The sequence below is a fragment of the Durio zibethinus genome, chromosome 11 (genome assembly GCF_047325235.1).
Source record: "Durio zibethinus cultivar Kanyao isolate XHJ-2024 chromosome 11, ASM4732523v1, whole genome shotgun sequence".
NCBI lineage: Eukaryota > Viridiplantae > Streptophyta > Magnoliopsida > Malvales > Malvaceae > Durio > Durio zibethinus.
This window is the reverse complement of record NC_143172.1, coordinates 4,311,217-4,383,305: the sequence shown is the minus strand read 5'-3', so window position 1 is coordinate 4,383,305 and position 72,089 is coordinate 4,311,217. Positions and strand designations below refer to the sequence as shown.

Genomic DNA, 72,089 nt, shown 5'->3' with positions numbered 1-72,089 from the left:
AAAATCTGGGTTTTAAACAACGAGGATTGGTTTCTCTTTGCAATTTTCTAGTTTTTATATTAACCAACAAAACCAGGCACTTAAAGCCTTGGTCAGAGTTTCTTGGTTAGGGTAAATCAAAATGATTCTTTTACTATAGATTCTAAAATGAACGAAAAAATCCCACGAAAATGTGATGAAATACAGTTTTCAGCTGCATTATTTTCTTTTACACTTTCCCTTGAATCAAACAAATTGAAACAATGTATAGAATGTAGGTAACGGACGACGACATCCCACATGCGGAGATTGACCCACAATTCTGATTTGATGTCTCTGCTAAATTCGTTATCTCTTGAGTCACATCGTGATGGACTCTGGACAACGGACACATCTCCTTTTGGGATTCAGGCTTCGGTTCAACTCATTGCTAGGGTAGGCAGGCCAAAATTAACCAACTTTGAGGACCCGACTAGGTGGATAAGAGCCATTGTTTCATCACCTTTTTGCCTTACAAACCTGTGTTGCCAGCTCGGTAATCACGTAATCAAGCTGTGGTCTCTATAACAAGAAAATCTGGGTTTTAAACAACGAGGATTGGTTTCTCTTTGCAATTTTCTAGTTTTTATATTAACCAACAAAACCAGGCACTTAAAGCCTTGGTCAGAGTTTCTTGGTTAGGGTAAATCAAAATGATTCTTTTACTATAGATTCAAATGAACGAAAAAAACCCATGAAAATGTGATGAAATACAGTTTTCAGCTGCATTATTTTCTTTTGCACTTTCCCTTGAATCAAACAAATTGAAACAATGTATAGAATGTAGGTAACCGACGACGACATCCCACATGCGGAGATTGACCCACAATTCTGATTTGATGTCTCTGCTAAATTCGTTATCTCTTGAGTCACATCGTGATGGACTCTGGACAGCGGACACATCTCCCATTAACATTGTTATTTCTTTTCACTTTAGTGGGCTCCAAACCAGACGACAAAGCCATTGGAAATATATATATATATATATATATATATATATTAACAGTGATTTATTTAAATATTTTTATAAAATTTTAAATTAATAAATATATTTTTAAATATATAATTTTTATTAATTTATTTAGGTTGAACTTAAACAACTAGAACTAAAAATAAAATTTTTAAAATTTTAATTTCAAAAGTATTAATGGTGATTGGTTAAAATATTTTTAGTAATATATTTTTATAAATTTTAATTTGAATAAGTTTTTTATTATTAGATTTTTTTTATAATTGGACTAAAAAGTGTGAAAATAGTTGACTAAAATACTCTTAATAAAATTTTAATTCCGAAAATATTAAAAGTGATTGATTAAAATGCCATCACTAATTTCTTATAAATTTTAATTTAAATGACTTTATTTTTATTATTAGACTCTTTTTTTTTATAAGTAGAATACTTTTTCATATCGAATGAAAATACAAATAGAATGATATAAAAACTTGATGTGTATAGGAATAAAACAATTATATGGAGTTTGTTTCTTTAGTTGTTGTAAAAATAATTAAATTTGTAATTTATGTTAAATAAATTAATTAAAAATAATCATAATTAAGTCATTTAAACATAATTATTTTTTTATTTTTGTTTTAATATATTGACTATATATGACTATTAATGATTTTATTATTTATATCTTTTATAGATTGATAATTTGATGATTGATAATATAATTAAATCTTTTTAGTCTCCTAAAATAATTTTTTAATATATTTTTCTTACAGTTTAATTTGATCTTTATAATTAATTTCTTTTTTATATTTTTTCTCCTAAAATTTTATAATTGTTATTCCTATAAAGAAAAATTAATATAAAATTAAATGCAAATCAATTGCACATCCTTCGCCAACAATTAGCATTATTCGATTCATTGGATACTTTAATTGGACTTTTCACTTGTAGAATTAAATTATTCAGGAGTTGATGGAGCTATCAGTAACTCAGGATTTAGTCTTGTCAAATTATCATAAGTATTGTTCATATTGATTGAAACAATAATTGATTTAATTTTTTCTTAAGTTTTATCTTAATTTGCGTATATATGATTAATTTATATCTCAAAATTATTTAATCTTTCTCAATTTTATTAAATTTCTTGCTTTTTTTAGATTATCTAAGTGATTGAATGACCTAATATAAATTATTCTAAATAAAAGGTTATCAAGTTAAGTAAAATTAATTATTTTTGGTAAATTATTCAAGATGTAACAAAATTTATTGTAATTATATTTTGAATGTGTTTATGCTGAAGTTACATTCATTTATAAAAATTTATGATTAATGCTGCAAATAAAATCATTATAAAATGCATAGGTATTACATAATAAGTTTGTTATTCTTAGAATTTGAAATTTCTTAAGAGAACATGAAAAGTTTCAAGATTAGAAATTTATTTTATTTTATTTTTTAAATTTTATATATTTTAAAATTTTCATATAATGAAAATTTATGTATAATAAAATTTTTTTAAATAAAAAAATTAAGCTTTCAATTGATAGAACGTACAATTATAGTTAATTGATGGAAGCATAAATGGAAGATTATTCTAAGTAGAAAAATGAGACAAAAGATTTTTATTTTTTTTTGAAAAGTGGAGATTTTCATTAATGAGAAACTGAGATACAGAGATACAAAATAATGACGAGAATAACAAACAACAAGTTGCATATCCTATCAGAAGAAAATTACAACTAAAAAGACTAAACCAACATTTAATTATATCATTCTATAAGGTTTTGGGATCTATTCACTCCTAATTTGGCAAGACTATCAGCAACATTATTTGCCTCTTTTGGTATGTGATGAATTTGCCAACTTTTTAATTTGTTTCTTTAAGGTTTCCAAATATATATGTGTTTCTTCAACCTCCAAAATGTAGTTTGGGTTGATTTAACCCAAGTGACCACATTTGAAGAATCGCTTTTAATCACCAATGTATGCGTATTTGCTTAAAAAGAAGTTATGTAAAGAATAAATGCCTCATTTATTGCTATCAATGCAACCTCACTTGCGTCTGCTATTCTCATTAATTTAGAAAATTTTTCTTTGACAACCCTAAATTCATCCCCAAGTACTCCACCTATACCCACAAGACCCTATTTCCCCACAGCTGATCCATCCACATTAAATTTCAGAGATTCAAACATAGGTTTTAACCATATAACTTTGTTTTTGTTTAACTTGCATTTCCTAGGAACAACCATTTCTTTTAGGGACTGAATTAGCTCACTAATTAAACTTTTAATTGTTGGCCATTTGGCCAAACAAAACCATTTTGCAAAAGACTTCCATAACTTAACATCCTGATTAGGATCATTTAAAACCATTTTGCAAAACGACTTTGTAGTATATATTCCGCTAGGGAAACCTTTGCAAATCAAACATTTTTTTAAATTACTACATAAGCAAAAGGCTGTTAAAGTCCTACCATTGATGGAGTTCCTAATCAAATAATCTTTTTCTGAGTGTAAAATTCCAATTCTATGTGTTGTTGTTTCAATGCCTGTACATATTGATTTGATTGGTTGTACATAACTTTATCTTATCCATATCACAAAAAAAGTTAGTGCTATATAATGTTTAATTGAAAAATATACAAATGTATTGATTTCAATATTTTTTAAGATTCATATGAAACTTTTATATTTGAAAAAATATTTTATACTCTTTCATTTTCTCTTTTATGTTAATTGAAAAATATTTACTGTTATATCAAAATTTTTAAGGTTACCATATTAGGTGATTTTGTTTAAAAGAATTAAAATTCATCAAATTAATTATGTATTACATTTAATAGAAAATATTATTATAAATTATAATTTAACTAAACTTAAAAGTGATTTAAAGGCATTCATTAGCAAAATTCATTTGATAAATCTTCATTTAATTGTGTATTTACTATTTCAATCATTTTGAATTTTTACTTTTCACAATTTCAAGTTAATTTTAGATTTTGAATCATCGACCAATTAGATTGAGTCAAGTTTTATCATCTACTTCTATTTATAGAGTACTCAATTATTCACTTATGTTGCTAAATAAATTTAACTCAATAATTGGTGCATAGTTCTCTTTGTTTAAAAAGTTGAATTCAAAACATCCTAAATCCAAATAAAAATGAAGTATATTCAATTATTTATAATTGCAATTTCACTTTAAAAATACTCTTAAAATTAATTAACTAATTTAACCACAAAAATAATAAAAATAAGAAATTGAAGATGAAGATGAGGGAAAAAACTTAAATAAGTAACTTTTAAATTATTATGAAAGATGAATAGAAGATATTGGATTTTGATTGAGCTACTATTTCAATTCGAATTTTAATTATGTTGAATTATTTTGGGTTTTAAATAACTACTAAATTGTTGACTTTTAAAATCAATTAAAATCAAGTCAAATTAGTTCGTTTTTATAATTATGTGTATTTTATTATTTTTAATTAAATTAAATTTTAAAATAAGTAAAAAATTTATTTATACTCAGTTTGAGTTTTAAATTATTTCAAGTTTGAATTGATTAATCTATGTTATTTTAGCTATACTTTTATGACATCAATAATAACTGTCAAAATAGAATAAGAAAACAGGACAAAAATTTAATTGCCAAAGTGATAGAGATAATAATAATAATTCTAGAAGAATATCATTATGTCCAAATTTTGCAGCGATTAAAAGATATATCTCTTTTTGAGAAATTTGAAATTCATATTGTAAAAATATTAATTTAGATTAATGAGTTTATAATTGTCCATTTATTGGTGTTATATGGGTCAAGGAAAATAATTCAAACATTTTATTTTGAAGAAATTTCATGGTTCATACTCATTCATGAAGACAACATAGAATTAAATATCATTTTGGTCATTATAATCCTTTATAATATTCTTTATTCTATTTAAATGAAGAAGTTTATTGGCATCAAAATATTAAAAAAATGATTTTAAATGATGGTAATAAGAATAAATCAATAATTAAAAATGTAAAATCTTTTTCTTTAGTAGAAGAAATTTTTATAGAGAATGCGAAGGTAATTATTGTGAATTAAATATTTTTTAAATTATTATCTATTTAATTTTAATAAATTTTATTTAATAAATTTGTTCCCATTACTTTTATCATATATAAGAAAATTTTTACCCCAAATTATATATATTTAAATATAGAAACACAAGACAAAATTTATTACATCTATTGGTGATAGAACATTTCAAAATTTTTAATTTTTTATATGCTATTGTATTTTGCTAATAAGTATAAAAACACATATATTAATAATTCAGTCAAATCATTAATAAGCTTATCTTAATTGTATTATTTTACCATGAACTAAAAAATTTGAAAAATATCTTAGAAGTATTGACTTAATATATATTGTATATATTTATTTAATTTAGTTTTAACAATTGCATTAGGATAAAAAGTTATGATTTAACATAATATTATGTGTTAAACTACTATTAGTAAATTAAAAATATTTACTCATTCTTTTCAAGTCATTTACAATTGAACTTTTTCTTCTTTCTTTCTCTACCTTACAAATTATATAATCTAACATAAATTGTGATTTTTTTTTTTATATATATACAAATTAATGATTACATAGTAGTAGATAATTAATATCTTAATTATTAATCATTGACAACTTAAATGTAATTAATATAACTTAGTAGCAATCAATGATAACTTAATACTAAATTAGTGATAACTTAATAGAAAATGAATGATAACTTAGTAATTAATAATTAATAATTTTTAGTAAATCAGTAATAATACAATAATAAATGCATAAGACTTTAATGGTAAATCAATTATAATATAATTGTAAATGCATAGTAACATAGTACTAAATTAAGAATAGTTTTTAAAAAAAGATAATTTAGTAGATAATTATTAATAACTTAGTAATAAATCAATAATAACTTAATAGTGAAATAGTGAAAATTTAATTGTAAATCAATTTTAGTTTAATAGTAATTAATTGATAATAATAAATCATAAATAATTTAATAGTAAGTCAATTATAAATTAGTAATAAATAATTGATAATTCAATAGTTAATTATTGAAAACTTAAAAGTAAATCAGTATAACTTAGTAGTAAATTATCGATTACATAATAGTTAATCAGTGATAATTTAATAGTAAATCATGCATAATTTAATATAATCAATAATAACTTGGTAGTAAATTATAAATAATTTAGTGATATATTTATGATAATTTTGTAATAAAAAAAATTAAGTAGTAAATCAATAATAATATAGTAGTAGAGGTCTATTAAAAATTTAGCTCATGTATTAATAAGTCGTGTTAGACTAGCACTATTATTTAACGTGCTATGTTGGCATGGTCCATGAAAATGAAAAGTATGATCCAGCACGGCACATGACCAATAGCTTTTTGGGTTATGCCTAGTAGGTATTATTCTTTATGCAGTATCAAGCCAAGCATAACTTGTTAATAGTTTTTTAAATTTTTATCATTTTTTAGGAAATTTTCTTTATTTTTCAAAAAAACTAATATATGAAATTAATATGTGAAGCATATTGTAGACACCGGTTTTGTCCGGATCTACTGTTTTATTTTAATAATAATAATATTTAACAAAACAAACAAAAAAACAAAAAATAAACAAACAAAAGAAACAGAAATAAAACAAAAGTCAAGGGGTTGGTACGGCGCCGAACTGGTCCGACCAACTACCCGATCAACCTCCCGACAAGCCACCAATCACGGACGGTAGGTATGATTTTTCAGTTGAAAAATGAGATTCGAATCCTAGAAAATCTGAGATTTGAATCCCAACAAGCTCTATAAATAGAGCTTGTAAACTAGACTAAAAAAAAAACGAAAAAAAAAGAAAAGAAGAAGGCAGCTTCTGTAAAAAAAAATTCTGCAAAAACACAAAAAAAAAAAAAAAACAACAGTCCCCTGGAACGGGGAACCCAGCGCCAGAAAGCCACCTGAAAAAAAAAAAAAAAAGAGAGAGATCAGCAGATTCAAAGAAAAAAAAAAAAAAAAAGAAAAAAAGAGAGACCGAAACTTTGAGCCCCGATCTACGTCGATCAGGGCTGTTTCCGGTAAAAAGGACACCGAATCTGGAAAGATCGCGTCGAAGAGAACTTCCAGAAGAATTTTCACCTTTCCCGGTCATCGGAAACCACCGTCCAAGACTGCCGGCGGCGAGCCAGACGGCGGCCGGCACGGTGCTCCGGCAACCGACCGACGACCTCTCCCCCAGAGCTCTCTCTCTCCCTCTCTCCCTTTTTTTTCTGAAACAGAAGCCAAATGAACCAAAAAAAAAATCTTCAGCTATATATAGTAAAGCAAAATCTCAAAACGACGTCGTTTAGATAAAGACCCAAAACGACGCCGTTTCAGCCAAGGAGGATCCGCGCGTCAACCCGCGACCCGACCCGGGGTCCGCGCACCCGACCCGCGACCCGCTGCCTTTATCATCTCTGACCGGTCTGACTGGACCGAACCGAACCGCCGGACCAAACCAACCAGATCGAACTGAACCACCGGACCGAACCAACCAGACCGAACCGAACCGCCGAACCGAACCAGGAGTTGACCGGACCGTTGACCGGTCCGGTTCAGGTAAAAAAAAAATTTTTTTTTTTGAATTTTTCTTATTTTTTAAGTATTATTTTATTAATATTTATGCATATTAAAATATCTATATTTGTTAGACTAATTAATGAAATTGTGGTTAAATAATTTTTTATATAATTATGTTATTTTTTAGAATAAACTTTAAAAACAATAACGTAAAAAATAAATTTAATAATAATACTAAAGTAGTAAAAAAATGAAAGAAAAAGGAAATTTTTATCCGACGATGAGATTCAAAGGTATTCCGAGTAGTGATGCCTACGAAATCTCTAGGTGAGAAGATTTTTTTAAAATACTACCAGCGTATTGGAGTATTTATAAAAAAATTTTCAATACAGTAAAGATTTTCTTTTTTAAAAAAATAATAAATAAAAATTGATTAATAAATTAAAATATAACTAATAAAAAATAAGAGAAGAGGAAATTTTTATCCGATGATGAGATTCAAAGGTATTCCGAGTAGTGATGCCTACGAAATCTCTAGGTGAGAAGATTTTTTTTAAGTACTACCAGCGTATTGGAGTATTTATAAAAAATTTTCAATACAGTAAAGATTTTTTTTTTTTTAAATAATAAATAAAAATTGATTAATAAATAAAAAATATAAGTAATAAAAATAAGAAGAAAATAAATTTAATCCAATGATGAGATTCTAAAAGTATTCCGAGTAGAGATGCTTTAAGAAATCTCTAGGTGAGAAGATTTTTTGTAAAATATTACCAGCGTATTGGAATATTTATAGAAAATCTTCAATATGATTAAATTCCTTTTTTCTTCAAAATTTTAATTAAAATTAATAAAATTAATAAAATAATTAATAAAATTTTTGAATGAAAATAAAATGTGTGCATAAACACGAAAATATTTTGCATGGCATGCATAACATAATTTCTTACGAAAAGTAAATTTAGACCTCCAAAGATGAGATTCTAAAAGTATTCCGAGTAGAGATGCTTTAAGAAATCTCTAGGTGAGAAAGAGTTCTTTTAATGTTACCAACGTACTGGAACATTTTAAGAATTATTTCAATAAAAAGGTTTTGATTTATTTTTCTCGAGAATAATTTTAATAAATAAAAATCAAAGAAATTATTTTTCGAATACTGAAAATAAGACTGTTTGTATCAAAATCAAAGGATAACACGTTGTTAATTGGTACCGTTTTTTAACGGGCGTTGTGGGGGTGCTAATCCTTCCCCACGCGTAATCGACTCCCGAACCCAGACTGTTTCGCAGACCGTAAAATTATCTTTTTAATAAATTTTAATTAATTTTAAGATTTCATTAAAAGGATATGTTTTAATAGGTGGCCAATCGCACCTAGCCAAAAAAGATTGGTGGCGACTCCGTTATTTTTTATTTCGTTTCCAAATTCGTCGGGCGGACACAAAACCGTTACGACACATATAATTCATTTGGTTTGACAAAATATCTATATTTACAGTAAAAGTTATAAAAATCCACCAAAATAATACATGGAAATTACCATATACTAATATTACATCTTTAAATTTAAAAAATATGAATACACATTTTTTTATTTCTTATTTTCTCCACATGATGAATCATTTATATCATGTATTTTGTCGTATTTTTTGTTTTTTCATAATCATTCTTTAAGTAATATACATGTCATAGTTTGTTTTAAATGATAAATCAAAATGAAAAGAATGATAATTTTATATACTAATAGTTTAAATATTATATAGTATATTTATTTATATAATTTAAATTTTATAAATTGCTAACATAAAGTATCAAAAGGGTAAAAAAAGTCCATCATATGATAAGAATAACATGTATAAAATACAACTAAAAATCAATAGACTAAACTAATTTATAACATTTCTAAGCTGACATAACACATCATATTAGTACTTATGTGCCATGTCGTGCTAATGCATCTGCCACGTGCTGGGATTGATCCTTAATGAGTCATGCCATAGTATAAGAAGCATGCTTGGCATGACCCATGATTATAGCAATGGACCGTGTCAAGCACGGGCCATACTATCAAATTGTGCCATGTCATGGGCTGCTTAATCAGTTTGACATCTCTCTACATAATAGTAAATATATAAAAATATAATAGTAAATCATTGATAATTTAGTAGTAAATTAATAACTTAGTAGCGAATTACTAGTAACATAATAGTAAATTACTAATGACTTAGTTGTAAATCTATGATAATTTAGTAGTAAATTAGTTAATGATTAATAATTTTTTAATAAATTGCCAGTAAATCAATTATAACTTTAAAATAAATTATTAATAACTTAGAGATAAATCACTAATAATGGTAAATCATTTATAATTTAATGGTAAATTATTCATAAATTAGTAGTAAATTATTGATAATTTAGTAATAAAAATAATTAATAACTTAATTATTAATCATTAATAACTTTTTTGTGCTTAAAGTTGCTAGGAATTGAACCCTAGTAACTAGCAGAAACGAAGTCAAAAATTTCATTTTAGGGTTAAAATAAAATTATCATAAACCTATTCAATAAAAAATTAGTGAAAAAATTCTAAACTTGAATAAACAATAATATTATTATATAAAAAAATTATCTCATATATTATTAGTAGATTTTTAAATTTTATCTTTCATAATTGTAAATGTATTACAACATATTAGTAAATCAATTATAGATTAATAAAAAATAAGTGATAATGATGGCTTAATAGTAAATTAGTAATAGCTTAGAAGTAAATTAGTTTCAGTTTAATCCTAATTAATCAATAAACTTAGTATTAAATCAAAAATAAATTAGCAATAATTCAATGATAATTCAATAATAAATCAAAAATAAATTAACAGTAAATCAATGATAATTCAATAGTTAATCGTTAGAAACTTAAAAGTAAATTAATATAACTTAGTAATAGATAATCATAAATAATTTAATAGGTAATCAATGATAACTTAATAGTACATTATGGATAATTTAATATAAATCAATGATAACTTGATAATGAAATATGATTAATTTAGTGGTAAATATGTGATGATTTTATAGTAAATAAGCAAAAATTAAATAGTAAATCAATATAACATAATAGTAAATGCATAATAATATAATAATAAATTATCGATAATTTAGATGTAAATTATTAATAACTAATACTAAATCACTAATAACTCAGTCGTAAATAAGTGATAATTTAATAAAAAAATTAGTTAATTATTGATAACTTTATAGTAAATCATGATAAATTAATAGTAAACTAATTATAACTTTATAACAAATAATTAGTAATTTAGTATTAAATCATCAATAATTTAGTAGTAAATTAATCATAATTTACTAGTAAGTCTTTCATAAACTAGTAGTAAATCAATGTTAATTTAGTAGTAAATCATTAGTAATTTAGTAGTATATTATTGATAGTTTAGTAGTAAATTATTAATAACATAATAGTAAATTAATGATAATTTAATTATCAAATTATTGATAAATTTATTTATACTTAAAGTTGTTAAGAATTGAATATTGATTACTAACAGAAACAAAATTAAAAATTTTATCTTGGGAGACTAAGATAAACTTACTATAAACCTATTTAATAAAAAAATTAAGTGAAAAATTTTAAATTTGAATGAAATAATAATGCTATTATATAAAAAAGTATTATCTTATATTAAAACTGAATTCACGCTTTCTTACAAAAATCCATTGTTAAATATATGATGATACAAATTTTATCAATAATTACCAAAAGTATATCATAAAATTACCAAAAAATTACTAAAATTACATCAAGTGTTTACTAAAATTTTATAAAAATTACCAAAATTGTATCAATAGTTATTATAATTATATCATAAGTTACTAAAATTGTGTCAAAGGTTACCAAAGTTTTATTAAAAAAAAAATCAAAATCAAAATTATATTAAAAGTTATCAAATTTTATTTATATTATACCAAAATAAAAATTAAATTATTAGTATTTATCATTATTATCATAATATAAAAAATTATTTATTAAAATAAAATTTTAAAGATAAAAATTATATTAGTACACACACACACACACACACATATATATAAGCTATTTATACAACTAAGCATTAATTTACATTAGAGAAATCCTTCTTCCATATTCATGCTATGTAAGACTTTTAATGTGGAATTTCAATTACTTGTTACTATAGATCTAGTGTAATTAAAATTTGAATCTAAATTAATATGTGAGTTTTACAATGGATTAATTAATAAAACAAAATTCATAAAGATTTGAGGGTCGAGAGAGAAAGATGATCAATCATTAGTATTTCAACTTTATATCAAAATACATATATATACACACCGAAAGCGAGAAAACACAGTATAAAGAAATCAAATGATTAGAAGTTAGAAGTTAGAAGGAAAGATTAGGTAGTGACAACTCTAGGGGAGCATCCTAATTAAGAGTCAAAGAGTAGTATAAGCAGCCCCCACATATGGAAAGAAAAAGATAATGTTTTCATGGTTGCAAGGACGTGTCTTGGGTGGGGGAAGAGATATATAGACAATGAATAAGGTTTGTTAATGAAAATTGATTGGCATCTTGTTGCCATTTAAATTTGCAGTTGGTCCCCCTTCCACCTAAAAGAAAATAATATTCCACTCAAATTCGAGAACAATTCCATTCACCTGTGACATGTATAAATTCTCTCAGGTTTTTTGTACACAAAGAAAACGTGTGTATACAGTGAAGCAATGTGAAGAGAAACTGTTTAAAAAGCAAAGAGATATATGGTACAATAGCTTATCTGTTAACCACGTTATTATTCCATTCTCTCATCAAGAACATTTTTTTTTTTTGGGGGGGGGGGGGGGGGGGGAGAGAAGGGATGGGGAACGGTCAGACTCTTCTTTATTTGCAGTTATTCATGTCATTAGCTGTTCATTATTTTCTTTTTAATTCTTTGATTTGCAGGGCTTAATCCTTTGCAATTCCTACTATACTGATCTTTTTAATACTTTGGCTACTTGTTTAAAAGGGTTCCTATGCTAGCTCATCTCTAGCTCTGCAATTCCCTTTTGTCATGAGTGCTAAAAAGATTCACCATTGAAGCATGTCTCTCTTTCTTCATAGTTTTCTAGTCAATTAGAATGTACGTACATTAATGATGTTTATACATAAATACTCATTCTCAAGTCCTCATGACTTGACTGGATGTGCACTTTTAAATATAAAAAAAAATCTCGAATTCTAAAAGTTGAAAATTTTAAAAGACTTGTTCTTTTTGGATATGCAATAATATTAACTATATAAGCGTGAAAAATGTAATGGATTATGGATGGGAATGTGAATGCATATATGGTGGAAGGAACTCCTCAGGCACGTAGCATGGCCCATATACATATATACTGTGCAAGAAAAGATGATTAATATCGTTTAATTTCCCAAAACAAAGGGAAAACGACATATTGAAAAGAAGCCACGTGGTCCTCGTCAGTCCATTTCGGTAATGATCAACAGGCTCTCACATGTCGAATTAAGCATGACCCAGAAAAACCCTTCTCTGCATTGTCTTTACAATGCAAGTTGCTGTTAATTGTCTGGTTAAATATTCACCCAAATAAGACTCCTTTTTTTCTAATTTTATAATCTCATTTTTTTTATTTTAAACAGAGACAAATTCTGACAGGCAAAGTTGGATTCCAGACATGTTTTGATACTTAGTTCGATCTTATCACAGGCATGAGGCAACTTCTGATAGTGAGATATAAAATTATGGGTAAGAGTCAGAACTCAGAGCTAATCACCCACAAAAATCATGGTTTTTGTCTAAGTATGGGGAGAAAACAGAATAAAAACATCTGCAAAACATAGGACTGGACAAAACTATGGCCTAAAGATTTGTGCAGTACAGTTAGAGTTAAAAAGAGATGTTGGTTGGATTTAGCTGGCCTACCTGTTAATATGTTCCTAATGAGACCAAATGCCAGAAAGCTTTCCTCTCAAGATTGCATTCACATGGCTGTTTTCCTTTTGGGTTTTCACCCAATAAAGTCGTTTTTTTTTGTGACAACAACTACTAGTAAAACTACTAAACTCTCTTCTTTTGTTTTCACACACTCTAGTATCTCAAGTAGCTAAGGAAAGTTTTTTTTTTAGTTTGAGTTATCGGTATTTAAATTCTGATGATTAATATTAAAAGTTTAAGATTTTACCAACAGTTTATGCAGCCGCTGGAAATATTAGCTGAAACTTTATTAAGTTAACAAGCTTTTATCAATATTGATCAAGGATTGTGGGTTAAGAAAAAAAAAAAGTAGTTATAAGTTAAAGAATATTGAATCAAATGGAAATAAAATAAAGAGAATGCAAAAGTTTGAAAGATGAAGACCCATTTCCAAAAGACAATAGAAAACATCAATTGCTGATATTTTGCAATAAAAGAAAAGATGCCATAAATAATGAACCGCAGACAAAGAGGCCAGTTATGACATATAAAAGAGAAGTAAGCATATATATGATTAAGATTCTTGTGATTCCCGTTGAGGACTCCATGGCATGGACACAAAGACAAGGAATGAGACAAAGGTGGTGGTGACTGGAGAGATCGAGCTCTTCTCGGTCGGGTGGGTGGGGTTGCCCCCCACATATAGGTGAGCTATTGGATGGGCCAATGGTTGTCTTGGCTGTATAGGGCATTTGTCAGAGTAAGATTGGCAATAAGGCCGCTAGGAGCTGCATGGTGTGGCATGAGCTCCTTCTACCCATATTGGATGGATCCACAAAATATTTAGCCATATTCTCCTCTCCTCTCTCGATGCAAACCCACGCATCACTTGGCTGGTTTGGTCAAGTACGCCTCGTTAACCTGACACGCCCCGTCTCCGCTAGCTCTCTCTCTCTCTTCAACCAAGTATTAAGCAAACCAGGATTCCTCTCATTCTATAAGTAATCATGGCCCCCATTTTCATGGTGTTAATTTGATGAACCACAATTCACAAACTTCCCGCTGTTGTAAGTTGTATATATATAATCAAAAAAAGGTGTCCTCTGTTAAGAAATTCATGACATTAAAGATAATCTCTCACATATTCGAAATCAACCCAAATTAAAAAGTTTTTAATAGAATGAAGATACATACAAGATATTATAGAGATTTCTAGTGAACATCCGAGAATCAAGTTCTAGAGATATTATTTTGATTTCCAATCCTTTTTTATGCATTAATAATTAGATTTTAATAAGCGAATATATGAACCATGTGGGATGGTTTCAATTAATACAAGAATCTTAACTTACATTAACTTCATTAAGAAATTAATTAACTTGTGATTATGATCACAAGACTAAAGTGATTGAAGAAACATTATCTTCAGATTTGGGGGAGAGAGAGGGATATGGAATGGACGTTAAAATTTTGTCTCAAATCATTCGATAAGGCCATTTGATGTGTTTAGTGGCGCTCCTATTTAATAAGATGGGACAATGACAAGACATCCAATGTCAACCCCACTAGCCATAACCCCAAAGGCTTCCCCACCCCCCCTCTCTTATTTTCCATTGATTTGTTGGGTTCTTTATTGCCTAGCTTGTTTTGTGGGCTTCCCAAAGGGATGATCCCCACTTCATTTATAGGGCATTTCAGCACCATGGCTCTTTTTTTCTTTCCCCTTTTCTGCTCGTTTGCATTATCTTACACTTTCAAGTTCAGTAAAACATTGATTGGTATATTGCATGCCAACTTTAATGAATCACACACGGATTAAGTGCTACCCATTAAAGAAACTTTGAAATGTATTGCATGCCACCCATAGGGTTAGGTAATCGAACTTCATTGATAATTAATCAAACAAGGAAATTTGATCCAATTAATTACTAACCCAATTTCAAAGGCGAGAGATGTAAATAAATTGAATATGTACGAATATTGTAATATTCATTATTTCCTCATTTAATTAACAAATTATAAAATATTATTTATTATCAATAAGCATAATAAAATAATACAAATAAATAAAAAACGAGCATGTATATAAATTATTCAACTAACGCTTTATTAATTTTTACAAATGAATCAAATATAAATATTTTTTTATTATATTCATAATTTATTTATTCAATTAATTAATTTTAAAATATTATTTATGATAATTTATTAAATTTTAAAAATAAATAATTTATAAAAATATTCGATTTTTTTTATTAAACATTTTTTTATACAACCCTATCAAAGACTAATCATAATAGTACTCTTTGTCACATTTTGATGGTACACACCTTTTCATTTATTAATTTTCGTGGACCCTAGTTGATGACATTGCCAGACAAATTGCACATTGTCATTATTGATCATGCAAGTCCTTTTCTTTTGAATACAAATTTTTTGGGTTGTTTTTTCGTTCAAAATTCTTGTTTGATTTATGTAATTATTTTTAAAAAATAACATTCAAAATAAAATAAAATTTTAATTTTTAATAAATATAATTTTTTATCTCTAAATTATGATTTTTTATTAAAAAATTAAAAAATTGAATGCCTGCATTTATAAATTGTAATTTACAAATATATATATATATATATCAATAAAGTGCATAGATGTATAAAATTCCTAGGACTATGAAGCACTCAACCATTTTCTTAAATTTTCACTCTTTCGTTTTTTAATTCCATTGGTTTGGAATTATCGGTTAGCATTTTAATATTATGTAATTATATATATATATATATATATATATAAAAGATGATGATGAACTAAATTCACTGCCACACAAACTTTTTACAAGGTGCATGCATTGAATTGGCTAATTTGGGGTGCGATGAAATGAACCAAAGATATAGTCGAGACAAGCCATCGGTAGGGGTCCCCAATTCCCCCTTCTCAGGCCTCTGCGTAACGTTTGTCTTGCCTTGGTGGTTGCTTCAACGCCTTTTCAATCTTTTTGAATTTTGCATTTGCTGTTACATCTAAAATGCTTGGTCATGGGTCTTTCCCCTGTTAACATCATCAGTCTCCTCTTTTCTCAATTATTCATTTGGGAAATTAATCATTCCTTTTATTCTTATAAAAAACCTCACCCATAATTAGCTATTATTTAATCATTGTTGTTTACCTTCAATACAAAGGCCTACATATAAAGAGAGTATTTAAAAAAAAAAAAATTTGAAATTTTCTTTTAAAAAAATATCTGTGACTAAATATAAAACAATAATTATAAATATTAAATTGCAAATTTTAAATTTATTAATGATCTATTACATCAATCAATTGAATTAAATTTAAATTGATTAAATTTTTAATATAATCTTGAAATATATATTAACTATTGAACTCAATTATAAGAAGAGATTAGTTTATAAATTTAAAAAAATTTATATTTTTTTTAATAATTGATTTTAATAGTTCTAATAAATGAAAAGATAAATAAAATTAAAAATGATTTAATTTCATCTTTTAAATATAATAAAATTAATAATTAAAAAATATATTAAAATTTTTTAATTTTACATTATGTAAGTAGATTTTTTTATTTAAATTATTATTATTTTTTTGTTTTAGCTTTTAAGTGGAATGATTGAGTGATTCAAAAGTAAAAATGAAAATAAAATTATTTTACCTACAAGAGAAAGTTTTCTTTTATTAGTCTATTAATATTTATAAGTATTGTTAGAATGAGACTAGTTGTTAAAATAAATAAATAAAATGAAGCTTATCAGGTGGCATATCCAAAATAGTAATTTCACTAGCAACTCTCTATATAGTCACTCCATGTCCCTTCCTGGTTCTCTCTGTCTTTCTATCTCTGTTAAATATAAATAGAAAACCAAACCAAACTGTCAACAAACAGAAAGCAAAAAAGCAAAGCTCATCTCTCACTTTTTTTTTTTTCAACAAAAGAAAAAATGGGTTTCCCAGTAGGCTACTCCGAGCTTCTCCTTCCAAAACTTCTTCTCCACGCACTTTCTCTCCTCTTTTACCTTCGCAAATTCATTTCCACCCTTTTTCTCTATCTGGGTCTCCCCGATTTCCTCGAACCGGACATTCCCTGGCGTGAAACGGCCGATACCGAAGCTTCCACCTCCACCTCCGCCTCCTCTTCTCCCACTCGCCACCGCATCCCAGTCTCAGCTCTCCTTATTCGGGAACTCCTACCCGTCGTCAAGTTCTCCGACCTTGTCGACCCGCCTGACAGCTGCGCCGTTTGTTTGTACGACTTTGAAGGGGAGGATGAGATCAGGCGGTTGACGAATTGTCGGCATATATTCCATCGGAGCTGTTTGGACCGTTGGATGGGATATGATCAGCAAACATGTCCACTTTGTAGAACGAGTTTTGTTCCTGATGATATGCAAGACACATTTAATGAGAGGCTTTGGGCTGCTTCTGGAATCCCTGAATTCTTTGGTGACTATTCTCAAATTACTGCTTTGTAGCTATAGCTGTCAAATTTGAAGGAAAAAGAAAAATGAAAAAAAGATGGCTTTTTAATTATAAAATTGTTTTCTTTTTTTAAGAGGGTCGGTGTGTATATATACATGAAAGATCCAAAAAAATTACCACAATAAAGAAAAAAAATGAAAATTGAGCTATTAAATCCAGAGATTTTTAATTTTTGGGTGAATGGTTTTTTATATTTGTTGCTCTTTTTTTATGATTTTGTTTTTTGGATTTGTGGTGTTTTGTTATTATTTTTTTGAGTTTGATGATAAGTGTGGCTTTTGAATGTGATAATGGTAGTCAAACCTATGGTATTGGTGTTTGGTGTGTGAAATAATATCTGTGGTTAGGTTTTGCGAAAGTTTTTTTTTTTAATTTAATCTTATGGAGGAATGAGAGTGACGGGATTAATTGTTGGTTGGGGATTGGACAAAATCTTGGTCTTTGAAGAAATAAATGGGGGTTTTGTTTTCACTCTCAAGTGGGGTAATGCTAGATCTACCAGTTGTTGTCGATGCATCATGTATCCAATTAAGCAAATAAATATCATATTGAAAGAAAAGAAAATGAAAAGAAAAGAAAATGAAAAGGATATACAACTAAAAACACTTTGATTAAATCCATTTTTTTTCTCTTTTTATGTATTTGGGAAACAAAAAATAACTCACCTTAAAAATTTGTGTTTTGAAAGTTAAAAACTTTCATTTCACTTCCCCATACTAAAAGCCAAGTATGGGAAATTCTATTTTTGCCATTTTGGCCTATGTTGGTAAAATTTGATGGGTGGATGGTAGGTTCTTACGCTTTTCTTTGGAATATCTTTATCCAGCAGTAAAATTTATCATAGTCATCATGTATAAACTTTACTAGCAAAATCTTTTCCTATACCATTTTCTATGTCAAAATTTATAGTATTGGGATGAATTTTTTTTTAAATACATTTAATATCATGTTTGCAATCCAAATCACAAATTTTTATTTTTTATTTGAGGTTATCAAACTTTGATTGTTAAATTAAAAGTTTAATACAATAGAGTTTGGAACACACAATTATGTGATAATTTTACAGAATCAGTAAAAAATTGATGAAAAGAGTACTGTTTTGGAATTATGTGATTAAGAAATATGGCCAACCTTGCTTTACAAATGAACTACCCAATTTTACATTCTAAGTCATACTAATAAACTAATAATACTGATAAAAAAATTATAATGAAAATGAAAAATATTTATTATATTCAGTTTTCAAAACTCGCTTTCAGCTTCTGCTTTTTTCATCTTCTAACTATAATCATTAATTTATTTAGTCAAAAAAAAAAACAAGGGAAGAAGAGAAGGTAGAGGAAGCGTGTGGGATTTTTAAGACCGCTAAATATTAGGAGTGAACAGCTATTATTATTATTATTCATTCTATTTTGAAGGGGATGTAAGAGATGCTTTAGACAGTACCAAGTGACAAACACTGAGATGAAGACTGCTTGTGTTTAATTTTAAAAAAGGCTGCAATTGATCCCACACGGTTAAGGTTTAATTATAAATTATGTTATACAAATAAACTATAGCCCACAATCCTTTTATTTTGGATGAGTCTCATCATTTTTAATTCTAATTTTATTTTAGGGATAATAATTTATATATTTGTATTATAGATATCTTGTATTAAATATATAAATAATATAAAAATTATTATATTATAATTCCTGTTAATACAAAAATATAAATTATATATATTTTATTTTTATCAAAATCATATAAAATTTTTATAAAAACTTAAATTATTATTTTTTTATTTTTTTATATCATGTTTAAAATTATTAAATCTATTCTAATTCTAATTATATGACTTCATTAAGATGCTAACTAATTAATTAAGCAAAAGGTCTCCTATTCGATTAAAGAAGATATGATAATTATTAAATCAAACTTAGCTATCTATCACAAAAAAGAAGCTTCCAATCTCCATTTTAATGTAAAAACCTTAAATCTATATAACGGGGTTCCACCTAATGCATTTTTGTTTTGGTTAGGAGCGATATTTTTTTGCTTCCTTTCATGTTTGTTACAAAAAAAATATGTTATGTTTTTAACAATTTCAAGATTCTGGAAGTAGTGCTGGACAACACTAGTAGCCGCTGGTGACAGAAGGCCTGACGCGAGGTAGTCAAGACTTCAACGGCAGGTGTAAATGTAATTCTTAGCTATAAGAGAAGATAAGAAACACTTCACTGGTTACATCAGACTGAATTAGGTTGGTTGTGACAAAACAAAGCCCATCATCACCTGTGAAAGGGCGGTCGGTGTATGGATAGGTAGGTTGAATTTAGGTTGCTGAATTTTTTGAAAAAGTCCCAATGGAATCCCCATATTCTGTGTGTTTAAATTTGATCACAAATCATCATTGTTCTGTTCCTTTTTTACAAAAACTCCTTTTTTTCAGATTGATGTAATATTACGTGTGTATAGCTTTAATTTACTGCCACATGGTCCTCCTACATTCTTTTCTTCCTTGCCACTTTCTTCAAGCTCTGTTATCTCGATGCCATAAGCTTGCCTAAATCAAACATAGAATGAAACCAAATAGTAGAGTTAGCCGGGGAATAAACTCCATCTCCTCAGCTATTGATATCTAGTTATGTATTTATTTTCACACTCACGAAGTACTGGGGAAAATTCTTTTTTTTCTTTTTTTTTTCAAAAGCAATTGATTCAAACTCCATTTGGATTGAAATGAAATTGATTATAATGAAATTAAAAATAATAATAAAATTAATTATAATTATAATTGAAAAAAATTTATTATAATTAAGATTAAAAAAATTTTTTAACAAAAAATTTATGATGAATAAATTTTACTAAACTTAACGTTTAAATTTAATTAATAATGTGATGAATTCAATCACACTGCACCCCGGAGGTGTTGTGAAATCCGCACTCAATCAACAACATTTACTGGATAAGCAGATATGGGCCAATTTAATTTAATAGATGTGACGATGACTGTTCATTTTCAAAAGAGAAAATACCCGGAAATCAGATCATCAGAAGCTTTGACAACAATGGTTTATGTACCATTAGAAGATAAAATTTACAAATTTACATAAACTCCAAAGTTAATTAAGTAAAAGACAATTATTGAGGGCAGACAAGATAATAGTATCCAACTTTAAACCTTTTAACTGTTTAAATCAGCAATGCTAAAAGCAAATCACACAAAATATATCGCAACAGCATGCAAGTCATATTTTATAATAAATACCAAGCTCTATCCATGTCTCAGTAACCCAGACTCTGGTGCTAGCAACCAACAAGCAACTCAGAGAAAGATCACTTAGAATAACCAGATGGTGGGTACCCCGGTGGTGGGTAAGCAGCTGGAGGATACTGAGCAGGAGGATATGCGGCTGGCGGATAACCTTGCGCTGGATAGACAGGTGCCTGAGGTGGATAAGGCTGTCCATATGCTGCTGGTGGATAGCCAGCGGCAGGAGGAATTGGTTGATCAATGCGAGACATATGCTGAACAGGGGGTACGGCCATTGGTTGTGGACCAAACATGCCATCCCGTTTGTCCATTTCAACCTTATGTTGCGTCTGTAACCACAGAAAATGTAAGGGATGGTTCAAAATAAGGATAACAAAATTTCCCATTTATACGTATTAGAAGCAGTTCATACCTGCATACATGCACAGACCCTGCAAAAGGTAAAATAAAATAGAACTGTCAGTATAGTATCTTATGCAAAAATTAGATAAGAGATAGATGGTGAACAGAATCATTTACGTGCAATAAACCATATCAGCCAAACAATTCAGTAACTGTGACGCCTCTTGAATCTCATCACTTCCAACAATCATTGCAACTATGGAAAATATGCAGGCAAGTTGTTGTAGGCAGAACATGAAACCCTGTATATCAAGTGGCGATAAGTTTATCAAAGGCCAAGAAGTGCAGATATAATTAAAGATACATAGATGTAGAAAGAGATAAATTACAATGATGCAATTGTCACATTTTGTTGTTTGAATGTTGAATTCGTCTTGCAACAGAAATCGGGTAGAGGCCACTGAGTTTCCAAAGCAGAGGAAAACCTGGAAAACGCATGATAAAGAAATTAATGACAAAATAGAAATGGAAGCTCATCACAACTGCAGCACCAAGCTACAAAAATATTCAGAAAAAGAACCAACCACACAATAAGTTACATGCATTTTACCACAATATGGAGAAATCAGCATGAAATAGGTTATTTAGTCAATTTAAATACTACACTTTCCAAAGAAAACCATGCCCCTTCTTCCTTCTCCTCACTACACACCATGCTTTTGGCCTAAAGACATCATAGAAAGATTTTTGTCACAGCTAGATTTTTCATCACTTCTTTGGAATTGAATACGGTTATTTTTAAAGACCAAAATTCCCATTACTCCTGATAGGAAAATAACTTGTATATACAGCAAAATCTGTACATCTCGAATATTCCTATAGTTCTTGGTAACGCAACCCAGTATCTCACCCCATAGACATTCTGGAGTTAAAAAGCAAGCCAGAATACTTATAAACTAAGGCACAAGTACAAAAAATAATACGAAGCATATAGACAAACTTCCTACCTCAGTGCAAAGGCAGAACTGCGGGCATTTACTTTCTCCACACTTACCACTACATGGCATATAACCAGCACAACATGTATACCTGCCAAAAACAAGAGGCTATGTTTAAACCAAGATGTTACATCATTGACTTGTGCTCAAAGAGGAATCAAATGCATCAATTACCTTGACATGTCGTTATAAAGCGCTCGTTTTCGGAGCATGTAGGATGCACATGGCCCACTATAACAAGAAAAAGAAAAATAAACAATGTCTGGGTGAACGAATCTACGATTAGATGGTTTTAAACTAAGAAAACAACAAGAAAAGTGAGGGAAGTAGAAAATTCATCAGCTTATGCACAAACACAGCACATCATTTCCTAGTAAAGAGCTAAAAGAGGAAAAAGGCAATAAGTTAGTATTTTGCAAGGTGAAATTATATATTCAATTATACATAAGAAAAGTCAAAATACTAGAATAAAAAATTAGGCATTCTTGGAAAGACATTTTGTCATCCAATTTAGAGCAGAAACATGAAATCAGATAGAGTGAACGCTAGGGTCACTCCAGTCACCGGCGTCTCGATCTTCAAACCCTAAATCATTATTAATAAGAACCCTAATTGCAGCTAATTAAAAAAAAAAAAACTAAAAAACACACAATTCACGAGACAAAGTTACGAGCAGATCTACAACACACGAAAAAATTTAGTAAAAAAAGAACAGATCCAGAATTACTTACCACCAAAAAGCAAAGCAGCAATCTGAAAAAAAAAAAAACCAAACAGGAAAGTAAAGAAACGATCAATCAAACTAAAACAAAAAAAAAAGGAGAGAGAAAGCCAGAAAAATGAAAACAGGGGAAGAGAAGATTACAAGGAGGGTCGCGTTGAATGGTGCCCATGAGATCGGTGTGCCAGAGATTTCGATAGCTCTGGCGGACCTGCATCTTGTCCATGTATTCTTGCGACGGCATGCCTCAAAAGATCTCGAACAAAAAACCTTTTTTTCACAGAGAGAAACAGAGAAAGGAGAGATGGAAGGAGTGAAAAAAGTTGACGGAATTGGGAAGTCGAATGGGCCTATGGGATTGCTGTGTTTTTAGGCTTTTAAAAAAACGCAAGTCATCTAGAGGAAAGGCTTTTACTATTAAAACCAGAAAAAAAAAAAAAATGGAAAACAAACTCCAATCTAGAAGGGAGAGGTAGACGGAGAAGGCCAAGGAATGGAAAAAGTAACGCAAATTGCGTTGATTTTGACTTCGATGACAACATTAACTCCCGCCGCGTGAATCAGATAATTATGGTAATTTTGTATGTAATTTTAATTTATTTACTATTTTCATACTTCCAAAAAGTATCAGTGTGTATTTTTTCCAATAATAAAGAAAAAAAATTAGAGTATTTGATTTATCTTAATAGAAATAAAGGTCTTTGCGGGCCGATTCGGGCTAAGCCCGATTTTTGTAGGATTTAAAAGGTTCAAATTTTTTAAAAGAATATTAAAATATTAAAATATAATATTTTTAAATTAAAATTAAATTTTAATAATATTTTTATTAATAATTCAATATTTGAAATCAAATTAGACCGGACTTAAATTTGAATATCCATTTTTAATACTGGATTCAGATTTACAAAGACTTATAAATAATAATATTGATTTTCAATTTTTTTAATATTAAAAACATCATGCATATTTTAAAAAATAAAAAAAATAAGAATATAAATATTCATGAATAGAAAAATAGTTTAAAAACATCTAAAAGGAGTAATTAGTGAAGTAATTCATAATTATTTTAACTAATAATAACTATTATTAGAATAAAAAATTAAAAATAAATAAGATGGGGTCTCCACCAAACACAAATTTAAATGGTCTAAGGAACCCTGCATGCAATTTAAGCATTGCTGCATTCCAACCCACGGGCCACGACCTTGTCCGCACGCCGAGGAACTGAAGACAACGTGAAAGAGACATGATGTGATCGTCCGAGGATTTAATTTGAACATCGTTTGCAAGTTTTACTCCCTCGAAAAAGGACCCAAACTATTTAAATGGCCGAAGTCCTTTTCTTCACAAACGAACTTTGAAATGAAAAATTGAATCCCCTTCTTTCACTTCTTTTCGTTATTAGTTATTACTGTCCGACCCTTTAGATAAAATTAGTCGGATTTTGTTACTTATTACTCTTTCCTGGTGCTTGTTGCAGTCCAAATCTAACCTCCTCCTGTCAAGCTGGCGATGGTCGGAACCAAATTTAGCCTCATGGCACCAAGACGACGATGCGACTTGGTTCACTTTACGTTTAGCTTCATTGTATGTTAGTAGCAATCATTAATTAGATTAACGCCCATATTTAAGTTTCTCTTAGCAATTTTACCTAATTAGTCAAATTGAATAAGTTGATATTCTCAATTAATCAAATCAATCCTACGTTTTAAAAATTTTATGAAGATTATATCCGATACATATTTATGTATTTAATAATTTATAATGTGTAAAATATAAAAATTGTTGTATTAAAATTTATATTAATATATCAAATATAAAATATTTTTTTAAATTTTTATCAAATCAAATTATGCTATTGATTCTTATATTTTGATTAAAATACAAATTTAATCCTTCTACAATTATTTTAATATTGATAGTACCTTTATTTTTTTAGATTTAAAATTTTGAACTAATTGTATCCATGTTTATTTTTCTCAATTAAATCTGTTGACGTGGATCTTGACTTTCTGATATGATGTTGACCTTGCTTACGTGGTCAAGCTCATCATCAAATTGTAAGAAAAACTAATTACATGGAATTTTTTTTCCACATAGGCCAAGAACTCATTGGTTGCATAGCTCATAATAACCAACCCAACCCTCAATAGCTTTCCCAACAGTTTTAGAATCAAATTAAGTAATCAACAATTTCGCTTTCAGAATGTGAGAAATGATTTAAATGTATATCACATTTTTCTATCATTTTTAAGCAGTCAAAAAAATCCAAACACAGAGATTTACCAAAAAAGTTTTTGGTTGGTAATGAAGGACAAGAAACCCAGAAATAAACATCAGCACAAAATTTCCTTTACCTTCATAAAACCCAGAGGTAAACCTATAGCTTTACCAAACTAACTTCATCTTGAGTAACATTGGAAGCTCATATTTCTTCATCTTCACAAAATTTTCTTTTGAATAAAAATGCTTAACAAATAAAATTTTTTTTTTATTAAACCAACATCATCTCTCTCTTTACTCCAAAATAATAAAAAAAAATCAGAAAAATCAATAAGAAAACAAGGATAAGAAACCCAAAAAAAGAAAAAAACTAGCTTCGGAGTAATCAATAAGAAAACTAAGATAAAAAAATATATATCCGCTCATTTTTACTTATTTATGTAAGCATAATTTTAAAATTCAAGAATCATATATGAATATTAGAATATTAAATTTCATTATATTATATATATATATTTGAACTGTCATAAATATTAAACAAAAGCAGCATCAATTATTTATGCAACCATTAAATTATACTAATTTAATAAAATACATAAAATTCATACATAAATTATTATAATTAATTATTTAAACTCTCATACATATTTTTTATTAAGATTAAATTTATTAATTTATTTTATTAAATATTAAAATCATCAATTAATAATAATCTACTTTGTCGAAAAAGTTCAACAATTCGCCACCAAAATCCAAAATTTAGAGTTGTCGCCTCCTTTCCAAGCCTTGTTCTTTAAGCTCTAGATTTATTTACGCCAACCCAATTTAAACACGAAATTACGACCATGTTCATTGAACCCAACTTTCCTTCCTCCGTGCGCCCTATTGATTTTGATTCTTCTGCTGACGAAATTACCACTGGGTATTTTCTTTCTCTTTAATTAAGGTTTTCATGTTGTTTTAGTTGCTTTTGGCAACAATTTTTAACGCAATTCGGCTTCTTCTATCGTCAAATTTTCTATTGTATTTAAATGGAGTGCTATCCAAAACAAAAGGAACAAAAAATTCTTTGTAATTGATAAAGAAAGGAGACTAGACAAGTGGAATTGGGGATTAAAGAAGTAAAAAATAAGGGTTTGGCTTAGATGAAAAATATGGCGTGATGAGTTTTCAACAAATAAGGATTTGATTTAAAAAAAAAAAAAAAGGAATCAAAGGGAAAAAAACTGGTTCTTTTGATATTTGAGCAAATATTTTTTCAAATGAAAAATTTTTTTTTTTCACTTTTCGATCGCATAGGGTTCCAAGGAATGAAAGTATGAAAGGAAAATGCCATGGTCTTTAGTTTTCCTTTTTTTTTTTATTGGTAAATCACGCACCTTTTTGCCACGTGGATAAAAGAAATTCCCACCATCAGTTGTCAAAACAATCTAATGATCAGGTTCGGTCACGGAAGCAAGTTTAACGCTACATAATAAGTTAATAGTCACGTCAACAGATTTAAGGGAAAAAAAATACGGTTAATAATTGGATTGAAAATTTAAATTTCTAAAATAGAGACACTGTCAATATTAAAATATTTGTAAAGAAATTAAATTCACATTTTGATAAAAAATACAAAGATTAATAATATAATTTAATATTTTATTAAATTCATATATAATTTTATTAATTTTAAATCATATTATTTTTATATTATGTTATTCTATCATTAAAATTATAAGGTATTTTATTCTTTTAAAAATTACAAAAAGCTTAGGATGGTGCCACAAATTTAGGATCAAAGTGTTTTGGCCAAAATGATTACCGCAACAAATGTTAAATCCCATTACTTTAGGGGCATGGTTGCAAACTAAAGCTCAAATGATGTGTCTTAGGCTCATAGATGGTGAAATTAACTGAGATAAAATTAAAAAAAAAAATAATTACTATAACAGTTATTGAAAAAAAAATACTATAATTCTGATTAAAAAATAAAATTTTATTAAAAAATTTATACTAAATAAATTTTATTAAAATCAATATTTAAATTTAATTAAAAGTACAATAAATATAATAGCGCCCCATCAAAGATTTGATTGAATTCAAACGCATACTAAGTCTACCTGAGCACAAGCAAAGGAGAAACTCGTCTATATAATGTTGGGGGCGAGACCCTTTGTCTTGTTCTTCCATGTAATGTCAAATCCTTTAATAAACCAACTCAGGGCCCGAGCGTGTCACTTTGTGCTTTCTGGCCGTTTCAAGGCCGAATAGAAAAATCAACCCAAATTTTCTCTTTGTTTTTTTTTTTTTTGGGTGTTAGAATTGTTTATTTCCTTTTGAGTTCAATTTCAATCAAGAGTTGGTCAGTTTGGTTTCAAATGTCTTATAATCTTTCTGTTTCTGATGACTCTTCGTACAACCGTTATGCTGAAATGGTTTCTTCTGATACTGATTATCAGATATGGTTTGATCATCCTTTCTCTCCTCTCAACGATTTATCTTCCGATTATAATCTTCAAGCTTTGTTGAACAGCAATCAAAACCAACAAAACCCAGTTGATCAACCCACTTGTCCAGACCAATTGGTTTCCTCTGGTTTGCTTCCTTTTTCTCCTCCAACAGACCAGCTTGAAAATCTCAGCCTTTATCAAACTACCCAGTTTTCGTCTCTGTCATTTGGTCCAAATTTAGAAAATGGGTATGAAAATTTCAACAGCTTGAATTGTTTGGAAGTTAAAAATGAAGAATGTCAAGTGGATTTTGACTCTGCTTATAGTGATGTTGAGAATGCAGCTAAGTACTTGCAAAGGAGCTTTAGCAGCAATTCCTTTGAAGGAAAGCCTAACTTTTCATTCCAACCTCCTTTTGATTCTCTCATGGAATCACAGAAATTTCAAGGCCAAGCCTTTAACATGCCTGAGAACAACATTTTTGCCGGACAAATGAGGAAGGTATGCAGCACTGGAGATTTAGAGGTTTGTTTCATCTCTTTATTACCTCAACTACCCTGTTTTTTACTCTTTATTATTATTATTTTTTTTTTTTGGAATTTTATATGTAATGGAATGTTGTTTTGTTCCTTGGCTTTTAGAATATGAGAAACGTTCATACAAACCAAAGGTCAATTCCAACCCCTTCGGCTATAGAAAACTCGTTCATGGAGGAAACACCCTTTAAAGTAGGACGTTACAACCCAGAAGAAAGACAGGAGAGGATTTCGAGGTATAGAGCCAAGCGCAATCAAAGGAATTTCAGCAAAACAATTAAGGTTTCTTAAATTTGTCTTTTGCTTAATCAAATTTCCATTTTAGTAATTGTACATTTGTTTCTTTTTTGGTACATCTCATTTACTACATTTGTTTGATTGTGTTCTAACTTGTAAATATGGTTTGGTTTTTTATGCTTGTTGATGCAAAGTATGCATGCCGTAAAACACTAGCAGACAACCGTCCTCGTATTCGTGGCAGATTCGCGCGCAACGATGAAAACGTTGAGATTCCCAAAGTTGCATGTTCAACCAGAGATGAAGACGAAGATGATTTATGGGTACTTTATCAGTTCAATGTAGTATAATAATCGTTTCAGAGTCGATATCATTAATCAAATTATAACTGATTTAACATGTTATTTGGATTATATTATATTTTGATAGAATTGCATATAGAAAACATTTCTCATTTTAACACGTTCTTTTTGCAGGCGTTGCATGAGGTGGAGAATGAAACAATGGCAAGAGGAAATTTTATGAACAATACTTTCAGCCAACATCAGTTTCAATACCACCATGGCTGCTTCTGATACTTGGGGAAGGCTTCTAATGATGAGCATTTCTCAGTTTAGCCTTTAGTATCATAGTAAAATAGCTATATATGCCTTTTAGAGCAAGAAATAACTGTAATTCTAAAGAGTTAGAATAAACAGCTCAAATTTTTGAAGTTTCTTTCATCAAATTGTAAGAAGTTTCCTTTTAAAAAAATATATATATCACCAATTCTTGTACATAATAAGGTGATCAATTACAAAAATTACGACTCTTAATTACCTTGACCACGAATCTTTGACCTTATGGTAAGTTCCATTCATGATCATGGCTTTATCACAACATTTATTTTAATGCAGTTATGCTTTTATTTAGGAAATGCACATACTTTAAGATTAAACAATGAACTTTATGCCATTATTTTGGTCTCACCAATAATAATAATAACAAACAGAAAACTGATTCAAGGTAGTAATAAAACACACAGCAGTACCATGCCTGCTGGCTGCTGCAATCATGTTGAGCTTGGAATCTTTTACATAATATGAAAGCATTTTCAACCCATGACTTGATTCAGTTGGTCTTATGATATTTAGTAGGCTGAAATTTAAATTATAGTACCGGCAATCTTTTTCTCTAATGTCTATGTTGCGGCCTCCTTTATAAAAAAAAAAAAAAAAAGAAATATTTTGACGAATTCACCAATGGGCCAACTCTGGTCATTCTTTGAAATATATTCATAGATCTCCTCCATTCATTAATAAACTTGACTTTTTGCTGTGGCAAACTCTCTTCTGGTTTTGTAATTTTCATCTACTACAAGTTTATTACTACCATTAGGTTTTTGGATCAAAACCTGAGAGGAGAAAAGCTTGTTAGATTGATGATAGCAAAATGAAAAAAAAAAAATCTAATTTCTTCCCAACTCATCATTTAAATTATTGTCATTGTTAACTTGAGATGCCAACTAGAGAATATATTGGAAATAAGGGAATTGTTTTACTTGCTGTGTCTGTATATATAAAATATAAAATATAATATATAATATATGGCCGCAGGTGAGACTTTAATTTCATTCTTTATGTGAAGTGCCAGTAATCAATTAACACTTTGAAAAGTTTAAATAATATATTTAATGATCATGTCAAGCAACTTTACTTGTTAAATTGCATTTATTAATTAAAAAATTTAAGCAAAGGACCAAAGATGGAAGAACTTCGCAAGAAAAGAGAGCAAATTCATAATTACCAGTTGCCTACTTATGTTGGTGGTTGAAAATCTGTGTTGATAAACAATTTTCATGTTTCAATGGTGTTAGAACCAAAGATTTAAACATGAAAGAGTAAATTACAACCTTTAAAAGAAAAAGAAACAGCAATATTACAAGTTTGCTGGAAACGAAAACAGAAATTTTCTAGCTATGAAGGTCAATTACAGTAAATTTTCCTTGGAACACAGCTGAAATGGTATGATTATATCAGGAAAAAAAAAAAACTGAAGATGAATTGGTGTGAAGTCTCAAATTCCATAGGTTTCTGCTATTGAATTGTGCTTTTTGTTTGTTAATTATTTTAAAACTATTGTGGAGCTTGTAACCACTTGATGAAATCTTAATTTAATCTTACGAATTTCTATCAAAATCAACACAAACTGTTGTGCAAACTTTTCTTTCTTTCCCATAAAAAAGAATTACCAGTGATTGGTTACCAAAAAGGGAAATCTCCATGGGAATATTTTCTCAACTCTCAGTAGATTTTTAGAAGGGTTATTCTACATTTTGGTCTAAATGCTTTTAAAGAAAAATGGCATCTTCCTTGCTGTGCATTTTTATGCCCTTCAAAAGATGTACATCACAAATTAGGTATTGACTAGTTCTCAATACCATGAGAAAAATAAAATCAAATGAGGGAGGATTATTTACCAACAAAAAATGCCCATAATTTCTTTTGTTGTGAAGTAATTGATGGAGTTGAGAGAAAATAGCTAGATAGCTTGGAGCCAACCACAAAAATATCATGGTTCATGGAATATATGTTTTTTCTTCTTCTAAACACAGATTCATTCATATATGGATTGATATATCAAATTTTACTTTGTTTTGTCTATTGACATGGGTTTTCTAGGCTGGACCATTCTTTTTTCTTGATTAATTACTCTGGCATCACATATATACTTGAACTGGAAATTAAGGAATTGTGCAGAAATAAGGAGCAACCCCTAAAAAGGGTCTTGAAAAGGAAAGACGTATAGTTTTCCAGAGTAGAGAACAAAACCTAATGCATCTGCCAATCAAATAACAGTCAAAGCAGTTTCCCAGGCTAGAGGATTAATTTATGTATTATATGTTTTAACCCCTTTTAGTGTTGTCAAATCCAGGGCTATAATGATGGCTTAGCACAAACATCTCCAATGGAGAGAGTGGATCCCACGATTCAGTCCATGGAAAGCCTTTGATTATTATAAATTCTAATTCATATACTATATTTTACTAAATTCTGTTCCTAAATGGGAAAAAGAGTTTAAACTTTGAACTCTAAATGAAAATATAGCACTCAGTTCTCTTCAATGACTGATGGAATTTTGAAAATTAATCTTATTGGAGTCCAAATTATGTAGCTACTGTTGGGAAATACCACAATACCCACGCGCAGCAACCATACACAAAATAACAAGCTCAAATCAAGAATAAGAACACACAAATATATTTGGTTCGGCCCAACTCAAAATGGCCTACTCCAAATCTAATCCACTATCAAATAAGTCTTTACAATTGTGAGACTTTTAGAATGAGAAAAGTCTCCTAAAACTCCTTACTCAAAACTTAACCCAAAACCCAATTACACCCTTTTAATAGCCTACTCACTTAGCTATTCTCTTGGTGTCTAACTCTCTGGGGTTACTAAACTAAAATCAAAACATCTTATTTATAAAGGTGAAACCCTTTATACTTTTACTAAACTCCCGATGTGGGATACAAGACAAATTCAAACTTACTTAACTTTCGATGTGGGATTCTGAGATTCAAGGCAAATCCCAACAAATCCTCCCTTGACTTGAATCTCCAAACACTTCAACAGTATCTGCAAAGCTAACATGCTTACCTTTCTTCTTTTCTTTCATTACAGGCATTCCAACAACTGAGCTTCCATCAAACATGTACAAGTGATTGACCCTATTCCCTTGTAGAATCACACTACCATTCTTGTACACTTTTAACCAATCATTACTACCATAAAATGTGTACCTCCGAGAAGCTAACTCACCCAAAGCAATCAAATTGTAGTGACAATTTGGTACATACCTTACATGACGAAGTGTCCTAATAACACCATTGTGAGATCTAAGGCGAACACTCCCAATGCCTTGAATCTGCACCTTTTCTTTGTTAGCAACCACAATATCCCCATACTTTTTATTCTCATTCAACTCCACAAAGCAACTCCTATCATTGCAAACATGAACTGTAGCAGCTGAATCTAAAACCCAACTTTTATCACTTTTCAAAGTCTGGGTCTCATCCACACAAGTTGTCAAAACAATATCATCATCATCAGACACGACAGCAGCAGTATCATTATTTTCTTCATCTGATTTCTTCTCATCATTCGCCCTTTTAAAAGCAGTCATATCCCTTCTCAGCTTCCTGCAGCGCACTTGGATATGTCCCTTCTTACCACAATAATAACATTCTACATCACTGTAATCTCTGTCTCTTGACTTAGATCTCCATCTTGATCCATCAATCCTCTTTTGAGTCATCCCTCGATCAAAACCCTCTACAGCTAGTGTACTCCCCTCAGATGATGAGTTCTGAGCTCCCATAAACCTTTCATTCTCACGCAACAGGGCAGTCACATCATCTAACTTCAAAGTAGACCTGCCTACCAACACAGTCTGAACTAAAGGCCTATAAGACTTGGGCAAAGATGACAGCAAAATTAAAGCCTTCTCTTCATCTTTTAACTCGTTAACAGAAATCGCTAGCAATTGAGAAACCAATCTATTAAACTCATTCAAGTGATTATGAAGACTCATACCTTCTTCCATCTTCAAAGAATACAGATCCATCTTCAAACATAATCTATTAGTCAACGACTTCGAAGCATAAATACCTTCAAGCTTATCCCACAAACTCTTCGGAGTACTCTCAGTCAACACACTGTACTTTACTTCTGGAGCTAACGCCAATCTAATAGTACTAACAGCCTTCTTCTGAATCCTATTCCAATTAGCATCAGACATTCCTTCAGGCTTACTACTCTCCAATGCCTGATCCAATCCTTGTTGTACTAACAGATCTTGAATCGTACTTTGCCATAACATAAAATTACTCTTTCCATCAAATAACGGAATCTCAAACTTAGGCATAGACATACCAGACATACCTTCTTCAGACATCTTCAAACACTGCTTCACGATCTCTTGGACCCACGAACCTAGAACCTCGAACCTGGAACCTCGCTCTGATACCACTTGTTGTGAAAAACAACAATACCTACGCGCAGCAACCATACACAAAATAACAAGCTCAAATCAAGAATAAGAACACACAAATATATTTGGTTCGGCCCAACTCAAAATGGCCTACTCCAAATCTAATCCACTATCAAATAAGTCTTTACAATTGTGAGACTTTTAGAATGAGAAAAGTCTCCTAAAACTCCTTACTCAAAACTTAACCCAAAACCCAATTACACCCTTTTAATAGCCTACTCACTTAGCTATTCTCTTGGTGTCTAACTCTCTGGGGTTACTAAACTAAAATCAAAACATCTTATTTATAAAGGTGAAACCCTTTATACTTTTACTAAACTCCCGATGTGGGATACAAGACAAATTCAAACTTACTTAACTTTCGATGTGGGATTCTGAGATTCAAGGCAAATCCCAACAGCTACAGCTTCAAAAACCCTTAAGCAAATTATTAATTCTGGCAATTTATTCCTCCCATTTAATTATAAATATAAAAAGGCAATCCAAAGAGATTAGACCTGTTGCCAGCCTACAGTTTCTTGTTTCAGAAGCTAGAAATTAAACTGATCTTCTTCTTTGAAGTCATCAAAGGCTTCTTCTTTTCTTGACACTGCAATAAAGGTTCTTCCATAGTGCTAATTTGTGTGTATTTATGTATGTGTGTGTATATATATATATATATATATATATATATATATATCATAAAGATGAAATCAACAGAACCAAAAACCAATAAAAAATAAAGCTCAAGCAAAGCAGATGTAAAGTGAAAGTGTGAAACTCCCAGATGTCAAGCTGATTGTCAAACTAATCTGTATTCTTCAGGAGACAATATTTATCCATGCTCACTGGAAGATTTAGTGCACATAATATGAAGATTTAGCACATAAAAGAATATATATATATATATATATATATCATGTCTGTCACAACATTATCTTTCCTACTATATATAAAGTTCCTGATAGAGGTGATCAGGAGTCAATATTTTTGTATTCAATTTGGCAATGGAAAAAGAATATAATGCTTTCCTTTAATGTTGAGAGTCTATGACCGTACTGCTGAATATTTCCAAGTTCAGTTAATCAAAGGCATATATTTGACCGCCTCTATGGAAAGAAATTAACATGATCTGATGTTAAAAACTTGATAGAAACTTTTAATTTCATCTTTAGATAGACTTGACAGCCAATATTGGTGGAACATCCAATCTGGAAATAGAAAAGCCGGTTCAAAGAAGAATAATATGAGCATATTGAGTTAACCATTATCATAGTTGTTTAAAAACTTGACAGCCAGAAGAATCCAGAGAGGTGTGATCATAGATGGCAATAAAGAGAGAGAGAGAGAGAGAGAGACTGAATCTGATCAAACATTTGCCTTTGTCCCAAAATTCTGCCTCCCTATATGAACATGCATTCAGGTTGCAGGATTTGGGTTTCGGATCAAGCATTTCCTTGTAGGATTAAAAAAATGAGTGAAAGATCAGAGAGACAACTAACATTAGTATAATGGGGAAAAAAGAAAAACAAAAGAAGCACTAAAACAAGAAGATTCGAAGCTTATTTTTGACCAACTCAATATTGGAAAAATGATTCTTAAAAGCTACTTCAATTTCATATAATTTCAGGCTTTGCAGTTAATATGAGATGATTGGTCCGCGGCCTTATTAGAAAATTAACCCCAAAAAGACCTTTCTTTTTGGACGCTGAGAATAGAATCAAGTGATTCAAGTTGTCCCCATTACTCGTCCTTTTATCAGTCCAGGAAAAGGGCTTTTGTTGGCTACATCGAAAATTCCAAGTCCTTTAAAAAAAAAAAATATCCCACAATAATTAAATAGAATATCATATCACAAGTACGCACACGAATGGGAGATGATTGTCAACTGGACCTGCACCAAAAAAGAACCCATGTCATTGATGATGAAAGTAACTTTCGGTTAACATCATCCAATGAAAGAAAAATGAAAATCAAATGATAGAGTTGGTTTCTTTGGGTGTGAAAAACTTATATCAGAGCTAATGCATTGCTGGTGAATTCTGTGTTCAGTGTTGCAACTTGCAACAATTAAGCTGAGAAATAGTTATATGTTCATAGGAAATTGGATTGTCTTCCAAATTGTCGATGACTTTTCAGACCGAATAATTTTTTTACCAAGGGAAAGTGGTTAAATAAAGTCTTGAAACCAAAACCAGGTTCCATTGTGCTCTAATAAGTATGAACCGAACCATGGCATCCTGGATTGAATAGCAGCTAATCTTGGCCATTGAAAGGCTTCAAGCTGACTACATAGTGATGAACAGTTTTTTTTTTCTTTTAATTTCAGACTTCCAAATGATTAGTGCCCTTCAGTTATACTTTACTGCATATTGGTATTTAAATATTGTTCCTCTCTCTTGATGTCTCCACTACAGAAGGGATCTTGGGTGATGGTCATGTAAAAGCTTAGAGGAATTTGTTATTTCTTTTTGAGTGATGTTTTTTTTCTCTTTTTCTTTCTCAGTCTTCTGTTGTTTATCTTTTATCATGAATATTAGTAGTTCTATTTCTTTTTCCTTGACTGGAGATTTTTATGCCCTGTTTTCTTTGCTATGGAGAATCAGAATCGTACTTTTCTACTTTGCTTTGTGTTTGTTTTGCTGGGTTATGTTATATAATGCCACCTACCATATCAGTTGCCTGATGCTTAATAACAGATCATTCTAATATTATAAACTCAATAATTTCCAGCTGAATAAGATTATGCCAAGTATGAAAAATATTAGTGGTACATCCAATTACACTTCCTCTTTCATTGCTTATATTCCTGTTTGATACTTAAATTTCTCAGATGCTTGCCTTTTCAAGAAAGATAAAACATGTATGAGCAGGGCAGGGTCCATGCTTTTTGACTTCGTTATGAAGAAACAAGAAAGCTTTTCTTATTTTTGCCTTGCTAGGGGTGGCTTTTGTTTTCTTTCTCTAGCCAATACAGCAAATAGTCCAATAAATATAGTTGTAAATTGTAAATAAGTAATGAACTTCCCATAGATGGAGCGAGATTCATCATCTAGGCTACAAGGGGGAATGTCCCTAAAAAAGTAGTCAAATGCTAGAGCCCCTAGGTCTTGGCAAGGTTGGGAACAGAAACTACTTTGTTATTTGGATTGTGGAAGAATCCACCATTTCTTTTTCACATCAAGACTTAAAGCTGCTGTTTGTAGGGTCTCTTACCAACTTCCAGATTGTGACAGCCACCAATTTCATGCCTCCGAAAAGAAAAAGGTGTTCCTGCAGCCAACGTGAGTCCCAGTAGCAAACCCAACTTCCTTTGAACCAAAAGTAGCTATCCAACATGTTTTGCCTGGTTTTCATGCCACTTTGTATATCGTTCACCACTACGAAACATTGTTTTGTATGCAAGAATTATTTGATTGTGCCTGTTTAGGAGTTAATGTCCACTTTAAAGGCCTGGCTCCCTGTCTCTTGCTTCTGCCTTTGAGTGAATGCATCTCGGTAAGGGAATGATAGGTTACTGCTTATAAGTTACAGTCTAATCTTTGGTTATTAACAATATGGGGTTTGTTCTCCCAAAAATCTAACCAGTAAACCCTAATCAAGGATGTGTATTATGCTTTTATTGAGGATCGGTTTGATTTTCCACAATTCCAAACTTTCTTGCTTCATTCTTGGTATTCAAGTGGGTTTCCAGGACAGTAGGTTTCCAAAAGAGAAAGGAAACGGAATTTGAGTTTAATTAAATTAATTTATTCAGTAACATTTAATAAGTTTAGAATTTAATATTTTTAATTTTTTCATTATTAAAATTTCTTTTATACATATATAGTATGAGAATAAAAAAATTAAAAAAAATTTAAATTTAAATTACATATTTATCGAATGCTGATGATGATATAATCGATTAAATTAAATTTTAAATAAAATAAATATCATATACATATAAATATACCATACAATTTTACTCGATTTAAATTATCATAACATTTAATGATTAACGTTAACATTATCTTTAATTATCTCCAAAACCACAAAAGGAATATATTAGGATGTATAGACTTAACCCTCTGCCTCTTCCTCTTCTTCATTTTTTTTTTTTTTTTTTTTTTGCGTAGAGGATGAATGAAAATGACATATTTGACGGTCTATTTTCTTCGCCGGGTACAGTAATTGTAAAGAAATGTTCGTACATGTTTTCGAATTTGATACTTACTCTTCGTGTAATTATCTCGATTCTAAAAATATGAGCATCTATATATATATATATATTAATATAATTAATTTTTGTTTAAAATAAATATTTATTTGAATATAAATTAAAGAATAAAAATTTGTGTAAGTAAAATAATTAAAAAAAACTTTTTTAATATTTTAACTTTCAATTTTCAATTTCCTATATTAAGAGAGCCTATAACATATAAATTACTTGGTAACGTATTGATATTGATGAAGAAATATCACTGATCGCTATTGATCAGATGGTGATTAGTTGGGCGCCAGCAGAGGCCTATGCTTGACTCTACCTCAAATTATGCTCTTGTGTTACATTTGAAACCGCATTGCCTAAGAAATGAGATAAGATAAAAGCAGTCCTTTCTGGTTTTCATCCTTTTTTTTAATATTTTTATTTTCAGTCTGTCTTCTTCGTTTGATGTTTCAATCAGCACGGCCCTCATTTCGTTTAGAACTTTTATAAACAAACTAAATTTTCAAAGGGCAATAAAATTCAGAAATGTTGGGATATGACAAGCTCGTGCGCCAGCCTTGTTCATACAGTGAGGTATCAAGCACATACACAGACACTGAGTACAATTACGTACTTATAAGCGTTAATTTGGTAACAGTTACTAGCAATATATTGAGGTCCGGAAGATGTCACGTGGTCTTCTTTCTGCGTCTTGTCACTACTTAATTTTCAAATATTTACTATAAAATCATCATAGATTTATCATTAAATTAATTATAATTTATTATCAAATTATCATTAATTTATATTAAATTATTCATAATTTATTATTGAATTATTTAACTACTAAGCTATTGATGATTAACTACTACTAATTTATATTGATTTACTTTTAAGTGTTCAATGATTGTCTATTAAATTATTATTGATTTATTATTAAATTATTTATGATTTACTACTAAATTTATCAATAAATTACCACCAAACTAAAACTAATTTACTATTAAATTATCACTAATTTACTATTAAATTATCATTAATTTATTATTAAATTATCAATGATTAATTATTAAGTTATCACTTATTTTTATTAATCTATTATTGATTTACTAAATAGTTACCATGCATTACAGCTATGAAACATGAAATTTAGAAAGTCTATTAATAAATATGAGATAATTTTTTTATATGTTAACATTATTATTTTATTCAAATTTAAAATTTTTTCATTAATTTTTTTTATTGAATAGGTTCATGGTAAGTTCATCGTAGCCTTAAAAATGAAAGTTTTGACTTTACTTTGGCTAGTAATTAGGGGTTTGACAATTTCAAGTATAAAAAGTTTTCAATGATTGATAATTAAATTATCAGTTATTTACTATTAAGTTATTAATGATTTACTGCTAAATTAGTAATTATTTATTTTCAATTTATGAATGATTTACCATTAAATTATGAATGATTTATCATTCAGTTATGAATAATTTCTATTAATTGTTAGTGATTTATCACTGAGTTACTGATGATTATTATAAATTTATAATTAATTTATTACTAATTTATTGATGATTCACTAAAAGTTATCAATGATTAACTAATTTATTACTAAATTATATTAATTTACAACTAAGTTATTAGTATTATATTTTTTTATATAAACTGCTAAGTTATTAATTTGCTACTAAATTATCAATGATTTACTATTATATTATATATATTTACTATTATACTATCATTGATTTACTACTTAATTTTTTATTATTTACTACAAAATTATCACCGATTTACCACTAAATTATCTCTAATTCATTACCAAGTTATTACAAATTTACATTAAATTATGCATAATTTATTATTAAGTTATCATTGATTAACTATTATGTTATCGATAATTTGCTACTAAATTATACTGATTTACTTTTAAGTTTTCTATGATTAGCTACTAATTTTCAATTATTTACTACTAATTTATCATTGATTTACAATTAAATTTTTAATTATTTACTACTAAGTTATCATTGATTTATTAATAAATTATTTATGATTTACTGCTGTCACTTAATTATTATTAAACTAAAACTGATTTACTATTAAATTATTACTAATTTATTATTAAATTATTATTGATTTATTGCTAAATTATCAATAATTAACTATCAAGTTATTACTTTTTTTTGTTAAGTTATCCTTAATTTAATACTATGTTATTATGCATTTACAACTACATTATAATTGATTTACCATTAAGTTATTATGTATATATTATTATATTATTACTAATTTGCTAAAAAGTTATTAATTATTTACTATTAAATTATCATTCATTTATTACTAAGTTATCACTAATTTACTGTTAAGTTATCAATGATTACTATTAAATTGTATTGATTACATTTAAATTTTTAATAATTAATTACTAATTTATTAATTATCTACTAATATGTTATCATTGATTTGTGTATATCCAAAAAGAAATTAACCACAACATATGCCAGATGATGTTATTTGTACAATGAAAAAAGAAAGAAGAAAAAGTTCAAGTTTCAATGACTTGAAAAATATGAGTAAATACTCTATTTACTATTTGTAGTTAAATATTTAACGATAAGTTAAAATCATAATTTTTTATACTAATACAAATATTAAAACTAAATTTAATAAATATATACAATATATTAAATCAATATTTCTAAGATATTCTTCAAAATTTTAAGTTCATGATAAAATAGTACATTTTAAGATAAGTTTTATTAATGATTTGATTGAATTATTAGTGTATGTATTTTCATACTTATTAACGATACAATTGCATATAAAAGATTGAAAGTTTTGAAGTGTTATGTCGTTTATGAAAGTAATAAACTTTGCTTTATGTTTCTATTTTTAAGTATACAATTTTGGGTTAAAATTTTATGGGGTATTTTGATAATTTCACACTTTTTTGGGTGTTGCTGTGATTTCAAATACACCAAAAATCATGAGATATTATGAAATTAAGACCTAAAAAGTTTCATAAAAATCAAAATTTAGGAAGGTGAAATTATGAAAATATCTCTTAAAATGTATTTTAGTAATTTTGTACTTCTTCCAGTACAATAAATTTTTTAGTGTTTTAAAAATCATCAAATTTAATTTTAAACCACATTGCTTCTAATTAGGTTGTGAACTTTGAAGATTAACCTTGGTTCTATTCATTTTGACTAAGTTTTGTGTAATTTTGACTAGAGTTGACTTTAAGGTTTACTCGTTTCATTTATTCTTTATTTCATATACATCTGTGCAAAAAAGTATCATCTATATAAATCCCATGCAAAGGAGTTTGACAGTAACCATACGGATCTCATTTTTATTTGTTTATTAAGCCTAAATAATGATGCATTTTATGAGCTTTTTAAGGGGCTTTTTTATGGGTTTCAAATGAGCTTTGTTAAACCATGCTAAAATGTTTCAGATAAATTTCGGTGTTTACAGCCTCTTCGTCTAATTTTTTTTAAGCTAAGACTAATTTTTATTTTTTTACTTTTATTTTTTGGAAGAAGGCTTGGAGTTGGGTTTTTCTTTCAAGGGGGGACTGTGTATTTTTTTTATTTTTAATTTTTTGTTATTGTTGAATTTGGTAATAGGTATTTTGGGTAGTCTAAAAAGGCCAATGCTCAAGTCTGAATGAATGAAGGCTAGTAAATGTGCTTTTTTTATGGAGACTGGAGGTCTAGGTTAGGGTTGATGTTTGTCTAGGCCAGAGTTTGGACACAGAGGCAATGCGACTAGGGTTGTAATGATAAGGAAAGGCTAAAGTTTGGGTTGGTCTTGGTGTAAGGGTTGTAAAGGACCGAGATAAGGGTTCTGGTGCGGGTTTTAGCTATTTGGTTGTAGGGTGAAGGCTGGGTACTAAGCCAAGTTAGGGGAGTCTATTGAAGAGGGTACAGCTGATTTGGCACATGTAGAGGTTGGCTGGGGCTGGGACTTGAAGGGTTGATGAGGTTCAGATGAGGCCTTGGCAAGGTTTAGTGAAGGTTGGGTAAAATGAGTTTTGGGTGTCAGGTGCTTGATGCGGGACTTATCAGAGGAGTGTGAGTGTTGGTCGTGGTGATTGATTGATGGCCTGAAATATGGTGAATGAGTGCTTCCCTCATCTGAAATGGGTGCTTCTTTTGGTTTTTTTAATTTGTGAATTTTTTGTTATCTTACAAGAAGAACTAGCTAGAGATTGGCCTCTTATGGCATGGAGTGGGCAGGGACTTGTGAAAGAATGGCGTTGGCTTGGTGTGCAGGGCAGTGTAGCAAAAAAGGCCCCTAACACTATCAGCCACTACCCTTTGTTGTTTTAATTCTTTTTTTTAGCTTTTTTAAAAAATTTTTTGTAATTTATTTCTTTGATTTATCTTTGGTGTTAGATAAAAGGGTTTCGATTGAAATTTAATAATAATTTCCTTCATTTTAGAAAAAAAATAATTTTATTAAAATTCTTTATTTAGAAATATCAAAGAAATCTTTAAGTTATAAAATTATCTTAAAATTCTTCATCGTCTAGGTAAAATTTACGGATAATTTTTTTCACCTAAGATTTGCCACAGTATTCCTCATAATGAAAATAACATTATTTGTAGATAATAATTATTGATAACTCTCCAGCATTTAGGCAAAGTACCAATAATTATTTTATTTATAATATTAATTTAGTTTTATTTAAAAATCTATTTTTTGAATAATACTTTTCATAATAAACATTTTATGCAAAAAAATCGATGATGCTACAATTAACTAAGAAACAATACTAAAAGACATAAACATATGAAATGAATGCAAGTAATAATAAATAGATGCATATTTACCAATAGATGATATGCATGATGATGAAATACCATTTTGAGATCTTGTTATTAAATATAATAAGATCATTCAAACTCTTCAACCTCTAGACAGAGTTTATGTGTGACTATTTATATTTAATATTTTTTTATTTTTTTATTTAATCTCATTATTATTATAGGTTAAAGACTCATTCGAAAAAACTTAATGAAATAAGATTTTTTAAATACCCCATCCTTTAAGTGATATCCGAGAATAAATTACTTCATATGAGATTTTCATATGAATCCTTAAAATTTTGGGATGGTTTTGGGTGTAGACTTAGGTTAAGGTTTTTAGGGTTCAAATGATTTTTTGGGCAATGATTTGGGGTTGCAAGTTGAATTTAAGGTTTGGCTTAAATTTAAGCTATTGGTGGATTTTTAGGATTTAGGTCTCGTTTTAGGGTTTCAAGATTTTAGGGTTTCAAAGTTTTAAGATTTTGAGATTTTTCAGGTTTTAAGGTTTTAGATTTTAGGGTTTTAGATTTTAAGGTTTTGAGATTTTGGGGTTCTGGGGTTTTGAAGGCTTTGGATTTTAAGGTTTAGATTTTTAAGTTTAGATTTTTAAGATTTTGAGATTTAAGGTTATATTTTTAAGTTTTAAGATTTTTTTGGTTTTAAAGTTTTGGATTTTAGGGTTTCGAAGTTTTGGATTTAAAGGTTTGGAATTTCAGGATTTTGAGATTTAAGGTTTTGGATTTTAAGGTTTGGAGTTTCAAGATTTTGAGATTTAGAGTTTTATTTTTAGGATTTTGAAGTTTTAAGGTTTTGGATTGTAGGGTTTTAAGATTTAGAATTTTGGATTTTAGGATTTTAGGATTTTAAGGTTTTGAGTTTTTAAATTTTAAGGTTTGAAACTTCAGGATTTCCAAATTTTAGGGCTTGAAGTTTCAAGATTTTGAGATTTAGGGTTTTATTTTTAGGGTTTTGAAGTTTTAGGGATTGAAATTTTTAAAAACTAATACAAGCATCTCTAAAAATTTCTAATATCTAAACAGATTTTTGGAGCAAACTATTTCCCAAAAATTAATACTTATATATATATATTTATATTTTTTTATAAAAATTATTAGTATTATTATTATTATTATTATTGTTATTATTTATTTTTATTATTTAATAATTTTTTAACATCTAGGTAAAATTATTTATTATTATTTTTAAAAAGATTTCGAATTCCTTTCAGCATCTAGGTAAGATTTTCAAAATTATTTTTTTTACTTAAAATATCATTTTATCTTTGTTTCCATAAAAATATTTTTTCTAAAGAAAATCATTTTCAAATCATGAAATTACTATCTCTTACTTTTTATATAATATTTATTTTTAATTTATTAATTATCCCTAATCAAATTAATTTTCAAGAAAGTATTTGCATTTTTATTTATTACTACAACCATTATTTTTACTATTTTTCACAAGTGCTAAAACAATGTTAACAAGCACAAACAATGATTAAGAGCTCATAAAAATAAATGAACAAAAAAGAGAAAATAAATATACCCAAATGAAGCATTTAGAATTGAACCTAAAACAACAACAAAAGGGCTCAAGCCTAGCAACCTAACTCTAAGAAGCAAATTACGAACTAGGTTTGGGCCAAGGGAGTAAACAAGCCGATCAGATTTCTTGTCAAGTTTAACAAGGTCAACCTTTTAAAAAAAACTATAAATGTCAATTTTTTTTAAATTCATTTCACATTTCCCTTTTTACAAAAAGTTCATCTGGTTAAAAAAAACCAAGATATCCCCAAGCCTCTTAGATTCTGATCAAGAATCGTCACCATCGGCCAGTGGCCTTTCCTTTCCAAAATTTAGCCATGGTTTCCTCTTTTCATTCTCTTCACAAATCCATGCTCTGTTTTGCATAAATCTAAACGAATTGTCTTAGATCTACAACTAAAGTTTGCAGCATCTTACCCTTTTTTCATCGTATCCCAATGTCTAATTTGGCTAATTTTTTACTATGTGGTTCCATTCCATTCTTTCTTCGTTTTTAACAGTTCAGACCATCCCAAAAAATCACTGTTATGAATCCACTTGAGCTACCACCACCGTTATTTCTTAAATCGTCGTTGCTATTTCGTGGCTTCTGAACTCTACCAACCCGACCGCCATACTTTTCTCTTTCATTTTTTTTTTATTGAACAACCAAATCTGACCTTTTTTTTTAAGCGATGCACTTGGCGTTGGGTTCCTCATGTATTAAGGACTATGGTTTTTTTTTTGTGTTCTCTTTTTAGGGTTTTGGGAACAGATGATGAAAAGGGATTTTTGGTTATTTTTTTATTTTTTTGTTAGATGGGGTGGTGTTAGGTGGTTGCGGATGGATAGTCATGGTGGTAGGGTTGCTTGTAGGTTGGTGGTGGCTGCTAGCGTGGGAGTATACGAGACCTAGAATTTAGGCTATTTTTTGTTGTTTTGACAATTTTGAAATGGGTTCTAAGTGGTGGATTGACAGTTTAGGCTAGTTTAGGGCGTTGGCAGTGTTCTTTTTACAATATAATTTGGCTGAGTTGAATGTTGCATTTGAGGGTTGATTGTAGAAGTTTTTTCTTGTATGGGGTCTTGGCCTTGGGTATGTATAGGGGTCAGGATTTTGGTGAGGGTAAGGTTTAATAAGTAGAAGCTTACGAGTAAGGGCTCTTATTTTTTAGTGGTCAGGGGTAATGGTGTAAATGATACATTAGTACTCGTAAATTACTCAGATTCGATTTGAATAAAACTTGAATTGAATTCGATTATTATTGAGTCGAGCTCGAGTAGCTCGACTCATCGATCGAACTGAGTTCGAGTATTCTTATACCTGGCTCGAGTAGCTTGCGAGCCTAATCAAATTTTTATATTTAAATATATTTTTATTATTTTAATTAATAAAATATCTCGAATTTGAGTTCGAGCACAAATAATCAAACTCTTGTCAAGTATACAAATCGAGCTTATTTTTATATATTAATCGAGCTTAATCAAGTGAGCTCGAGTAGCTCGATTTCGATCACGAATCGAGCTCGAGCTAGAAAAATAAAACTCGAATGAGTTCGAGTCGAGTATCAAGCCATGAGTTAGGAGTCGAGCTCGAGCTTCTTACTGTATCGGCTTGACTCGACTCGATTACACCCTTAGTCAAGGGACTAGTATTCTTTTCTTCAATGTCTATGAATTCTCTATTTTTTGTTGAACTAGCCCCCTATAGAAATCAGAGGAACTGATTTGAGGTTTTTGGATCCTAGTTGCAATGGGTAGTGACTTGCTACATTTTTAGGTTATGGAGCCTTTAATCAATTAAAGGGTAAAAATAGAAGTGAAAATGGAAAAGCAAGGACTGATGTATGCAATTGAGAGCAGGGAAAGCCAGTTGTCATGATAGACTAGCCTCAAGCTTTTTCACTTTTTTTCTTTTGCAATTTATCAATAAATGAAGGTAATTGAATCTAAATATATATATATATATATTAATAAATTTAGGCCTTAAATTGAAATGTTCGAATCACGTGTAAAAATCAAATAAGCTCGAATTGATCAAATAAAATTAGGTGTCTACAAATAACATCTTTTTAATTATTGCTTCATTCTTATTACCATCAATGAAACTAATTTTTCTTTTTTATATTTTGATGCCGATCAACTTATTCATTTGTAAAGTGTAAAAAATATTGTAAGGAATCATAACAACCCAAATAATATTTAACTCTATGTTGTCTTCATGAATAAGTAACTTATGATATGATCTCTTTCAAATGAAATGTTTGAATTATTTCTCTCAACTTATATAACAGCAATTTGATTTACAAATAAACGATTATAAACTCGCTAATCTAAATTAATATTTATGTAATACGAATTTCAAAATCCTCAAAAAAGAAATATTCTTTAATCTCTATAAAACTTAGGCATAAGGATTTTTTTTTTTTAAATTATCATTAATATCTCCATTATTTTTGCACTTAAATTTTCATTGGATTAATAAACTCAAATTTGAAACAATTTAAAATTCAAATTGAGTATAAATAAATTTTTGACTCATTTTAAATTTTAATTTAACTAAAAATAATATAATACATATAATTATAGAAATGAACTAACTTGACTCGATTTTAATTTATTTAAAAGTCAACAACTTAGTAGTTATTTAAAATCTAAAATAATTGAATATAACCAAAATTTGAATTGAAATAGTAATCCAATCAAAATCCAATATTAGTTATTTATCTTTCATAACAATTTAAAAGTTTTTTTTTTTTTAACTCTTTTCCCTTAATCTTTAATATTTATTTTTATTGTCTTTGTGATTGAATTAGTTAATTAATTTTGAGAGTATTTCTGAATTGAAATTATAATTATAAATAATTAAATATACTTTTTTTATTTAAATTTTAGATGATTTGAATCTAGCTATTTAGACAAAGAGAAGTATGCATCAATTATTGAATCAATTTACTCAAGTGCATAAATGAATAATTGAGTACACTATGAATAGAAATAAATAATAGAATTTGATTTAATCTAATTGATTGCCGATTCTAAATCTAAAATCCAACTCAAAATTATAAAAATTCAAAATTCAAAATGATTTAAATACTAAATACACAATTAAATAAAGATTTATCAAATGAATTTTGCTAATGAATACCTTTAAATCATTTTTAAGTTTAGTTAAATTATAATTTATAAAAATTTCTATTTTAGATGTAAAATTATAATTAATTCAATGATTTTCAATTAAATTATAATTTATAATAATTTATATTTTAGATGTAAAATTATAATTTTGATGAATTTCAATTCTTTTAAACAAATATTACCTAATATAGCAATAGTGAATATTCTTCAACAGATATAAAAGAAAAAAATGAATGAGTATATAATGTTTCTCCAAATAAAAGAGTTTCATGATAATCCTAAATAAATTTGAAATCAAGATATTTGTATATTTTTCATTGAAATATCATATAGCACTAACTTTCTTTATTATATGGAGAAGATAAAGTTATGCATATTTGATAAATCTTTCATCTTATTTTTCTAATTAGAATAATCTTCCATTAGTGCTTCCATCAATTTAATATAATTGTACATCCTATTAATTGAAAGCCTAATTTTTCTTTTATTTGAAAATTTTTATTATACATAAATTTTTATTAAATAAAAATATTAAAATACATAATTTTAAAAAATAAAATAGAATAAATTCTTAACTTTGGTACTTGTCATGTTTTCTTAAGAAAATTCCAATTATGAGAATAACAAATTTGTTATGTAATACTTATATTATTTATAATGATTTTATTTTCATCATTAACAACGTAATTTTCATTAATGAATATAATTTTGACATAAACACATTCAAAAGATAGATCCAATAAATTTTATCACACCTTGAAATAATTCACCAAAAACAATTAGTTTTACTTCAATTGATGATTTTTTACTTATAGTAATTCATGTTAGGTTGTTTAACTACCTAGATAACAAAAAAAATGTAATTTAATACAATTAAAAAAGATTAAATAATCTTAAAATGTAAATTAATCATATATATATATGCATAAAAGTTAAGAGAAAATTAAATCAATTACTGTTTTAATCAAGGTGAACAATCATTCTAGTAATTTGACAAGACTCAATCATAAGCGATTAGCAGCTCCACCTATCTCTTGAATCATCTAATTCTATAGGTAAAACGTCTAATTAAAGTATTCAATGAATTGCATAGTGCCAACTATTGGTGGAGAAGATGTAGTTAATTTGATATTAGTGTTTGTTCATAGGAATAACGATTATAAAATTCTAAAGGAAAGAAAATACAAAAGAGAAATTAGTTATAGAGGTTATAGATTAAACTGTAAAAATGATATATTAAAGAATTATTTCAAGAGATTGAAAATTTTAATTTTGTTATCAATGATCAACTCATAAAATATTTAAATAATAAAATCATTAACATACATAGCTAATATATTTAAACAAAAAATGGAAAGGCGAAAAAAAAAAGTTTCAATGACTTAATTATGATTATCTTTAATGAATTTATTTATCAACATAAACTACATATACAACTATTTTTACAACAACTAAATAAATGAACTCCATATAATTATTTTATTCCTACACACTAAACTTTGATCTCATTCTATTTTTATTTTCATTTGATGTAAAAAAACATTCTATTGATAATCAAAACATTGTTTTGTATGCAAGAACTATTTGATTGTGCTTGTTTAGGAGTTAATGTCCACTTTAAAGACCTGGCTCCCTGTCTCTGGCTTTTGCCTCTGAGTGAATGCATCTCTGTAAGGGAATGATAGGTTATTGCTTATGGGTTACAGTCTAATCTTTGGTTATTAACAATATGGGGTTTCTACTCTCTCAAATCTAACCAGTAAACCCTAATCAAGGATGTGCTTTATGCTTCTATAGAGGATGGTTATGATTTTCCACAATTCCAAACTTTCTTGCGTTATTCTTAGCAAACCCTAATCAACGAGGTGCATTATGCTTTTATTAAGTATGAGTATGATTTTTCACAATTCCAAACTTTTTTGCTTTATTGGAAAATTCCAAACTTTCTTGTTTTATTCTTGGTCTTCAAGTGGGTTTCCAGGATGGTAGGTTTCCATGGGAGAAAAGAAACTAAATTTGAGATTCATTAGGTTAGTTTATGCAGTGACATTTAATAAGTTTAGAATTTAATATTTTTAATATATATATATATATAGTATGAGAAAAAAATATTTTAAAAATTAAAATTAAAATTACGTACCTATTAAATGTTGATGACAGTATAATCAATTAAGTTAAACTTTAAATGAGATTGATATCGTATATATGCACAAGTATGCTATGTAGGTTCTACTTGAATTAAATAATCGTGACATCAAATAATTATCATTGAGATTATCTTCAATTGTCTCCAAAACCACAAAAAGAATATATTAGGATGTATGGACATTACCCTCTGTCTCTTTGCTTTATTCTTGGTCTTCAAGTGGGTTTCCAGGACGTAGGTTTCCAAAGAAAAAAGGAAACTGAATTTGAGTTCAAGTAGGTTAGTTTATGCAGTGACATTTAACAGTTTAATATTTTAAATTTTTTTATTCCTAAGACTTCTTATATACCAGAAACAAATCAGTATGAGAATAAAATATTTTTAAAAATTAAAATTAAAATTACATACTTATTAATACTGATGACGGAATAATCAATTGAATTAAACTTTAAATTTAATGCATAAGCATATTATTATTCATACGAGACTAATGCCATATTTATACATACATATGCCATGCAGGTTCTACTTGAATTTAAATGATCGTGACATCAAATGATTATCATTGACATTATCTTCAATTATCTCCAAAACCTCAAAACCAACATATTAGGATGTAAGGACTTAACCCTGTCTCCTTGCTTTATTCTTACTCTTCAAGTGGGTTTCCAGGACAGTAGGTTTCCAAAGGAAAAAGGAAACTGAATTTGAGTTCAATTAGGTTAGTTTATGCAGTGACATTTAATAGTTTAATATTTTTAATCTTTTTTTATTCCTAAGACGTCTTATATATCAAAAGAAAATTTAAAAATTAAAATTAAAATTACATATTTATTGAATGCTGATGACAGTATAATCAACTGAATTAAATTTTAAATTTAATGCATAAACATATTATTATTCATGAGACTAATATGATATATATATATATATATACACACTTGAATTAAATGATATGACATCAAATGATTATCATCGACATTGCAGCCTCTGGGCACTGCCATGCATGTCCTCATCTTTCTCATAAGCCTCTTGAGCCTGTGCCTACTTCCTACGCATCTCTTCCTCGATGTTAACATTGTGTAGAGTGGTTTCCTCACACTCATCCACCTCCATGTCAGTCAGCTGGATTGAGGTCCTTAGAGGTAAAATAGTCTCTAGTGCCTTGCACTGGTCCGGGGTCAATGAGTCAGGAAAATCAACTGTGAAGTGAATGTACAGTTTACTCTTCATGAATGGCCTTTGATACATAGGCATTCCTTCATCATTTCTGGCCTTAAATTGATCTATATGTTATGCAAAGAGGGAGTAAAGATCGATATCAAATCCACATAAAATAGGGACACCAGTTAGAAAGATCACTATGCAATAAATAAACACCAATAGGGACAACAGTTAGAAAGATCAATATGCAAAAAACATGAAAATGGTTGATTTTAAATCAATAAAACTCAAAAGCTAATGATACAATCCAAAAGTAACAAAGGTATACAGTCATTGATCATAAAAAAGAAAAAAAAAGGTGCAGCTTATGCAAATTGGCAGAAACTCCCCATTTACCAGGCTTAACCACTTCCTCAAGTTGTGACTTAATGAGTTGTCTGCCATCTAGGTGGGTCAGTACAAACTGGAAGGCGCAAAGTGTTTCGATAAGTGTCATTGTATGCGCTACAAATAAGTCATCACCCTTTGTTTTAAATTTAATATGATCTTTCTGTTGCAGGACAAATACAATGTCCCCAGTGACTGTGTCAGGCTGCAAAAGAGAAATTTTTAGGAAACAACCAAGTTAGCAACAAGAAGAAAGCTGTATTCAAAGATATAAAATAAAATGCCAAGTTTGTAATTAAACTGAAAAAAACAAATTTATCAGCCATACTATTTCATCAGCTTCTCCTGAAAAGTATTCTTTTGTCCATTCTGTATACCTTTTTCAACAATAACCTCCAAGACTTTATTCTCTTGCACAACTTGCTCACCTTTGCACTGTGGGCAGCAATCCTTGTCATTGATGGTCTCACCAGTACCCTTACAATCATTGCAAGACAACCAGAACATTTCATTGATGCACCTGACTTAGACCCTTTACTGCAACATTTTCAAGTAAAACAAGTTCTGTTAACATCGACCAAAGAATGAAGCAGTCTAACCACTATCAATGCCACAAACATTACTTAATTAAAACACTAACCCTTGAACTTTGAGCAAATTATGTTGCGTGAAAGAGAAAGCTTTTTGGACGTTCCATTGTAGAGATCTTCCAAAGAAATCATTAAGGTACAGATAAACTTCATTGCTACCTCTAGGTGCATAATTCGACAGACATCTAATCAGTTAAAAACATTTTTTTTTTCTAAGAGCAGTAATGGTGTTCGAGTACCCAATACAAAAGAGCACATGATAAAATCCACCTATAACCCATTAATAACCATTTTCACTGTAAAACAACTGTACCAAATGATCACAATAATCTGCTCTAGAATTTGTCTTTCCCTTCATATTTTCCTCCTCCAAACTCATTAGATCTTGACAAAGCTAATTTAAGTTCAAAAATAAGAATATACAATAGATGTAGTATGCCCATTGTGAACATCAAAAAGAAAATTGAAAATAGGAGACCATTAAAAAAATTAGAAACCATTAAATCAATTAGAAACCAATACATTTGTAACTTAAAGAAATATTATAGAAAAGCTCCACTTTTAAAGAAACGCAAAATACAAATAAACAGAATTCAACATTTATCTTGTATATGAGATTAAGTTCCTAGGACAATGCAAAGAAAACTTTAATAGCAGACAACAGACGGTAAGAACCTCATAAAATAAATTTGTATAATTTTTTCAATAACAGGGTTGAACAGTAACAAACCCATAAAATAAATTTGTCTTACAAACGAAATCAACAAAACCCAAAAAAAAAAAAACGCATTCAATTAAAGAAAAAGAAAAAGAACAACAAATTCAACCAAAAAATACCGAAGAAACATCTAAAACACCAAACAATTCAATCTTCATAAAAAATTTGAACATGCAAAGAAAAAAAAAATCACAAACAACATGCAATCGAGAAAAAACACCTAAAAAAATCCCCAAAAAAGTAGAGGCTCGATTAAACAACCAAAAAAGAAGAACAAATTATAGTAAAAAAATTCGACAAAATTTAAAGAGAAATAAAAAAGAATTGACAGACCACATTTTTTTAAAAGCTCAGGATAACAATGAAAACCCATAACAAAAATCTCCCAAATGAAAGCTTAAACAACACAACTCTTCAAGCCAGAAACAGGTGTAGAAAAAAAAAATACAAAAGACACCTGTAACAATAGAAACTAAAAAGTGAAAGAAACAGAGAAAACTTCCGTGACCCTTCTCTTTTGCCTAAAACGACACAGCAATAAGATTTGCATAAAAAAACACAAGGAACGTGTGTCCTCTTAAGGAAGCCCAGGAACACTTTTTATATAAGGTTTATAGATTCTTCGTGTAATTATCTCAATTCTGCAAATATGGGCATCTATATATGTATATCCTCAAGCTCAGGTTTATGAAACTCCTTAACAATCTGTAGTATTTTTTCACTTTTGACTAAAATAATAAAAAAAATCCTCTTATTTTATCAATTTAGTTATTTAAATTTTAAATTTTTATTATTTTCAGATAATTTTTTTTTTAATTTATATTCAAATAAATTCTTAACTTTTGAGGGAAAAAAAAGTAAAAGAATATAAAGGAAACAAAACATTTATTTTTTTTGTGTAGATAAATTTTTAATTTAAAAAAAAAGAGATGAAAATAAAATAATTTTTAGTTTCTTTTATAAATTTAATTTTTTTAATATCTCAATTTAAAAGAAAAATTAAAGAAAGGAAAATTGAAAAATATTTTTTTTATAAAAAAACTATTATGTCCATTGTTTTATTAATACTAAATACATAATAAAAACACTTAAACAGTCTTATAATTTTTTTAAAGTTATTTTTTTTTAAGTAAGTTTCACATATTTTTTTTAATATAAAATTTTTTTATAATTTTTTAATGATTTAATTTAGATAAATAGTTGAATATAAATAGATATATTTTTTAGGTTTATGAGATGATAAACTAACTCAAAATCTATTAATACATATTTATAAAATATCTTTCTGTTTCACTTGTTTAGAAACTATTAATATAGCAATAATTGTTAAATTAGACAAGATAATAAATATATTATAATCCAAGAGTACTCTAAAATTATAGGTAATGAAAAATTATAATTAAAAAAAAATTATTATAATGAATCATTTTTTTTTTTCACTCTTTATTCAAACAATGATTGTTAGAATTCATTTTCTTTCATTTCTTTTATTAATTTTAATTATCTAAATAAGGGTTACATGTATCTTTTCATTTCATTTGAAAAACTTTATTTTCTATTTTTGTCCTTTCCTTTTCTTTTTTTTTACTTTATTAATATTTATCCAAACATAACGTAACAATTTGTAATATTTTTTTACTTTTGACTAAAATAATAAAAAATCCTCTTATTTTATCAATTTAGTTTTTTAAACTTTATATTTTTATTATTTTCAAATAAATCTTTTACTTTTAATTTATATTCAAATAAATTCTTAACTTTTAATTTATATTCAAATAAACCTTTAATATAATCAATTTTTGTTAAAATAAATACTTAATTAAATATAAATTAAAGAATAAAAAATTATTTAAATACAATAAAAATATAAAAATTTATTTAAGTAAAATAGCTCAAAAAACATTTTTTGATATTTTAACTTTCAATTTTCAATTTCCTATATTAAGAGAACCTTTAAAATATAAATTACTTGGTATCCTGTTGATATTGATGAAGAAAGATCAATGTCACTAGTGGTCGGATGGCGATTAGTTGGGCCCCAGCAGAGGCCTATGCTTGACTCTACCTCAAATTATGCCATCAAGCTGCATTTGAAACCGCATCGCCTAACAAATGAGATGAGATAAAGGCAGTCCTTTCTGGTTTTCATCCACTTGTTTTTTTTTTTTATTCATTCTGTCTTCTTCATTTTATGTTCCAATCAGCACAGCCCTCATTTCGTTTAGAATTTTTAAGAACAAACTATATTTTCAAAGGGCAACAAAATTCAGAAATGTTAGGATATAACAAGCTCATGCGCCAGCCTTGTTCATACAATGAGGTATCTAGCAGATACACAGATACTGAGTACAATTACGTACTTCTAAGCAGTTTGTTAATTTGGTAACAGTTACTAGCAATATATTGGAGTCCAGAAGATATAACTGTCGTCTTCCTTCTGCCTCTTGTAACCTCCTAGATGGTATAAAACAATTACCATCTTGCATGGTTCGGTTTTCATCTCAACCATAGCGTCTCTTAAACAAATAATGCCGCTTGGCTGGGTCCTTAGGCTTACTCTTGTTCTGGCCATGCCCAATAAGTTTCTGCTTTCCAGTACTGCAAAGGAAAAGGATTTGTATATGCTGATTAACAAGTACAACATAATGACGGGTTGTTAAATGGAAATTAAAGTAAGTTAAAGAGAACTACAGAAATAGGTCTTGCTCTTAGCTACCTTACAGGCCAGCTAGACAAATAAGTAAAGCATGAGCAAAAAAATGAAGATATTAACCTGTATTCCATGTAGACCATTCCATTTGCACCTGACATTGCACTCATGGATCCCATAGAGCGACGAGCTTTATGAAGGGCTATATCATCTGCGTCTTCTTCTAACTGCTCTAAACCAACTGCATCATCACCAGCAGTCAAGACCTGATATATAAAACTTGTCAGCGACTATATCTTGACAATGTTTTGAAAATTAGAAGTGAGGAAAAATAAGCACCTTTCCTAGAAGGGCCAATTGGTCATCAAGATGGTAGTAACTCAAGTCAGCACCAGCATCAGGAGGAGGCAAGCTTGTTATCACCTGTCAGAAATATTGGTCAGTTTTGCTAAAATATTTGCTTCTAAAATTTTGCCAATTCATTCACCTGTTGAATCGTTTTTACAGCAATAAAGCTATAAGTCACTTTCAAGAGTAGCATATACAAAGTTTTGTATTACGATAGACTAGACGGTATTAAGCACATACAAATTACATAATTAATGATATACCTTAAAGCTATAACCTTGATCAATTAGAAACTGCTGCCTTTTAGTTGAGTAGTACATTTCCTGCATAGAGTACCAATTAAACATTTATTTTAGTCAAAGAAACCAGCATTTACACAATGCTTGAGAAATAAGAATAATCTATAGCCTTGTAAGGAAAATAGATGCATGCCTGTGTATCTGTAGAAACAAGGGAATAGAAAAATGCATTATACTCCTCTTTACCACCTGCCATCCTATCTTCAAGTTTACCCTGTTGACCCATGTAAAAATTTCAAATTTATTCTTGTTGCAGTTATCGATGGATTTCATTGCCAACATAGCTTGCTAACTAGAAAAGCAAAGATGAAAAATTTTAGATGCACGATAAAATTGTAACACCAACCTTTGCCCTAAGAATACGTCCCAATCGCTGGGCTTCTTGACGTCTTGAACCAGCATGTGATGAAATCTGAATAATCACATTTGCCTCAGGAATATCTATTGAATTATCACCAACCTGTCAATCGAAAAACCAACAGAAGATCATTTTCATGGGACATGAACAAAAGAACCTACTCCGAAAAAAAACCAACAGTCTCCAAGCGTCAAACACATGATCAATTTTCAGTTGTCAGTTCCCTAGTAGGTGTAATTGAAACCAAGAGAAGAAGAAGTTAGAACACTACTCAAAACAAGAGACTGACTCTCAGCAGCTTAAAGCAGATGATGTTAACTATAATAAATAATTATTGCCACATTCATTCTAGACTTGCAGTTATGCCAAGTATTGCCTCCCACCACCCCCTCCCAGAAAACCCAACATGGAATGTTCACAAGAGGGAAAAGGGGAAAAAAAAGTAGACTTGTTTTTTGATGGGGTGCAATATCCATTCATAACACTCAAAATTGTCAGGCACTGTAACATTCTCTACGCTCACCTGCAACACTGTAAGCAAAATATAATGTGCTGAATACCTTTGAGAGGAAAATAGTGTTCACATCAGGGCTAGTTTTGAATGCCTGGAGAATTTTTGTCCTCTCGAGATGGCTGCACATCACAAGGGCAGATTGCCACTCAATAATATATATAAATACAAAAAAGATAAGACTTCAGTAAGCAATTGAAGTTCATAAACAACCTGGTAGCACCATAGATCATGGGCTTGCGTAGTTTCATTGCATACTCAGTCAGTGCAAAAAGATTGTCAGCAAAGACAATTATCTTATCACCACGCTCCCGTTCATGGAACCGTATGAGAAACTCACATGCCCTGAACTTGTTAGGATTCATCACATAAAGCGCCTGAAATGCAACAGAACCATTAGAGTGTAACAAAAGGAAGGAATTCACTAGCTCATGAGCCCTATATAAGATCAATAATGTAACTGTTGACTACTTGAAAAGCAATGTCCAGGTGTTTTTATTAAAAAGAAAAAATAAAGTGAGCAAATTAATATATTGAATTCCAAATAAGTACTGTCAGAACAGCAAAACTCATAAACAACCAACAAATTAATGTGAATAATTTATATAACCGAACCTGTTTCTTCTTGGAATTTTCTTTCTTCAAATATTCAGCAAAAAACTCCTTTGTCATTGGGCACCATACTTCAGCGCACTGAACATTTGCTATAAACCCTCCTTTTACTAGATCCAGCCAATTTGCTTCATACAATTTGGGACCAATAAGGAAGTTCAAATCTGTAATTCTTTCATCCTCTCTCACAAGTGTGGCTACAGAATATGATTCAAATATTCACAAGAAGCAGCTGAGAGCTAAGATGTACAGAAGCAAAAAATTTTTTTTTTAGGAAGTACCAGTAAGCCCCAGTTTGCAGTGGGATTTTGTGAGACTGATAACTTTCCTAAACATGTGAGCAGGTACAACATGCACCTGCCCAAAAGAGATTGCTTTCTCTCAATGCATATAAAGTCAAAAAATTCCTTATAGGTATGGAAACGAAGTGAATAATGAGAATTAATAATTACCTCATCCATGAGCAGCAGTCCCCATTCTCTGTTTCTTATCTCTTCAATGATCTTTTCAGATTCTTCAGACCGCTTACCACCAAAAGCAACCATATTATATGTTGTCACAACCACTCCAGCATTGCCACGGAATCTCTCTTTGCTGTCAGATGTAAAACGACAAATTTGTTCATCCCGTATGGTTGACCACAGCTTAAACTGAAAGGCCCACTGATCCACTGAAACCGCATTCGTTGCCAAACAAAGGCAACTCTTCTTTATTCGGCTTGCTGCAGAAACACCAACTAGAGACTTTCCGGCACCACAAGGTAGCACAATAATACCGGATCTCGCTCTACCTGCACGATAATATCGAAATTCAAGGGAAGTTGCTCAGGTCCAGAACTTAGCTTGACGCCAACAAAACAACAATGAAAGTTCCTTTGCTTTATATTTTTTCAATATATAACAATAAAAACAAGTTATAGTACTTCAAGAATTTTAAAAAATAGGATGCTAAAAGTGCTCTATCAAGCACAACAACAATCAGCTGAACAAATTATAATAACAATAATCTCACCATTTCCAAACATTTTACTAAGACTCTTTTCCTGATAAGGTCGTGGCTGTGCATGAGGCTTCAGTTCCATGTCAAGGTCAGGATTGACCTACAAGTCAAAGGAACAATAAAAACTCCAAGTAAATATCTGGATCCGGATAATATGAACTCAGTTGCCACCTTAAAAGCCACTTTATTATTAGTGTCAAGAAAATGATAATGTTACTCACGGTGTCATTTCTGAAATCATACTCCTCTAACATTGGATAATTTAAAGCATTTGGCAAGCATCGTTGCTTTACATTTTCAACCTGTCAAAGTACAAGGTAAAATATTTATATATAGCATAATCTCATACCATAAAGATCCAGTGGAAAAACTGCAACACTACTAATTTTCATCAACCTATAAGCAAAGAATCTTCTAATCATACGGTCCCTCTAACAACATTCATTTCAGCATCACCAACTTATTTCTACAATAAATAATAATAGATATGCACATGCTAAAAGATGACTAAAGAGAACTCAAATACCAACATAGAGGTTGGCCTTAAAAGCAATGAAAAAAAAAGGCAGCCCCTGCAGGCATGCTCTACCTAAAGTGTTTTACTTCTAATTTGTTGAAAGCTTAACACGACTAACAATTGTATCCTCAACAAAATCATGCAACATGAACTAGAAATATGAAGTAAAATAATTCAAAAATAAAATACCTGAGAAGGATCAATTTCAAATGCATGGGTTTCTTTCTCTTCAGCAGCAGCTGCCAGTTCTGCTTCGTTAAGCAAACCATCATGGCCAGTTTCAATTTCACCAGCAGTTTTGCTGATTGTAAATCCATCACTTCCATGTGCCTTCTATACAGTACCCATTATGGATTGATTAAAGACACAATCCAGAAGGGGAAAAATATAAAAAGGGATAATCGAACATCTCCTTAGAAAGTAGTAAAAGAAAATGAAAGCTAAGAAAATAAGTGACAAGCATCTAGAAGAAATATGACAATCAACAAAACCAGCTAGTTAACAATAAACAATCCCCATAGAAGCCCTTGAGGGGGCCACCTCCAAATAGAAGAGTGGATCAAATGGATCCAATTGAGTCTCAATGTTTATCCTAAATCATTATTCATGGTTGGCATTGAAGATAACGCTATAAAGAAGTAGCTTGAGATTTTAAGTGAAGGACCAGATTGCTGTACAAAGCACGGCAGAAACTGATTTGCATAAGAGGATACCATTTAGACCAAAAGCTTGAGCTAAACTTGGAAGATATGAATAATAGAATAACCGCTAAAAGAAGGCTGAGCTTATGACTCATACGCAATTAAACAAAATAAATCAATAAACTCAATTCACATTATGTAACAAACCTCAGAAACAATCCTTGCTCGAGCTATAACCTCATCTTGAAGCAGCTTCTTCAGTACCTGCAAGGATCAACATCACCAACTAATCAATACCATAAATTCCAATAAATTACAAAATTTACCAAAAACACAAAAGAACAACAAACTAGCCTCTGGGAATGGAGATTCAATAAAGTAACGATTCTTCTTAAGCACAAGCTTCACTTTGCCATAATTAGCAGTAGAAGCATGTATGAAATCAATCATTTCCTTAGGAAGCTTAGTCTTGGACAATTTATTCAAGACAGCAATAATAGTTTCCGTTTCCAGCCCCACAGATACCGCAGCATACAAGGAATGCGGTGTTAGATTGTACTCGTGCATTGACTCTGGCCTATAAAAATTGAAATTTCACATCCATATAAAGCTACACAATAAGCACACAATAAAATTTAAAATCACATTTTGTTTATGGAGTCAATACCTGCAAACGGGTTCAGCTATAGCAATGAGAAAATCATAAGCTTGCTTGTACAAAGGAGAGGATGTCTCCAAGAATATGCGGCCATCAGCACAAGCCCACAATGGCCGATTCGCGTGATCAGGTTTTAGTTCTATTTTGCTAAAATCCCTGTTCTTTCCTTCCTTTTCACCTTTCAAATTAATCATAAAACATCAGGCCAAAACAATTCAAATTCAATCCAGATAGATTAGGAGTAAAAAAGAACAAAAAATTGGTACCATCACGAGAATCTTCATCCCCTTCAGGATAAAAGGAATATTCATCTTCAACAGCTGCGCTTCTGTGATCATCCTGCAAAAAAAAAAAAAAAAAAAAAGCTTTAGTAAAGAAAAAGAAATAAATCACATAAATTTCATACAAAAAGTTGAGGACTTCGCTGACCTTGACAGAAAACTTACGCTTTTTGCTGGGTCGACCCTTTTCACCTGGGAGAATCATTAAAATTTAAAACTCATACAAAATGTAAAAAAAAAAAAAAAAAAATCAGAACAGAAAATTTTGGGAATTTTTGTTTTGCTTTATTACCATGTCCCATATTTGCTTTATATAGGTTAGAAGAACAGGTTATATTTTCGGGCTTTAGTCTTTCAGAGATCGAAACAGTTTTCTGCTTGTTTTTCTTTTATGAGCTACTTCTGTTGGAGAGAACAGTAATAGCTGAGAATTCTGAAAAGAGATCACAAAGGTTATTTGTTCGGCTTTCAGAGATCATAAAGCGCCTCATTTATTGTTTTCAAGGTTTGGGTAAACTCCAAACGCAGCGCTTTGATGCGGACTTTTTGTTACCGTAGGTCCAATAAAGGTTTGGATTTCATGGCCCATTAATGGCCCAATAAACAGCAGTTAAGTCGGTTTCGAAAAAAATAAAAAGGTACTGCAACAAAAAGAATAAAATAAAAAGCAAACCCCAATCGCAGCTTTTTGATAAGGATCTTTTTGTTACAGTTGGTCCAATTAGGGTTTGGATTTCACAGTCTTCATGGGCCCAATAAACAGCATTTAAGTTGGTTATTAAAAAACGAATGAAAGGATTTACCATTCCCAATCCAAACCCTAACCCTAACTCGGATTGGACTAAGGTCTATTATTAGGGGCTCGAATCAAGGCCGTTTTCTTTTCCCTTTGTTAGCGACTCACAGAAGCCCAAATGTGTTTGGAGTTAACGGCTCCATAAATTGGCCCAACAACCAGTCCAGTTACCAAAAATTATACAGCGATTAAATTCAGCTTTCCAATTCTTTGAAAAAACATCGATCTGGTTTTCTCTCTCTTGCGGTTGTTTACCATTGTTTCTGTTTACTTTTTTTCGTTTGTCGACTCCAATCAACAACAACAAGAGGAGATCTCTGAGAGTGAGGAATGAGCGGTCACGATTCCAAGTACTTCTCGACGACGAAGAAGGGAGAAATCCCTGAACTCAAGGAAGAGCTCAATTCTCAGTACAAGGTACCTAGTTATTAATCCATCCACCTCTTTTTTTTTTAATATTCCTTTCTTGATCTGCTCTTTTTGTTCGTTAGGTTTTCGATTTCATAGATCTTGAGTGGATTAGTTCGTGTTTTTTGTTAGATCTGTTGGATTTCCTTTTAGATTTGTTCTTTGAAGTCGTCTATTTGCTGTATTGTGTTTTATTTAGGTAAGTTTTAGGCTTTTATTTGGATCAATTGCGAATTATGAAAAATAGCCCGAAATGGAAAGAGAGATTCAGTTTTCTTGATTAGGATTAATGATACTTTTCATTGGGATTAGATTTATAAATGAGTCAAAACTGAATTTTAACTGGAATTTTAACTGTAATACAATTTCAATTCTCTTGATTTTGCTGTCGTTAACTGAGTTTTCTGAAGAATTTTTTTTTTTTAATCTTGTAGTTCTTAGCATGTCAAAGGTGTAGAAACTGTACCGATTGGAATTTGAATGCGTATTTTAGCATCTCTAGTTTTCTCATCTTATAGGATTGTATCATGCCTTTTTTTTTTTGTGTTATGAAGGATAAAAGGAAAGATGCTGTGAAGAAGGTAATTGCTGCAATGACAGTTGGGAAGGATGTGTCATCGCTTTTCACAGACGTGGTGAATTGCATGCAAACAGAGAATTTGGAGCTGAAAAAGCTTGTTTATTTATATCTTATAAATTATGCTAAAAGCCAGCCCGACCTTGCAATTCTTGCAGTAAATACCTTTGTAAAGGTATGCAATTTGTCATGCCCTTCATCTTTACAATTTATAATGGCTTAAAAGAAAGAGTGTCTTTTTTCCATTTGGCATGGATGTCGTATGATATGGACATGTAAAATCAGAAACATATACGTTGACTAAGATACTGGCTTATTTTCATGCTCTGTCTATGTATTCTCAGCTTCAAACCTTTTAGGAATGTAGTGAAGGATTCCTCAGAGTTTGAAAGTGATTGTAAATTATTTGTGTGAAACTGATTTCTCACTTACAGGGGGAAAAGATGTCTCTTCTCCTAAAACAGTGGTACATGATTATGTTTTATTAATTTCATAGTCAAACAAGTCCGTGAAGTGGCAAAGGAAAAGGGGTCACATAGATGAGTAAATAGCTTATAAATCTTTAGTCTTTATGGTTCATTTCCCTTCTTCACTTGTGTTGATTTTCATTGATTTTTAGGGGAAAATAATGTTGATATCATTCTGGAGTTAAAATAACAGCGCTGGTAACATGCTTATCAGTTATCATAGCATTCCTTTTCTGATACAAATAAATGTATTTGTTCTTTTAGCATTTATTTTCTATTACACGATGTCTCTTCTGATGTGAGCACATTAGGCAGATACAAAATTTGTAGCATATATATTTGTGGTTGACAGTGTCTTTATTATGGAAAAGAAGTTCAAAAATCGGCACTTCTGACCTACATATTGTCATCATTTCTGCCTCAAACGATATAAAGCATAATAAGGAGTTAGGATTACATGTTATGTTTTATTTGGAATCATGTTTGTGTTATGGTTTTTGCTTATGATGCTTTATAAGTCTCCATTGAACTTTTGCTTTATGAGTATATATGCAGGATTCACAGGATCCAAATCCTCTCATTCGTGCTTTGGCTGTTCGGACTATGGGATGCATCCGTGTTGATAAGATCACAGAATATCTCTGTGATCCCCTTCAGAGGTGCCTCAAGGTTGGTTCCTGTTATAGTATATACTACTAATTTTTAGCAATTCTTTCCTTTTTTGGTTTCCAACATCATAGACTTGCTTTATGCAAGTAACACCCTTTATTATTTATTTCACTTACCGTATATGACATTTTAACAGGATGATGATCCATATGTTCGGAAGACAGCTGCCATATGTGTTGCTAAACTTTATGACATAAATGCTGAGTTGGTTGAGGATAGGGGTTTTCTGGAATCTCTCAAAGATTTGATATCTGACAACAATCCAATGGTTGTAGCTAATGCTGTGGCAGCTCTTGCTGAGATCCAAGAGAATAGTAGTAGACCAATATTTGAAATCACTAGTCACACGCTTTCAAAGCTTCTTACTGCTCTTAATGAATGCACAGAGTAAGTTAAGAGGTTTGAATAGGATGGTGGTGCTTCACCACCCCCCCCCCCTGCCTAATTTGATAATTGAAAATGATTACTTACAATCAGGCCTTTACTATATGGTTGACCTGTCTTTCTAATTGCTGCAAAAGGCAGATCAATAGGATTTTGGTATTTTAGATTTTCCATTTCTGGATGTTATGATTTCTTTCTCAAAAGTGAGTTTATATGTAATTAGCATAGTTTTTGAGATATGTTGCTGACGTGTAATCTTCCGACATGATAGCTTGAGCAAGTCACTAATCTATTGGCTGTTTATATTTGTTGAATTTTGTCTGGGAACCTTATGCTTTACCCATCTCATTCTGACAATGGTGCATGTCAGGTGGGGTCAAGTTTTTATACTTGATGCTCTCTCTAGATATAAGGCAGCCGATGCTCGTGAAGCAGAAAATATAGTGGAGAGAGTTACGCCACGACTTCAACATGCTAATTGTGCTGTTGTACTTTCAGCTGTTAAGGTGACTTTTGTTTCCCATTCAATAATTTGCTTCAACATCAGTATTGTCCTTTTATCTATCTACTTATGAGCATTCCATAATTTTGTGCCTTCCAGATGATTCTTCAACAAATGGAACTTATCACTAGCACTGATGTTGTCCGGAATCTTTGCAAAAAGATGGCCCCTCCTCTTGTGACATTACTCTCTGCCGAACCTGAGATACAATATGTCGCGTTGCGGAATATTAACCTTATAGTACAAAGGCGGCCTACAATTCTTGCCCATGAAATCAAGGTGGATTGATGCGGGATAAAACATGTGCACGCTTGGCTGTACATATGCATCAACACTTTTGCATGACAGCTTGATTTGTATGCTTCAGTATCAATTATTAGCCTTGAATGTGTGCTTATCAAACACTTATTCTTGCTAGGTATTCTTCTGCAAGTACAATGATCCAATTTATGTGAAGATGGAAAAGTTAGAAATCATGATCAAGCTTGCTTCTGACCGAAATATAGACCAGGTATCCAAATTTGGTGTGATGGACTTATTGATATTGGTAGTTTTTTCTACTGCATTTAAAACATATTATTGTTGGTATAAAGTCATAATGTTGAGATGTTCTTCGGTGGATATCTTGTAGGTTTTATTGGAGTTCAAAGAATATGCCACAGAAGTAGATGTAGATTTTGTCAGAAAGGCCGTTCGTGCCATCGGTCGCTGTGCTATCAAATTAGAGAGAGCTGCTGAACGGTGCATCAGTGTTCTGCTTGAGTTGATCAAGATTAAAGTAAACTATGTTGTTCAGGAGGCTATTATAGTTATCAAAGATATCTTTAGAAGATACCCTAACACGTATGACTCATTTTTTACACTTCTATTTTGTGTTGGAATATTATCCAAAATATAAAAATCATGTCATTACATTTCTTAACAGTAACAGAAACCTCATGTTTAAACCTTGAAAACCCTGCTGACGATTTCCTACTAACCTTCACAGGTACGAATCCATCATTGCAACCCTCTGTGAGAGTTTGGACACTTTAGATGAGCCCGAAGCTAAGGTACCTTTGTGTTACAAGTTGCAAAAAAATTATTACAATGTTTTCTGTTACTACTGTTAAATTTTTTTACTTAGCTCAAATTTTTCTCCTCTTTATGCCCTCTCTACTAAGGCATCAATGATATGGATAATTGGAGAATATGCGGAAAGAATCGACAATGCAGATGAGCTCCTTGAAAGCTTCTTGGAGAGTTTCCCTGAAGAGCCTCCCCAAGTTCAACTTCAACTGCTAACTGCAACAGTCAAACTTTTTCTTAAGAAGCCAACTGAAGGGCCACAGCAGATGATTCAGGTCTTGTATTGCATTCTTCATGCATATTGTCAGTTATCTGTTCTGGCTTTATCACTTTTGCACATGCAAATATTTCACTAACGGTTTTATTATCTATGATTACACATTATTATCTTACCCAAAAACATTGTCTATCTTTCTGTATTTGCAATTAACTATTAAGAAAACTAGCCTAGAGGGATGCAGGTTGTATCATTTTCTATGGAACACACAAACATAGTATCTTACACACAACATAGCATTCTTTGCCTTAATTATCTGGTTATACAAGTTGCACTAACTGCTGATAGTTGTTTTGCCAAAAAAAATGCTTATTGTTGATGTAATTTATGGAACATTTGAATGTCTGGAGAGTTAGCGTATATATTTTTCTTGACCATTTATCTAACTCTGTTCCACTGCAGAGATTGATTTTTCTGGTAAACAAAGTAAAGTTTGTGATTTTCAAAATTATTTTACAGCTTGTATATCCCATTGTCAATACAAGATCCTAGTTGTCTGAAATGAAAATTGCATAATTATTATGGTTAGAGTTATCGGCATTGTACTTGCCATAGTTTTAGTAGCATCTTTCACTTGCTCTTACTTTGCTATTTTGTATCATCTTTGAGACATCAAGTTCCAGCTAACTTTCATATTGTTGGGTTTTTTTATAGGTTGTATTGAATAATGCTACTGTGGAAACAGACAATCCTGATTTACGGGACCGTGCATACATTTATTGGCGCCTTCTATCAACTGATCCTGAGGTATGGTTTTATTCTAACCAATTGTAGTTCATTATTCTATGAATCTAATTTCCAAAATTTGAGGAATCATTTTTCACTGTGGTGACATTTAATTTTCATTGCCTTTTCTTGCCTTTGAGGGGAAGGTCTAGATAAGTATTTTGCTTGAAGTGCCTTCATCTCAATTCTGAGTACCGCTTTTAAAACAGGCATACTATATGATTAAGCTTAGCTTTAGGATGCCTTTCACCATAGCTGCATGAGTAGCTATGTGAGTCTTTCTATTTAAGGATTTCTCCTCTCCCAATGCGATGGTCTTATCTCAGAATCCAGCCAGAACCCAATGTCAGGGTAAAGGGGGTTGCAATAGATAGCATTGTTGAATACAGTTATCATTGTTGACATGACTGTGTCATTACAGGTACATCTAGACCGCGTACCAGAAGTTTTAATTTAGTTGTGCCTTTCTATTTGTCCTCTCAGGCAGCTAAGGATGTTGTGTTAGCTGAGAAACCCGTGATAAGTGATGATTCAAACCAACTAGATCCATCTCTTCTTGATGAGCTTCTTGCCAACATCGCCACATTATCTTCTGTGTATCACAAACCTCCAGATGCTTTTGTAACCCGCATGAAGACTGCAACTCAGAGAACTGAAGATGATGACTACCCTGATGGAAATGAAACAGGGTATTCTGAATCACCTGCTAATGCTGCTGATGGTGGATCATCACCGCCAACTAGTTCAAGTAGTGTCCCGTATGCTGCAGCTAGGCAGCCAGCTCCAGCCCCAGCCCCAGCCACTCCTGCACCTGCTGCTCCAGTTCCTGATTTGTTAGGTGATCTGATTGGTCTTGATAATAATGCAATTGTCCCTGCTGATCAGCCAGCCACACCTTCTGGGTAAGTATGCTGGAATGACTGAATTCTTTTGCTAGGTTTTCAGATAAAATTCTCATTTTAGCTGCCAGAATATTTTTCTACAATTGTGATAAATATTTTTAAAATATTTAAAGTTTTTAACACTAAACAAGTTTCTAGCTTTTCACAGATTTCTTATGTTGTTGGAGTTATGCATGTAGGTTATGCATACATATATATGTGCCTATATGTTGCACTTACTGTATTTTTTTTTTTTTTTTTGGCCTTGATTGCAGCCCTGCCTTGCCTATTTTACTACCAGCATCGACTGGACAGGGTTTGCAAATCAGTGCACAGTTAGCACGACAGGATGGTCAAATATTTTACAGTTTACTGTTTGAGAATAACTCACAGGTCACACTTGATGGATTCTTGATTCAGTTTAACAGGAATTCATTTGGTCTGGCAGCTGCTGGACCTCTTCAGGTAATTACGAGTTGTGTTGTCTTTAGTTAGTTTGTTATTGTGTTATTGGGGTTTAATCTATACTGTCTATTAGGTACACCCATTGGCACCGGGAGCATCAGCAAGGACATTGCTGCCTATGGTATTGTTCCAGAATATGTCTGCTGGTCCTCCTAGCTCTCTTCTGCAGGTTGCTGTGAAAAATAATCAGCAGCCAGTCTGGTACTTCAATGATAAAATCTTGTTGCATGTGTTGTTTACCGAAGATGGGAGAATGGAGCGAACTAGTTTTCTCGAGGTAAGAAGTTTGATCCATATTGCTTTGGTTTCTTGTGGTACAAAGTTGTCAAAGCCCCCTACATCTGAAGGATGTTCACTGCTGAAAGGTTGATTTCTCCAAGTCCCTTTGGAGCATGGCTGGCCATCTGTCATGTCTCTTGATCTTCCCTCCCCAAATTTCCAAAGAAGGTTTTCTTTGATGATGTTGATTCTAGCAATTGAAATTGAACAATTTCTTCCCCTTATGCAGACTTGGAGATCGCTACCTGATTCAAATGAGGTCCTAAAAGAATTTCCAGGCGTTGTGGTGAGCAGTGCAGAAGCAACCCTCGACCAACTAGCTGCATCAAATATGTTTTTTATAGCTAAGCGCAAACATGCCAATCAGGATGTATTCTACTTCTCGGCCAAGATCCCTCAAGGGGTACCTTTCTTGATTGAACTTACAACACTAATTGGAAACCCTGGTGTCAAGTGCGCAATCAAGACTCCAAATCCTGAGATGGCACCACTATTTTTTGAAGCCATCGAGACACTGCTGAAGGCTTGATTCTTTTCCTCTTCGTGATTTTGAAATAGTATTAAATTGTCATTGTATGTAAAATTCTTCTCAGCAACCGAGGTTTTGGATTCACATTCTTGCTAATCTCCCTCTTTTGCCCCTCTCTCTTAGTGACAAAAAGAAAGTACGGGGAGAAAGAAAAAGAAAACGATCCCTGCATGTGTCTTCCAACTTTAGTTTCTTTGCCTCTATTAATTGCAAGTGTTCTCCATTTTTAGCGTGTATTTAATGGCTCAACTGTTCGATCTTCATTTCTTTTTGAAAAAAGTTGAACATATAATTGACTGAAATCGAGATACAAAATTTTGACGTGGCAGCTGATACAGCAGCGATTTCATTTCCCTAGTTACTTGAAGTTAAAAGAAGGATTTGAATTTGAAAAATTAGTATAGATGAGTGATAAAGCATTTGTAATTTAATTTTCATGATTAATTTTATCAAGTTTATGTAGTTGTGAATTTGAATTATTTATATTTATTTATTTATATATGAATTTGAAATTCATGGTTATAACTTTCAAATATATAATCGTATTAAATCTAACTAATTTGTGTATAATACGTGTTTTTCACCCTCATAATTTATATAATAAATGAATTTTCAAATTCATTTTTTTAAAATTCATTTATTCGAACATAGCATTAATAAATTTCAATGATTTTATTGAGATAAAATTAAAGTTAAATAATTCAAATGAAATTTTTGACAAAATTTAATAATTAATGGTAGAATTTACTCTGATTTTATGGGTTTACTTATGAGAAAGAATTACAATTATTTATTATTTACAACAAAAAAGCCCCTGCATGATGTAAATCAGAAATCGCAATTTGAAGTGGTGATAATGCGAAGATGACATTTATTGTTATTTTACGAACTTGATTCTTACACACGGATTAATTGCTGTCTGTCATTTACAAAGAGAATTTTGTAATGGGTTTGTTGAATTTAAAGTGTGTTTTCTTCTTCTTTTATTGGCCAATGGTTCTTGCTTCGTCTTTTTTGGTTACTATGAAGTAAACTTAATGTCTTCAAATTTGGAAGCTTCTTCAATGTGTCTTCTACAAATCTTTGTCCTTATACCTCTATGTTTGTGTTGAGTTTCAATGTGAAGATATTTCAAAAGGAATAGAAAACAGAAAGAAAGTAGTCAAATGTAAAGATAAGGAGTGATCCCTGTATTTATATTCTAACATGCAAGTCAAAAATCAGGATGAAGGAAGTCGAAAGAAGAGAAAGGAAAAAAATTTAAGATAAGATGAAACTTAAGATGATAATGCTTTGATGTTTATATTTATAAATGAGAGGTGATGGGTCAATAAAGGACAATAATGACGTGATAGAGCTGATGTGATACTAAATGTATCATATTGATTTGACATGTCAAGTATGTGCAAATGTTTGAAATGTCCCTAACAAGCCCTAATGAAGAAAAAAGTCATTATACATTTTAGAGTACTAAATGCCCATAACATTCTGTCCCTTTACCTTGCAATATGAATTTTAGACTATTGGGCGTGCTATTAGTTCATTTCATGTAGGTCAATCAGCTTAAAAGAGGTCACGAAAGATCCAATCTCCTATGGTCAGGGTCGACACGAAAGTCAGCATCAAGAGACAATTAACCTTTTACTACAACCCAAGGTGATGTGGTGTAGGCCGACTTGGTGTGAGTCCGATCTTACACGTGTACTCTAAGTTGAGTGCATGACTGATTTGAAAGTTGCCAAAATGTCATTTGTTTGTTATGATCCAATATTAAGATGGGAGCTTGCCTGGTCGATATGGGACTTAGACATTTTTTCAAAAGTTTGGATTTAAGTCTTTGTTTTGAATTCTGGTGATGAACCAACCGTCGGTTCACCAGGCTAGTTTGGTCTATAGAGCTGTTCGATCTTATCGAGTCTGGTGGTTGAGGTTACATTAAATGAGGAGAGAGATAGTTTATGCAATAAATTTCAAAACGAGGAAAGTAAAAAAACATCTTCAAATGGCACTCTGACACGTGGCATGATTTAGGCCATTTATTTTTTTCTAAGGTGCAGCTATATAAAGGGTTGTTGAGGCTTTCATTTTTCACCTTTCTACTTTTTTGCTCTCTATCTGATCTAAATTTTTCAACCTAAGAAGCTTTTCTTCTTTCTAACCTTATTATTCTCTTCTTTTCATTAGCTCTCTCTATTTTTCTTGGTACGTTATCTCTTCATCATGTCTTCTAGTTTTAATTCTAGAGAGACTAGGGGTTTTAGGATAGACTTAAGGGGTCAGCTCTAGTAAGACAATGATGACTTAGTCCCACTAGTTATCGGAGGTCGGGACTATCATAAGTGTGCTTATTGGCTCAACCTAATGTTCAAAGAAAGACAGAAATAGAATGATGAAAATGCTCAGGCAAAAGAAAAGCAGGTCTTGAGCACAGAAGAGCTATGTGCTCAATTAAATTTTGATTTGAAGAATCCACTTCCTTTCCATGTCTCTTAAGTCAATCCATCTTCTATGGCTGACCTTTTTTTATCTTTAGTTCATTCCCCTTTAGGGCCCAAGTCCATCAATTTTCTTCTTTTTGGCTCTTCCACCCATAAATGCCCTCGTTGTTTCTTCTATTCCTCCTTAGTCAACTCTTATTGACATCACCTTTTTCTTCGAAAGGTCGCATCTTCCTCTTTTTTCGCCTAAGGTTGTGGTGCTCTCAATCACTCCTTCATCTCTACTCCTACTCAGAAGTTTAAGTCTTCTGACAATGAAGACTCTAACGACAAGGAAGGTTCTGAAAAAAAATAAGAGAAATAGGGTGCCCCAATAGGGAAGATGGTGACGAGGAAGGGAATTCCTCAAGGCAAGACAAGTTGGCCGAGGTTTCAGTAAATACTCCTTGTGACCTCATTTATAAACCTCAAGGACACGATGAGGGAATTGAAAAGCAGGGTCAATCCTGAGGACTGCCTTAATATGTGTTCAGCTTATCATGTCTATGCTCTAGTGACAAATTTTCATTTTCCCAAATAGAGGTATAACATATTATTGTCGAAATCTTCAAATCGAATCACCAATAAATTGGAGTTACATCGGCTCTAAGTATATTGAGATTTGTTCATGGCCAGTATGAGGTTTTCACTTCATTCTTATTTGATTCAATTTTTAATTTTTATAATTTAACTATCAGTTATACGATACATAGTAGATTTTATTATTCTTTGTCAACACTTAGATATTTTTCTTAATCTTCATCTATTCAAAAAAAATTTTTTATTAAGCGATAAAGGTAGTACTATGTCACAGCTCGACCCAATAAGAAGCTATCCGCTAATTGCCCGAGCTCCATCAAAAATTGGAAGTAGCTTTTTCTCTACCTTCAAAAATCAAAACAAAATAAAGATGACTAGATCGAGGTTGAGGTCGAGACCAAGGTCGAGTTAGAGGCTTGAAAAGTAATAAATGAGCCCGACCAATTTGTAGATGTGCCTATTGCTCTCTCCATTCTAGACCTATCAGATCAAAATAAAATAATAAAAAACACCCATATAGGAAACTCATCATAAATGCCCACGAGCTGACCTCTCCCAAAATAATAAATGAGATGAAGTACTGAGATAAGTGTGAGATAACCTCATAGGATCTTTGTTTCATTTATTTTTTTATCTAACTCTTAGCTTAGTTTTACAGAGATATCTTCTTCTAAAAATGTAGGGATGTCAATAGGTAGGGTATAGGTAGGGTAAAGCATTTT

The 72,089-nt window shown here is 30.4% G+C and overlaps 4 protein-coding genes, 1 long non-coding RNA gene and 2 pseudogenes across 9 annotated transcripts; 3 read left to right on the top strand and 4 right to left on the bottom strand.

Annotated features, from left to right (window-relative positions):
• Positions 1-6,578: 6,578 nt before the first annotated feature.
• On the bottom strand, positions 6,579-7,516 carry LOC149515997 (uncharacterized). Its single transcript, XR_016346673.1, has 2 exons — positions 7,161-7,516; positions 6,579-6,982 (listed from the first exon to the last, which is right to left on the bottom strand). It is a non-coding gene; the product is annotated as an uncharacterized LOC149515997 (long non-coding RNA).
• Positions 7,517-17,367: 9,851 nt separating this feature from the next.
• LOC111290755 (brassinosteroid-responsive RING protein 1 pseudogene) lies at positions 17,368-18,185 on the top strand (annotated as a pseudogene). The gene has a single exon (XR_016346226.1). The product of XR_016346226.1 is annotated as a brassinosteroid-responsive RING protein 1 pseudogene (transcript).
• A 2,885-nt stretch (positions 18,186-21,070) lies between these two features.
• Positions 21,071-23,863, bottom strand: LOC111290876 (uncharacterized). Its single transcript, XM_022882377.2, has 8 exons — positions 23,492-23,863; positions 23,358-23,379; positions 22,801-22,857; positions 22,636-22,717; positions 22,018-22,113; positions 21,806-21,930; positions 21,699-21,717; positions 21,071-21,615 (listed from the first exon to the last, which is right to left on the bottom strand). Exons 1-8 carry the CDS (start codon positions 23,589-23,591, stop codon positions 21,349-21,351), a joined length of 768 nt encoding a protein of 255 aa, XP_022738112.2. The 5' UTR covers positions 23,592-23,863; the 3' UTR covers positions 21,071-21,348.
• Positions 23,864-27,618: 3,755 nt separating this feature from the next.
• LOC111290088 (uncharacterized) lies at positions 27,619-29,532 on the top strand. Its single transcript, XM_022881481.2, has 4 exons — positions 27,619-28,530; positions 28,647-28,823; positions 28,973-29,101; positions 29,255-29,532. Exons 1-4 carry the CDS (start codon positions 27,934-27,936, stop codon positions 29,351-29,353), a joined length of 1,002 nt encoding a protein of 333 aa, XP_022737216.1. The 5' UTR covers positions 27,619-27,933; the 3' UTR covers positions 29,354-29,532.
• Positions 29,533-49,575: 20,043 nt separating this feature from the next.
• Positions 49,576-54,934, bottom strand: LOC111290086 (dnaJ protein homolog; annotated as a pseudogene).
• LOC111289829 (general transcription and DNA repair factor IIH helicase/translocase subunit XPB1) lies at positions 54,695-60,785 on the bottom strand. Of its 4 annotated transcripts, none has more exons than XM_022881173.2 (20): positions 60,615-60,785; positions 60,471-60,514; positions 60,308-60,380; positions 60,051-60,219; positions 59,738-59,960; positions 59,591-59,647; positions 58,932-59,075; positions 58,447-58,527; positions 58,238-58,325; positions 57,679-58,016; positions 57,508-57,583; positions 57,230-57,423; positions 56,828-56,991; positions 56,664-56,736; positions 56,092-56,205; positions 55,879-55,959; positions 55,710-55,769; positions 55,438-55,521; positions 55,222-55,364; positions 54,695-55,046 (listed from the first exon to the last, which is right to left on the bottom strand). In XM_022881173.2, the coding sequence occupies exons 1-20, from the start codon at positions 60,622-60,624 to the stop codon at positions 54,950-54,952; spliced, it is 2,313 nt and encodes a 770-aa protein (XP_022736908.2). In that variant the 5' UTR covers positions 60,625-60,785; the 3' UTR covers positions 54,695-54,949. The 4 variants fall into 4 exon arrangements, with proteins under 4 accessions (XP_022736908.2, XP_022736909.2, XP_022736910.2 ...); XM_022881174.2 differs by having other exon boundaries at positions 58,932-59,072; XM_022881175.2 differs by having other exon boundaries at positions 60,488-60,514.
• A 545-nt stretch (positions 60,786-61,330) lies between these two features.
• Positions 61,331-68,586, top strand: LOC111289324 (beta-adaptin-like protein C). Its single transcript, XM_022880282.2, has 15 exons — positions 61,331-61,535; positions 62,081-62,278; positions 63,126-63,239; positions 63,376-63,626; positions 63,994-64,129; positions 64,225-64,404; positions 64,544-64,636; positions 64,757-64,968; positions 65,114-65,177; positions 65,289-65,468; positions 66,125-66,217; positions 66,680-67,098; positions 67,353-67,542; positions 67,616-67,819; positions 68,051-68,586. The coding sequence occupies exons 1-15, from the start codon at positions 61,449-61,451 to the stop codon at positions 68,348-68,350; spliced, it is 2,721 nt and encodes a 906-aa protein (XP_022736017.1). The 5' UTR covers positions 61,331-61,448; the 3' UTR covers positions 68,351-68,586.
• The last annotated feature ends 3,503 nt before the right edge of the window (positions 68,587-72,089 follow it).

What these genes read in the sequence shown, in the direction of transcription:
- LOC111289324 (XM_022880282.2), top strand. Translation starts at nt 61,449, where the DNA reads ATGAGCGGTCACGATTCCAAGTACTTCTCGACGACGAAGAAGGGAGAA. An exon ending in TTCTTGCCCATGAAATCAAG is followed by an intron (nt 64,405 to 64,543) that starts GTGGATTGATGC and finishes TATTCTTGCTAG; the next exon opens with GTATTCTTCTGCAAGTACAA. An exon ending in CAGCCAGCCACACCTTCTGG is followed by an intron (nt 67,099 to 67,352) that starts GTAAGTATGCTG and finishes CCTTGATTGCAG; the next exon opens with CCCTGCCTTGCCTATTTTAC.
- LOC111290088 (XM_022881481.2), top strand. Translation starts at nt 27,934, where the DNA reads ATGTCTTATAATCTTTCTGTTTCTGATGACTCTTCGTACAACCGTTAT. An exon ending in GCAGCACTGGAGATTTAGAG is followed by an intron (nt 28,531 to 28,646) that starts GTTTGTTTCATC and finishes CTTGGCTTTTAG; the next exon opens with AATATGAGAAACGTTCATAC. An exon ending in AAGACGAAGATGATTTATGG is followed by an intron (nt 29,102 to 29,254) that starts GTACTTTATCAG and finishes TTCTTTTTGCAG; the next exon opens with GCGTTGCATGAGGTGGAGAA.
- LOC111289829 (XM_022881173.2), bottom strand. An exon ending in ATAGCTGAACCCGTTTGCAG is followed by an intron (nt 59,961 to 60,050) that starts GTATTGACTCCA and finishes CAATTTTTATAG; the next exon opens with GCCAGAGTCAATGCACGAGT. An exon ending in TAGTAAAATGTTTGGAAATG is followed by an intron (nt 58,017 to 58,237) that starts GTGAGATTATTG and finishes ATTATCGTGCAG; the next exon opens with GTAGAGCGAGATCCGGTATT.
- LOC111290876 (XM_022882377.2), bottom strand. Translation starts at nt 23,591, where the DNA reads ATGCCGTCGCAAGAATACATGGACAAGATGCAGGTCCGCCAGAGCTAT. An exon ending in TGCTGCTTTGCTTTTTGGTG is followed by an intron (nt 22,858 to 23,357) that starts GTAAGTAATTCT and finishes TTCTTGTTATAG; the next exon opens with TGGGCCATGTGCATCCTACA. An exon ending in CTTTATAACGACATGTCAAG is followed by an intron (nt 22,718 to 22,800) that starts GTAATTGATGCA and finishes TGTTTTTGGCAG; the next exon opens with GTATACATGTTGTGCTGGTT.